This window comes from Wolffia australiana, chromosome 3, assembly GCF_029677425.1.
Source record: "Wolffia australiana isolate 7733 chromosome 3, ASM2967742v1".
Classification (NCBI taxonomy): domain Eukaryota; kingdom Viridiplantae; phylum Streptophyta; class Magnoliopsida; order Alismatales; family Araceae; genus Wolffia; species Wolffia australiana.
Genome location: NC_135837.1, coordinates 18,022,504 through 18,094,275, shown reverse-complemented (window position 1 = coordinate 18,094,275; position 71,772 = coordinate 18,022,504). Strand labels below are relative to the sequence as shown.

Sequence of the window (71,772 nt, the reverse complement as noted above, 5' to 3'; positions counted from 1 at the left end):
CCCTGTAAAAATATTTCTTCACTGAAATGAGGATAAATTCCATGAAAACGTGATAAAAATTCAGAAATAATAGTAAAATGAAAGTGTAAGTTATTTATCTTTATTTTAATATGATAACATGCAAATATAGTTATTAAAACACATAAACATAATGTAAAATTCATTAATTAATCATGTTAATTTGCAAGTTATCACCTGCCAAGCCAGCAATTACCTCAAGCCCTATGGTTGCGCTTAGTTACACTAGCATTTCACCCCTGGGATGGAGCACATCTACGACCGATTTGGTTGCTAGTGGTCATTGGCTGTTGTTTCATCAACCTCTGTCGGCTTAATCCTTAACAAAGTCTACCTTGAAGAAGAAAGCCATACAAAAATTTATTGCTTTGAGACATACATCTTGTGTTAAATGAAACATACAAAAATATACGCTGATTAAAGTCAAGTTAACGTTAAGGAATTTAACTTATCTTTATTAACTATTCACCGGACTATGAGGATCGCATTGCATTTAAACCAGTTTTGCCATAGACGGGTGATGGTGGAATTTTCTCAACTTACAATAACCTATTCTACATTTATGGCGCAGGAGAAAGTAATAGACTATAATATTGACTTGAACTTTATCCAATCATATTTTCAGAGATCAGACACCTCTGGTCCTTCACCATGCACAGGCATAGATGGAAGGCTATGAAAATAAAATACAACATGACTATGACGAGCATAATGCATTTGAACCCCTTATGCAAGAGATAAATAAGGATCCCTTTTTACCGTGCTTCACTAAAGTCTCTCAGTCTAAAGGTCAGCCAAATCTTCTCTATTAGAGCCTATTTTAGTATTCCAAGAAACATTTTACTGTTTATCTCACATATACTTTAGACTCATATGACCCTCGTTATGCATCACTAAATAGAATGACCAACTGATATTTAATTGCAAACCAATCGCTAGAGATGTCGGAAGAACTGTGTTGATTAGTTTTTATGTCAATACCAGTCTCTTGTATACACCTGTCTGAGTGTGACGTATAAATAATGTACAACTCTAAGTCTTTCGGAGTTCCAGGAGTAACATGCATCCCATCAGTTCGAATCTTGCGCTCTACATTAGATCAATAATCTTCAAATATATCCTTAAATAGTTATTTTCTAACATGTGAGAGTATATATTCGTGGACTATTTATTTTTCTACTAAATTGATAAATGCATTAAGAGGATCATAGCTTGAAAACCTAGGGACCTTTGTTTTTATACTTCGTTTAACATGCTTATAAAAAACTTCAAAATTAAGTAAGAATATTGAACATCCATTAAATAAGGCCAGCCATCAAGATATAGGCCTCCCCACATATTTTCCCCCATACATGGATATTTTTCCCATTCTTCTGCAATGACATTTTAGAATTATCAGCTATATATATCTTATAAGTGACTACATTTAAAAGGAGTTCTAACGGTGTGGTGGCTGTATAATTAGCAATAAAAGGGGACATTTAAACTACCTTAGGCTACTGCTTGAAGGAGAAACCTTATATCTGAATGAGGTACACAAATAGGGGTTAGATCATCTTGTCTTTAGTTGCTAAAGTCGGAATGGATGTTAATAAATCCCCGCTGCATATGACCTACAAAACAAATGTATGGCATTTTTTCTATATCAATCAGAATAGTGTCAAATATTAGTTTCAGTGGCTAACAAATGACCTGAATGAGGGGATGTAAATTAGACTCTCTATTCATATTATTTAAATTTTCATATTAACATGTGATTGTTACACGCAAGAAATGGGTAGAGGAAATAGGAGGCACATTTATTTCTTTTTTTAGACAGCTTAGACTAATTTTTGTTCCCGTTCAAGAGTACCCGTCCCAAGGTGAACCATGTTTCTGTGAATTCCCTCGAAACTAAAACACTTGAAAATACAGCTGAACAAGGATACCAAAAAACAAAAAAATCAACAAAGATATAACATCCTTACCCCCCCCCCAAAGTATTCCACATAACAATGCCACTTGACCTACTTTAATTGGTCCCAAAGCCTTGTACTTATGGTCCCAAAAGTCTTAGCCTGATTGACTATAAAGCATGAAAATATATTTCTGATTAATATATTCTCCTCGATAACACTTAGTATGACAACCACTGGTTTTTTATGTATTTCAATAGTTATATTTTTTGATCGGATATAAAAAATTATGGGATAAAGTGCATAAATCTTATTATGACTTTCATATAGTAATAGCTCCCGATGTATATGGTTATTTCCACGAGTCATATTATCCTTCACATTTATATTTGTGTGAAATTTTTTGACTTCTATCTGACCTTATTTAATACGTTTTCTGACAAAAAAATTTAAAACTGAATCAGATAAATCTCTACAGATCGATCTTAGTTTACCAGCCAATTTCATCGAGTCCAACTTGAATTCATTGTAACTATTTCCAAACTATGAAAAGATGTAATTCTGAGTTATTTGGATTTGTATGGATGTTAAAACAAAACCATAAGTTTTCAAAAAAATTCTTAAAAGCAATATAAAAATTTTACTACCGGTTTGAAACTTATCACTATGTTGATGATGTGATATTCTTGGAGGCCAGCCTTGTTTCCTTTCAGCCTCACAACACCATGCACCAAAAGCCATGACTCCAACTTATATAGATTTGGGTTGATGTTACCAATCGATGTGTTTTGCAAGGAATGCTGAAAAGCTGCTTGAAAGTAACTCCAGAGATTGATAGATATCTCTAATTTTTGGACTGCAATCTTCAAGTGACAAGAGAACGGAGTTTGAATTTAGGTATCCAAACTTACAGTTGGCCTTACCAATCCAAGAGGGCATAGTGCTAATCTGTTAGCACTCCAACAGTCACATGTATTTATTATGACTAGTTATTTTCAAAACAATCATCATTTTATTTTGAACTTTTATATTTACTAGAAGGTCAACTTGTCTTTGAACTCCAAACTGAATTTCATCAGTTGTGAGCAAAAAAGTATGTGTTATGCCAAGGATTTCATCGTTAAAAGAATTCAAAAAATTATAAATAGTTACACTATCTTATTCAAGATCTTACTAGTGTCTAATAGTCTATTAATGTAATTAATTAGCACTTAATTATTAATTAACTCAGCCTGATTTCTCAAAGGCAGTACATTAGAATGTGAATAAGATTTCAAACTAAACAGATGAAGTCAAATTCAACAAAACAATCTCAACAGCATTAGAAAACATGTTTGTCTTTATGTCATTGAAGATATTTGCCACAAATACATTATTTCATCTGTTCACCATATTCTCAAACTAACTAGCCTTTTAATGTAACAAAGGCTGTTATTTTATCTTCGATTAGAATCAGTCAACTAATTGACTGAGGACCTTTTGTGCTTGATCACAACCCCTTTTGAGCCATGTGTTAGTTTTAACAATTATGAAAACCCATATTATGGCAACTTACTAAACTGCCCTTTAAGCTGAACCTTAAACAGCTGATTAGAAAAAATGCTACATGGTCTTGGAAACAGATGTATGAAAGGTTTCTATGGCTTAAGATTTAGATAAGATGAACAAGACAGTAGGAAAGTAGAGCTGGTGGAAGCATTCGAGTAGACTAATGAGGTTCTTGGTTAGAGCCCTTCGGTTTCTAAGTCCCCCCTAAGCAAATATCGAAATCTGGCACCTTTGACACTGGCATTGTCCTAGTCTGAACCTTTATTTATTTGCTCCTCTGTCATCAGTAAATAATACAACACAACAGATGTTCTATATAATTATGGTCCACTTTTTTACACATTTTATAAAACTGATAACAAATGTACTGTTAAACTATTACGCATGTGTGTTTTGAGTTAAGTGGGTATCCTCCTGGCATGTATTTACTATCATGTGGGTTAAGGTCATCTAGAAGTTGAACTTACATGCAAGATCTCATATGTATGCCTATATATTCGTGCTATGCCTGCAGCTCTTTATTCATATATATAGAATTGACCCGCACAACCAAAGGTAGCAACAAATCTTTTATTTGATAACAATCCTTGTTAGTAGAAAATTTTGTTTTTCATGAAGCATTTGCTTTTTCATCTTTTGCTATAATTCATATATTGTTCTCTAATTATACTTGTTGTTTTAATTTGACTTTGTCAATTTATTGAGGCATAGGAAGAGTATCTTCATTGTCATGAGAAGAGTATATTCACTATAAAAATGACATTAAAAACTCTATGTCAATTTGCAAGGCACCCTATTAAGGATTTTTAATAAAACATATTCTAAATGCCCTCTCCTCGTAGCGAAGTGCATAAGATTGCATTAGTATGGGGCTATATATACTTCCCCTTCTTCTATATCTTATTGTGCATTTGCGTAAATATCATGATTTTCATATAGTGATATCATATCAATTAACAATCAAGTACATATTCTTCAGAAGCTCAATCCTATTATAGTCATTTATACCATGTTTAAAACTCAGTCACCTTTCTATGCTTTTTCTGAGACAAATATTTCTGTGTTAATTTAAAACAATGTAATAAAGATGTAAATAATTGCTATGTTTTTATGTTTTTATGCTTTTATGTTTGTATGTAGACTAAATTTACATTTTAATAATTATAGGAATCTAGTAAATAGTGATTATCACGCCCATTTTTAAGTACCCATCGCTATCATATGAATGACACAATCACCTGTCTCTATCTCTACCAATCAATCTGAAAAGCTAGGTTGAATACATGAAAGATGATTTATACATTGCACCCTAAATATTAAAGTACCACATAATCCAGAAATTCATTCAAATTTGGATGTTCTTTTTTATCAGAAAACCCATTGCATCCTTTGGTGACTCGACATGACTAGAAACAATGTCACCCCATATATCACATAAATATGATAAAATCACACTACTATTTTTATGTATGCCGAGATAGATTACAAATAAAGGTGCAAAATCAATCAATCCGATTTGAGGCACAAAACTATATATGTGAAGGCCGTCATTCCATCTTTTTGTTGATATCATTATTGTTTCAAGATGGCTTTGCATTGGATTTTCATAAAACTCCTCATAATTTTCAGGTGAAATATTTTGCACTTCAAGATAATTTTCAATTCTGACATTGAAATAGCGTTCTACCTGTTGTTCACTTTAAACATTATTTCTGGTTTGTTACATATAATATACATTTCAATAAAAATATGTAATTCAAATAATATTGATATTTGCTGGATTACTAATAGTGAGTTTAGCTATGCACATGACCACTCATGCACGCAATATCTACAATTTTAGAAAGCTCGAGTTATCTAGCAGACACTAAATGTTGATGAGAAAGCAGCAACAATGCATGGTATGACTGGCAGAATGAGGTTGGGCCAGCAAAGCATGCCCCATATATCACAACTAAGACAGCCTAGTAAACAGGGTAAGTGTAGAGCCACTGCAAACTTAATATGCTTCTAGGAGGAATATTTTATTTTACCTTATCTACCCCACTCCCAGTTGAAACTGATATAGAATGATGCAGGATGTCGTCTAGGACGTCATCTGGTCAGTACCGATACGATGCTCAGATACCTAGATAGTGATGTCGAACGTCAACACTGTTGTCATCCGACAGATAAAACCTAACGGGCATGTAACTATGAATGAATAGATGCACCTATGTGGTCATACTTGCAAGCCCCAACTTGTGAGGATGCCAAACTCCGGGCTCCGAAGGGGTCGCTGGGTGACGATGAGTGTGATCTCTCAAGCCTTGAATACAGTGCCGAACGGAATCAATCGGTAGGGCTCGCACGTAACGGACGGGCTCAACCCCTATCGGTAAGACGCTAAAGTATCGTAGTTTTCTCTCACTTCCTCTTTCACCTATCTAGACCGAGCGTGATAGAGACAATCATCAATATACTGTAAGGAATAATATAACAAACGGTGGGAGGATGACGTACCTCGACAGCATGCGGCTCATCATGCAGAACTTCATCAAGGGCAGCAACCGGTGTCGGTGCGGTGGAGTGGAGCCCGAGAGGGGCCGGTGTAGTTGACGAGCGATAGTGGCACGGTGCAGGAGCGTCGTTGGAGATCAGAGTAGAGGAGTCTTAAGAGAGAGCAACGCACAGGGCAAGGCGGCTCGAGCATCGGCCGAGTCTGGCAAGGCGACTTTGAGAAAGTCAACAAGTCAAAGTCTACGCGGCGGATGCGAGCCATGCGATGGGAGGCCTCGATCAATGACCAGTGCGAGGTACGAGATCCGTACGACTACGTCATAGAACAGGACGATGCTTGCATCAGCTTGTGCAGCGGCAATGGCTTGTCGGCGCACCTGGACTTGTGGATCAGCACGACCAGAGGGACGTTGACGGACATGTGCCGATACCTGGACGCCAGTTTCTGTAAAGAACCGGCGATTGATGTAGCAGCAGCACCCACTGCGGGCGCAACTCAGGTCGCTAGTCAGTAGCGCCGGGGGCGTTCACACAGCGGGAGCGACCATAGGTACCGAGGTGGTACTAGGGGCAAGCAATTTGTTGGCCCAGCAATCAACGTATGATTTCTTTCCGGACAAGACAAAAGATCAGACCATTGTGCTGAGGGAAACTGGGCAATCATGGTAAGGTCCAACGAAGTCGTCCATTGAGGGAGATAGGATCGATGTAGACACTGAAAGTCACAGTGTCAGCACAGGAACCCAACATCAATGTGATGAGCTGGTTATAGTGCAGGGACGCAGACAGGATGGTTTTTCTCTCCCAGGTAAAAAAAAACATCCCATCCAAGGGGGTCGGATGAAACATCATCCACTGATGATGGGACGGGATGATTTTTGTCCTATCGGACGAAAAATTTATTCGTCCGATAGCCCTCGACGGTGGACGAACGAACGTGGACGAAAACAAATTGGCAAAATTTTTATTTAATTCCCAAAAAATGTATGGATTTTCAAATAAATTAAAATCCCCACTTCAAGGTAAGTATTTTTTTATTACAGTTGAGTTCATTTCCAATTTAATTAATCGAATTTACTTGGGGAGTTTAATAAATCAAAATTAATTATAGATATGAAGAAATATTATGTGTATGGGTTCAATTTTGATTTCTTAATTTTAGATATGGAGAAATTAATTCTAGCATCCCTGAAGGTAACAAGAAATTGTGCTATTACTTATTATTATATTGCGCTATTACTTATTATTAAAATATTACGTTTATGGGTTCAATTTTTATTACTTAAATCAATGAATAGGGAAAACCGAGACCTAAAAAATTGGTGCCCTCTTTAAGAAATTGAATATAAATTTTCTAGAGGTTAATTACTCGATCTGAGTATTTAAAAAAAATATATAAATGTCATACTTTTAATTTTTCAAATTAATTTAATTTGTAGACATCAACTTTAAATGTTCATGTAGTCCCTTTAAATACTGCAATGCAAGAGTCACGGAGATGTCAACTCTTTTCTGGTATTGCTCTTGAGAATACACCTGACTTCAGATTGAGTAAATTATTGTGAATTATATTTAAGAAGAGTAAGAAACATCTTCCACGAAAGGACAAGACTAACAAAAGATGCTTAACACCCTGTGAAACAAGTATTTTCAGTTCGAGGAAATTAGATGAACAATACGACGGAGAAGGGAACAGAAAATCCTGCTGATTACATTAGTATTAAGTATTTACAGTACGAGGCCGGTAAGCACCGTAGCCGCACCGTAGCCGCCTTCCCCACGACCAAACACCGACCACTTCCTGAAGGTAAATAGAGTGATCGAGGTGAGACTTAATTATCACTCAACTTAGTTTTATCCTGAAAATAAATGAAAGTTATTCTAGAATGTAACAGGCTATAATGTTTTTGAAGTCCAGAGTGGCATAAATAGTCAGTGAAAGTAAATATTAATCTTCACAATAAATTGAAGACCAAGAATTAGAAATTGTAGCCTGATTGTCAAAGTTCGAAGAACAAAATGTGAACGAATTGAAGAACTTGAACTATTAACCTTCTGAAAACCATGCCTAATTTTTAAATATAAAAACAGCTGAGCCATCAAACCATACCTAATTTTTCAATAAAAACCAAAAGAAACCGCATTATCACCTTGCCTTATTATATTAAACCCTGGACTCCATCTCAATGGCCATTCAGATAATCACTTTGAAATATAAAATGTTGATCCATCAATCCATCTCAGCTACTTGTTCAATAAAGAACAGGAGAAACGCTGTTTAGATCACCATTTTGAAATAGAAAAATAACTAATCTTTCAAAGCATATCAAATAATTGTCCAATAAAAACCAAAAGAAACCCCGTATTTCTTAACCCTTAGATTCCTTATTTCTGAATGGCCATTTAGATCACCATTTTGAAATAGAAAAACAGCTAATCCATCAAACCATCTGAACTAACTGTCCAATAAGAACCAAAAGAAACCAGTATTTATAAAACCCCAGATTCCAGAATTCTGAATGGCCATTTAGCTCATCATTTTGAAATCAAAAAACAGCTAATCCATCAAACCGTCACAACTAATTGTACAATAAAAAGCAAAAGAAACCCCGTATTTCTTAAACCTTGGATTCCTTATCTCTGAACGGCCCTTTATAATCATAGTCAAAATTCAAAGAACAAAATCTGAGTCAAGTTTATCTTAATCTTTGTTTTTAATCAAAATTGAAATAATAATTGAAATAGAGAGAGAGTAAAGAAGTGTAACTTACAGTGGACGCTAGAGTGTATGAGCAAATGAGACCCGTCCTCTGTGATCATGTTGTCCCCCTGTTACTCTGTAACATGGAATATAGAGAGTCAGTAAAAAGAAACATGTTCTGAAAAGGTGGAAAGCGATAGAGCGTAACGCACCAGCACCCGAGTTGTCATTGTTGTCGGAGTCATCATCGGAGTCGGAGGAGTCCCTCCCTACACGACGGAACCATGGGCGAAGCATCATCAACATCTCAATGCTCTCTGCATCGAGGGGTGATCTTTGGTATGTTGTGATGCCTCGGCCGACTGAAAAAAGCCACTCCACCGATGTACTGGTCATACTCACAATGAGAAATTGGCAAGCAATTACTATCAAATTCGGCAAGAACCACATCTTGACATCCTTCCACCAACCTAGAGAGTTGTCCTCCTCCTCACTGCATGGGATGTTAAGATACTTATCCAGCTCTTGCCTCGGCATTGACCGTGATCGTTGACGACTGCACACACGTGTATATTGCCGCTTGGACAAATATTGTGTCGGATGGCGACTTACCGACAACACTCCCTGCTCTGAGTCACATTCAGCTGCTTTTGTCATAGCTGCATAATCCAATAGACTGCCAAGATAGGAAAGCACACTTTGTCGACATGATGGATCGACCACCTCTAATTTTCAGAATGGATCCAATGTCGTCGCTATAGTGATTGTATTATTGCCCCAAAGTACCGTTGCATATTGCATCAATTTGTTATGCATAGCACCACACACTGCACGCAGGGCATTTCGTCGTTCAGCATCCAATGCTGCCCTTGCATTGTTTATAGCATGCTCAAGGTGATTCTTCAGATCCACGGCCAATGAAGTTACTTCAGTTATTGGGAATTTCTTCACCAAGCAAACAAAGTCCGTTCCCTGGCACAGTGGGCCAAGGATGCACATGTATTCGTCTATCAACTCCCAGTCCTCCTGACATAGGCCGTAATCTCTGTTGAACGTCAAAAGGAACCTCATAGCCATGTGGTCCAGAACATCTTTCTTACCAAGAGCACGCTCTAACATTGTGAAAGTGGAGTGCTATCGCGTTGGGTGGTCGATCTTTATCTTGTTCGAATCTGGTAGGTCAAACATCTTGCACATATCAACATATTTTTCCAAATGCTGTGTGGATCCCAGAATGGCATTGACAAAGGCTCTCATGCGTGAAACTGCTTCTCCCAAAGGTGCAACTGTTGCCGCAGTATCTTCGTAAACCTATGAATCAGTTAGGTCATATGTGTCCAACGGTGTTATTGGACAAATATCTCAGACACGTAGCATATTAGTTCCAAGAGGTTCTGGATTGCGAATGACCTTGAGTCTGGCCTGGACTACAAGGTTCGATACATGGGCAACGCATGGTACATGTCGGTCCATGGTGAATTGGGGGTTTATTGTCTTCAATTGATCCACAATGGAGGACATCATTGTTTTGTTGTTGGACGCATTATCCGTGATGATGGCACATAGCTTCGACTCAATGACATATTGATATGCAACTTCCAAGATGATCATTCCTAGGTTCAAGCTGATATGGGGTCCCTTGATCTATCGCAATCCAAGAAGAAGCTCACATAGCTTCCAGTCAGTGTCAATCCAATGGGCACTGATTCCTTTAAAGGCGAGGTTATTTTGGAATGTCCAAGAATCCACGGTAAGTGAGACGCTGAAGACGTCGCCAAACATCTCCACCAGCTTTCCTTGGACTTCTCTGTACATCCTTTCAGCCGTCGCCTTGACCGCATCCAGACCAGGGATGTCCCCGACCACCTGTGTCCCGTAGAACCACAGTCTTTGGAATGACTTCTTCACAAGACGCCAAGGAAGATTGTTGTCGTAGATGAACCTAACGAACTCTTCTTTCGTCTGCTCCACGGTGATGCAGCGTAAGTACACCTTGTGGGAGAGTAGTTCATAGTGGAGAATGGTTCTCTACTTCAGCTTGAGTCCCTTAATTTCATCTTGAAATTTACGGTGCACCTTCTCCAAATGTCTCCAAAATACATTTGTGCTCATATCTTTATTCCTTTTGATGATGACCTTACTGATGGGGTTCGCCACCTGACATAGCGTGCACTGATACTCGTCCAATGCAACTTCAACAATTTGATCTAAAACTTTAGACCTATTGCGTCTTCCGCTACGAGTTGATATGTTGTCATCAACCTCTACTGGGATGCACTCCGCGGACATCGACGGGGTAGCCTTAGTTGTTGATTTTGGGGTAATAGCAGATGTAGACTCCATTACTCTACCAAGGTAATTAATAAGATGCAATCATTTGTAAAATACATGTCAGATACTTTTACAATTAAAATCTGTCAAACTGGAATTTCAGAAATTTTGAGAACAAGTCAAAATTTCAGAACACCACAATGAATAACAAAACTAACAATATCAAAATTAAACAACAGAATTCTCCAAAGTAAATAAATTAATGAAAAGTACATAATCAGTCAACAAGTTTCATTATCCCTATCCCAAGTTTCATAATCATTCAACAAGTACATAAGCACATAACTGATGACCAGTTACATTGTTTCATTATCCCCATTCCACATTACAAACACATAGTATCTCTATATTTGTCATCGTTCATAAAAATCAGAAGACTCTATAATTTTCTTCTTAGAAAACCAATATCGGCACATTTATTTTACTGAATTTATAAATTAACACAATTTTAAAAACAAGCTTTGAAGGAGGAGCCAATACTAAAAAAAGGGTGAAGTTGGTACCTCAAACTTTGAATCGATACCTTCAAGAGTTGAACAGACTGATGGACTCTGCGATACGGCTGACACCTCGAATTCCCAAAGAACAGTGCTAAGTAATAGCAATATTGCGTGCCCCGTCTGAAAAAAGAGATGATGAAAAAGACTCCTAACAATAGTGTATCTCAACGTATGGTACACATTTCTTCAAGATTAGCTGATACTTTGAGTTTATAATAAAATCTCCTATGATACGTGTAGATACATATTCAGTAATTAGTAACGCAGATATAATTATGGTCCATGCAAGCGTATCGACAAGATGAAGAACACTGCCCTACTAATTTTATATACTACTTCCAGATTGTTATAGAAACGAGTGGTCACAATAATGATACGAAGTTCTATTTCAAAAAAAATGATAAGAATTACATAAGTAAAATTGAAAATTAACCATCAAAAGGAGACTCTTCAGAAAGAAAATAAAAAAAAAAAAGAAACCCATTTTCACAACTCAGGATTCTGGTTATGAGATCAGAATACTTGCATGGAAGTTAATCTTACAAAGTATAAGTATAAGTCTGACAAAGTATAAGTCACTACACAAGCAATATGATAGCCATGTTGTTTTTGCTTTGTCATATTTAAACAATAGTGAAAGACTCCATAAAATGCTCCACAATTGAAAGCTGACGGATCAACCCCAACAATTTATTCTATTGACAACTTAAGTTGGCAGAGAAAATGGGTGCCAAATGTCTTTAAGGTTATTTCAGAGGGCTGACAACCCAACGACGAATAGAACTTTGGGTATCTTTGTGAACTCGACTTTGAAGCCGTTTAAGGATGACATATGTTAAGATGCATGGATATTTTCTAAGATGCATGGAACGATGGAAGGATGGATGGATATAGATAGTTTCAAAGATGCATGGATGGATGGCTAGATTGTTACGAACATGTGAAGATGGATGGATAGATCATTAGAAAGATGGTTGGATGGATGGATAAATTTTTAAAAAGATTTTAGGATGTATGGATTGATAATTACAAAGATGGACGGATGGATAGGTAATTAGAAAGATGGATGGACAGATGGATGAATCGTTACAAAGATGGAAGGATGGATGCATAGATAAGAACAAAGATGGATGGATGGATGGGTAGATAGTCACAAAGATGCATGGATGGATGGAAAGGTAGTTACATAGATGCATGGATTGGTGGATAGATATTTACATGGATTCATGGATGGATAGATAGATAGGTACAAAGATGGACGACTGGATGGATAGATAGATGAAAGATAGATCTGCGTTGATTGATGGGCTGGGAGAAACTTGGTGATGGAAATATATGTGGCTGGCAAGCCAATCACACATTCCACATCTCGTTCCATGTTCATTAATACAACATATTCATTATATTGCACATGTGATGCTTATAATGAAGTCCATGAATACATGATCGGACTTGGTGAATCATGATGAGATCATAATACAGAGATCACAAGTCTTTAAGCATGTGTTCTAAACATTCCTATTCAAAGGATACGTGAGAAGGACATCGAAGTATCCGGATAGAATAGGACTGTCTAGCCTCACTCATTTAATGAGTATGGCCGTTCCCATAGCCATTGGTGTGGAGACAATAAGGATAGATAGTGTGTGCTTTTTAGTGGAAAGAGTTCACTGAATTGATCCGTATGAATCCCTGAATGGTATTATCCCGAACTGTCAATCAGGTTGATTCACGTCACAGTTGTGTAAGTGGTCCTTAGACCTGAGACACCAAAGACGTCTTGTGGACGGAGGGTTGTACTTTGGCAATGGCCAACGAGTCTCTAATTATGGGATTCTAAATGGTCTTAGTTTGGGTACATCAAGAAGTTCACGAAAATGATTGAGTGGTCAAGATGGGATCTTCCACCCTCGGTATAAGAGGTGACAGCTCAAGGAAGATGATGCGATGAAGTCCTTGGCCAAGGTAGTGAAATATCGGAGAAGAGTACTCTGATGATTTTGGAATGCATCAGTACTAACTCGGATGATCGATTAGGGTTTGATAGTTGACCATACCCTAAGTCATCTAAGGAGTGTCAAGTGGGTGAGGGATTATACATACACAGTAACTGATGACGAACAGGTTCCATGAGTGAGTCGATATACACTCCTTTGTATCTTCTAGGACACGAGGTGTAGTTTGGCACCCCACGTGTCGGAGTCCCGACCGATCGATTGGGTTAAATTGATCCGACGTTAATTAATCTATATGATGATATAGTTAATTAATTTGGAAGGTCAATAAAGGTTATTGGGCCGCTGGAGTTGTTAACTAGACTAATACATGGGCCTAGAGGGTCCCACGCAAATGGTCTTTTGGACGTCGGAAGATATACTTAAGTTTTGGGGGTTTTTATGAAAAATACTCACTTAGTATAAATAGGGGAAGGCCCTGAACGAAATTCACCGAGGCCAAAATTGTTCAGGGGCCTTTCCCCTTCTTCTCCACTCTCCCCACACCCCTCTCCATGCATGATGCGATCGGGCCGACGTAATGACGCCGACGGAGAGAGAACGGGGCTCGTCAATGAGAAGGAGGAGATCCGACGTGCCGAGGACCGCATGGATACGTCTAGAGGCTGCACACTTGAGCAGCTCGATTCGTCTCGCTCTAGGATCGAAGAAATCACGAATGAGATTCATGCAAAGGTACTTCGTTTCAATGATTTTTGTTGATGTCGTTCGATTCGCAAAAGACTTCCGCTGCGCATCTTTTTGATTTGTTCATCCAGATCTAGGCCTCTAGAACCCAACACTTGGGATATGGGAGGAACCACGGGGGAAGTTAATCAACAGAACCCCACCAGGACAAAAAAAATTGAGAAACACGATAGGTCAAATGACTTGTTAACACCACTTCAGATGTAAAAGTTCTAGGCAAAATGAACTGTGTGAAGGAACCCATAAATATTGAATAAAAAATATATGTAGAGAGATAGATAGAGAGATGCATGGATGTGGAGATGAAGAGAGAGAGATGCATGGATGTACCAGGAATGAGATCCTCTTCCCCGGTTCCAATGATACAGTGAGGGGGATGAGGCTCGGGCTGGTCGGGGAAGTGGGTGTTGAGCAAGGTGAAGATGCGTAATAATATTCTGATTTTGGAGACACTCAAGCTGTGAATGGAGGATCGCCTTGCGCCTGGTGCCCTGGTGGTCTTCTTCTTCCTTCAGACTTCCAGAGGATGCCCTCAAATTTCTTCTTCTTCCTTCCTTCAGAAGATCGTTCTGCGCAGCGCGGTGAACTATGCGTTTCAAATAGGAAAGCTTACAAAATATAATGAAAATTATTACTTAATTATATTTTTTGTCTGGGATGAAGGACGGGACGGTTCTGCGCCAAAACGGGATGAAAAACTGTCCGGGATTAATGGACGGGACAGTTTTTTTGTTGGTGAACAAAAAAATGTCCCATCCTTCATCCCTACGCTAACATGGGACGTAGGAGGGGACGAATTCGTCCCAAACCATCTGTGTCCCATCACGTCTGTGTCCCTGCACTATAGAGCTGGTTGATCAGTGATCGTTGTAGCAGTTGGGGCTGGTCAACGGAGTAGCACACAGATCAGCTAAAAATGGTGGAATTCATGCCAGAGGAGTGAGCCTCGAACTGTTGCTTAATCACTCACGAACGGCGGCCACACTGGGCGACTATGTCCATTTGGTTTACTGGGCGTTGGCAGTGCATTCTAGCTGACAAGGATGATGGATCCAGAGAAGGTGATTGAACGGATCTGGCTGGACGGACTAGAGTGGTGGTAATCGTCATTGCTCCGGCGCCTCTGGCTGACCCACCATCTTCGTCCTTCTCTGCTCGATCTCTCATACTCTTATCCTCTTCTCCTGAATGTTTGGTGAGACCAAGTAAAACAAGAAAATTTCCCTTCCAAATATTACATGGTCTAACCGTCTCCTGGGGGGGCCCTTTTTCCTTATAAGGGGGAATTAATGGACCCTAGGAGAATCAACAAAGGGGGAAGGGATTGGTCCATTAAGGGGGCCCTTATATAATGGGCCCCCCGTACAAAAAAATAGGAGAAAAAGAAGACATAAAAGGGGAAAGGGAGGGGGTCCAAATAACTAAGGACCCCTCCCAACATAAAGACAAAGACACATAGAGCAACGTAAAAAATGACAGACGCGTCGCGATTCGACGAGTCCAAAAAACACCAAAACACGACTAACAAAGAGGACAAAAGAAATCAAAACAGGATAAAGATATGACCGATATTTCCACCCATGATGTTCGAAACCGGGTGTCTCTGTTGTCGCCTTGGTGTGCCGATCGGGCAGAACGCTAACCGGCGGGTCGTCGACGATGAGAAGGGCGGCGCTGAAGTCGTCTTTGGGGGAGCGAGCTGGCATGCTCCATCATAGAAATTGTGTTTCTTGATTTCCAACACAAAATTCCACTTTTATCTTTACGTTTCAGCTACCATATTGGGAGAAATGTCGAAACATGGCATGTATGGGTCTAAGTTGCGGAAGAAAAAAATTTGATGGTGATTTGAGGCAACCCGGGATCAAAAACGCCTCAGAATGATTCATCCTTAAGTCTTAATAATTTTTTTTATTATCTTGATTGTATACAATCATGATAACGACAATGTACACCATGCCAATTATGAACAAAAACAATATTTACTGATGGGTGCAAACTGTGAGGCTAATAGCTCAAGCAGATGTGTAGGCCATGGTAAAGACTGAGTAAATGCGTGTACAACTTGGATCTCATTGTGAGAGTTAAATTCTTGTCAGGAAATACTAAGTGCCAATGGTAAACCCAGATAACTATACCCTAGTGAATTGCCCTCTACCTGCTTGTAGTTTTTGGCTAAGGGGAACCGTTTCAGGGTACCAAAAAACAACCATTGCAACCAAGGATATACACTTTACATCTACAGCATTCAGGAAGTCTGTCTCGATGTATAGTGGGCCTATCATCATCCCAAAATATTCATACTATAATTGGACTTCCAACGGTAAGCAAGACACCCCCCCAACACGATGATAATCTGTAGGAAAAGAGTGATGCATTATCAAACACAACAATTGCCTTGGCAGTATCTCATGAGATCAAGAGTGTTCCCTAAATATCTTTGCATAGAATAAGCGAAGTTGGGATACCTACGTAACTCAAGATCAGCATTAGGTGCCTCCTTCCTAATCCAATATTCAGGAGGATTTTCCCGGTGATAGCTCTAAAGGTCATGGGTACAGTCTTGTTTTATTAGGTATAGTCTGTATTGTAACATATTTCCATCTGAATTCAGTTTTTTATATCCATTTATAGCGCAACCTCCTTGAGACAGTTGATTCAACACATATTAAGCATTGCATTTTTTAGTTGATTTATGTTTTTTTCTATTATTATTTCACTGAAAAAATTAAATTCACAGGCAAATATAGAGATTCATAGAAAATGAGTTGAAACAGTAAAATTTTCCCCGTAATATATATGTAGTTTATTTAATGTAATTGAATTCTGAGTAATAAGCATTATGACTAGAATTATATTATTGATCTTTCTCTGGTTCTTTCCATCAGTATCTAGTTCCATAAACCCCTTAAAACTTATTATTTTTTATATTTCTTTAACTTTATCTCTTATCCCAGTGAAGGTTTGTATTGTAAGCTGCTTAGTGAATATAGATATGCATATATAAATGTGTATATCAACTTAACTTATCTTTCTTGATTAACTGTCTAATCATTCTTTTCTATCCTTACTTTTATATTCATATTCAAAGTAAAAAACCTTATATACAATGGCCACAAATCTAAAATTCATATTAAAATTTACAATAGAATAAATAAATTTAATATATTAATCACAGCACGTGTCTATTATAAAAAATAAGTTAGATAACATTGTCCTTACATAGTTCCAATAATAAAGATATTATAGTGTTCTATAAATAAATCAGCTCTCCTTTTTCCAGTTATTGATACACTAGATATTATGACAAAGTATTATATATCATTTGTGTTTCTGTGTCATTATAATAGCCTCACTCTAGTTATTATATGTGTTCCACTTTTTGACTATCTTTATTTATATCACTTTGTTTTTTCTATTATGTTATTTGATCTAGGTGAATAAGATCTGCGATGACATTGAAGTCTGGAAATGATTCTGAGAAGGAGTGGGGAGAAGGAGGGGGGAAGTAGGGGGCCATGGAAAAGGAAGGAGGGTGAGAAGAAAAATAAGCAGAGGATAAGGGGAACGAGGAGGGGAATAAGAAGAGGAAGAGGAAGAAGAAGAAAGAAGAAGGAGAAGAGGGAAGGAAATGGCAGAAAAAAGAAGAATAAGAAAAAGAAGGTGGAGGAAGGAGGAGGAGGAGGGCCAGAAGAAAAAAAAGCAGGGGAAGAAGGTGGATGGACAGGAAGGAGGAGGAAGTAGAAGAAGAAGAGGAAGGAGGAAGGAGAAAGAGGGGGCAGAAGTTGAAGGCGAAGGAGAAAGGAGGAGGGGAGGGCGAGAAGAAAAATAAGCGGCGGAATAAGGTGGATGGAGAACAAGGAGGAAGGAGGAGGAGAAGAAGAAGAGGAAGATGAAGACGAAGAAATAAGGAGAAGAGGGAAGGAAGAAGAAACGGCATAAAAAAGGAGAAGTAAAGGAAGGAGATGCAGAAAAAAATGTAGAGGAAGGAGACGGCAGAAAAATGTAGAAAGAGGAGGAAGGAGAATAAGAAGAAGAGGAAGATGAGGAGGGAGAAGTATGTAGTCGTCCATCAGCCTAAGCTATCAGCCTCTCACACTCTCATCACTTCCAATCTGGTTCCCATTTGACAACCTAGTCATTGGTCAAGGGGGGAGAGATGGACGGAGCTGCCCCAGGCTGTCCAATCTCTTAAATAGTGGACATCAGCTGTTATTTATTCACAACCGTTGTCCCAGTCTTTATGTGGTGCATCCACTACCACATAAGTTTCCATGTTAGGGGCCACCCTCCTGATTCGCCATTTGCGTCGACCTGCTGTCCTTCTCAGCATCCGTCTATGAATTAGTAACATGTAAAAGAAATAAAAGCAGAAAAAAAAAGAAAAATAAATCAGGTATAAATCTATCAGTTATAATTTGGCATGTTATGACGCTGGCTTTAGGCTGTGTTGGCCCAAAGCCTGTCATATTTTCTTTATTATTTTCATAAGGTTGTGGCCCCTTTATAATATTTGTCAGCCTTCAATAATATTTTTCAGCCTAGGCCCACCTTCAATTCGCAAATGAGGCAAAAGTTAATCTCATATGGTAGAAATTAGAAACACTCAGTGGTAGATAAATCCCATTTATTTCTCACTGAATTAAATGTTAATCTTTCCTGAACATGTGTGCAGGCCAGGCTATTTCTCTATTTTGGGCATTAGGTATCCGCTCTCCTACTTGGGATCTGCTCTTGAGCTCCTTGAGCTGCCAATGCTTCCGCGCTGGCGCTCACCACCCACAGTTAGGCTTGAGTGCTCCAGCGGTTTTAGTGACTTGACTAGTAGCGCTTGAAGTAAAAATATTTTTTGTTTCTTTTTCTCCTTTTTCTTTATTTATTTAAATAAGATATAAAAATATGAAATAACCAACTTGAGAAGAGAATTAAACCCATTAAAAGTAATTCTGTCAAAACATATTTTCAATAATGGGCTTATAAATTGTGAAAAAAATATATTTAAAGGTGTTGTTTACCATATGACCCAAATGATGCATGATTTAATGATGTCAAAATAGCCTTAAAAATGTAGAATTTCATGCATCAAGGTGGATTCATCATTTATCTGGATACATGAAAATCTTTTTCCAAAACCAAGTGCAAATGTTTAGGAAATTGCATTGAAGATTTTTTGGTCCACCACATATCAAAAAAATTGCCTCAAAAGATAATGGCTATTTGGCAATCAGTACAGAAGGCAGTCAATGTGCATGTGTTGGCCACCTAAGTAGTCCCAGCAACCATCTATGTGGTCACCCATTGACATATTTTAGATGCCTTTTGATGCAGCAGATCTTGGCCACAAAAGACCTCTTCATTCAACACCAAAGACCTCGGATCAGTCAAAAAATTCCCGAGTTTGAAGTTTAACACCCTAAATAAGGGACTGCCACTAACCAACAAAGACATGTCCTTGATTTCTGTCAGCTTCCCAACTGTAATGAAGGGAATGACCAACAGGGAGAAGTCTTCTTCTTCTTGTTGTTTTCTCCACCTATCTTAACCTAGCTGCCAAGGGAGAGAGGATACCACTCAAAATATGAGATAACTTCATAAAGAGGAGTCACCAAGTACTTATATTGGAGTACATAGATTGGGTCTACGCGGACCCAATATGGTGGATCCGAATTAAAGCGATCTCATAAGAGTACATACACAATATAGTTAAATATAGGGCTCAATAACAAAATTAAACATATAAAGGGAAGGGAAGAGTGCCAGTTGACACCCCCCTCCAGGCTGGGAGATATATATTATTCATGCCTAGCTTGCTTATCAATCTTTGAAACGTACTTCCTAGTAGGCCTTTGGCGAGAATGTTTACTGCTTGATCAGCTGATCAAACATACTTCATATGTATTATGCCATTATCAATTTTCCCACGGATAAATTGTCTGTCTATTTCTACATGCTTTGTACAATCATTTGGAACTGGATTATGTGTGATGTCAATGGCTGACTTGTTGTCACAATACAATATTTCTGGATCGTCTTGAGAAACTCTCAAGTTTTCAAGTATTCCTCTTGTCCACAATGCATCATACCCCCTTAGCCAATTCCCTGGACTCCACTTCAAAGCTCAACACCAGATCATGTGTCTTGACCTTGACACTAGATCTTGTGTCTTGCTTCTCCACGTAATGAGACTTCCTCCAATAATGGAAAAATATCCTGATATCGATCTTTCGTCTATAATTGACTCTCCATAGTCTCAATTTGTGTACACTTCTAGATAAGTATTTTCCTCTCTTCCAAAGAGTAGACCTTGTCCAGCTGTCCCATTCAAATGCGCCAGAACTTTTTGGGCTGCATTCATATGATGTTCCTTTGGGTCATGCATGAACTGACAAGGGTCCCCTTGCATATGCTATTTCTGGCCTTGTGTGACCTAGGTATATCAGCTTACCAACAAATCAATGATGTTGATCTTTGTACACAAAGACATCATCTTCGCACATACCAAGTTTACCATTTGGATCATTTGGTATAGTTGATGGCTTGCATGTGGTCATCCTTGTCTCTTGTAGAAGATCTAGTGTATACTTCTTCTGTGAAGCAATAATCCCTTCATCAGAATAGGCGATTTTGATTCACAAGAAGTAACGTAGAGGACCTAGTAACTAAATGTAAAATAGCTTGTCCAATTGGCTGCCCTGGTGCTGTATTTCTTTTCTATATCATCAATATACACTAAAAGGATCACATATCCCCTTGAGATGGAATATTTGATGAACACAGTATGATCCCAACAACTCTGCCTTTTTTAGTCTTGCGTCATACGTGATTTCTGCATTATTGTATTCTCCCATGACATGATTAGGGGCCTTTCTTGGGACTTGAACTCCATCCTGCCATTGACTTTTCTGAACCAATTTATATGTAGTGGAGTTATTGTCCTTCTCTTCACCATTCTTCATCATGGTAGAGTCTGGAGTGTTTGGGTTGGACCTCATCTTCTTCCCATTGGTGACACTTGATGAGCTGTAGTACATTTGATCATCATTGAAGGTCACGTCTGCTAATATGAAGAACTTCTTCAAGGGTGGGTTTTATAATTTATAGCCCTTTTGGGTAGGGAATTATCCCAGAAATAGATGATTTCTCATGGAGTTTACTACCAGGATTGTGAATGTGAACAAAGGTTGTACATCCAAAAATCCTCAATGGAATAGGAGAGTACATCTTGATTTCTGGGAAGTGATTTGACATCAACCCTAGGGGACTTTGATATTCTAGTTTCTTTGATGGAAGCCGGTTGATTAAATAAACAGCTATCAGGAGTGCATCTGCCCAGAATTGACTAGGGACCCGACCCTAGAAAACTAATGTCCTGGTAGTAGCAATCACATGCCCAATCTTTCTCTCTGCTATCATATTGTCTATAGGAGTATTTACACATAGGACTTGAGAATAATACCCTGATCACAGAAGAACTTGGTCAAGGCACTATTAGAATAATCTTTGGCGACATAATATTGATTTATATTCAAAGAATAGAAATCTTGCATGATCATGAATACTTCAGATTTGTATTTAAACGAATGTAACCATGTTTCTCGAGTGTAGTCATCAACAAGGACAAGGAACCACCTCTTTCCCGTAACAGATGGGGTTGTACTTGGTCCCCTAATATCGCTATGTATCAAGTCAGATGGATGATTTTTCCTGTCACTAATGCCAGAAAATGAAGCTCGTTTGTGTTTTCTAAACCGACATGCATTACACAAGAGTTTTTTGATACAACACTATTTTTAACATAAACTGGGAACAGTCTCCCCAAAACATCAAACGATAGATGTCTTGTTCTGGAATGCAAGATCTTGATCTTCTTCAGCTTTCTCAGGTTCCTCTTTGATGTCCCCCCCTAGCGTAGACTCCAGGTTCCCACCATCAAAGCATCTCCATGATTATCTTCCTCTTGAATAAGTTTGTTCTTCATTTTAATAGATCCAATCCTTCGGTTGAGTACCTTGTCAAGTAAAAAATACTTATTAGAGTTCAAGATCAGAATACATTTAATATCTTTCACCAATCGCTATGTAGAGATAAGTTGAGCTCTCATTCTCGGTACGTGTAGTACTTCCTTGAAACTTCTCAAGTGATTAATGAAGACAGTGTCAATCCCAGCTATCAAAAGTATTTCTCCTCCAGCAGTAATCATCTTTCTCAAAGTGTAACACAATGAATAAGAGGTGAAAATAAGTTGATTTGGGGTCTTGCAATCTGTTGACCCATAGTCGACTAGCTAATCTAGCTTCAATGAGAATGAGGAGAAAGCAATTGAAATTATATGATCACCTGGTTTCACTTGGTGACCAGGGTAGGGATTGTGACATACTAAGGCAGGGAGGGCAGGTATTGGAGAATATATCGCTTGGTGACTAGGGCAGCCAATATGGTCCACGGTGAGGATAATGTGACATCCTATGTAAACAAATTGTAGTCCACATGGAGAGAGATCGACCTCTATTGTCATGGAAGGAACCCAAATTATGATGAGTGGGCCTCTGTATTAAAGGATAGGCTGTACAAATTTCTTATGGGTCTGACCAATGATTATGAGGTATGAGGAGCCAGATTCTAAACCAAGAAAAAGTACCAGACTTGGAGGAAGCAATTTGACTTATTCTGGAAGAAGAGGAGTGGTTCGGAGTAGCCTCTGAGCCACTTGATGGTGATAGTGGCACCAGCCTTATGTCCAAGGCAGTGCCAAAAAAATCTCAGGCGACCTAGAACAATCAGAAGAATCGAAGGACGGTTTATTCTGTAGATATTGTAAGAAGTGCGACCATAACATTGATTAATGCTGGAAACTTCATGGGAGACCAGCTCTTGCAAGTCAAGCTCAGAATACTACTTCCAAGAAGGTACTAAGGACGATTTTGACGAAGCACATCAAGAAGAACATAATTCCCCTCGGGCCACTAATGGATAAGAATTAAGTAGCATGCAGGAAGATGTAGAACGGCTTAAGAGTATGCTTGGCTCTACCTCCATGTTGAAGTCAGATGATCATCGTATTTCAACTGTTTTCCACTCATCCTCGTTGAAGCAAGATTGGGTAGTCGACTCTGGGGCAACAGATCACATGGCCCCAAATCTACTACCCAATCTAGCTTCAATGAGGACGAGCGGAAAACATTTGGGATCAGTCAAAAACTTCCCTGGGTTTGAAGTTTAACACCCTAAAGGAGGGACTGTCACTAACCAACAAAGAGATGTCATTGATTTTTACATCAGAACAGGTCAATGTGACCCAAAACCAATAACTACTTCCATGGATGGTCAGAAAATCGAGATTGTTGTTTCTACATTCTATATAAACTAACTGTATTTATTTTTACTCCAATACCTATCTCCTTTTCCATAGGTGGAATTAGTTATTTCTTAAAAGACTTTGACCAAGGAATTTAAATGCGGTTTTGAAAATGTAACGGTATATTAAACCTGACCTTGGTGATGACTGTTTAACACAATATGCACTATATTAACTTATTCAGATGTTGGCTGCACTATCTTTAGTACTGTCCGAAGGTTAATCAGTGGATTTCATCAAGCAATCGTCTCTCATGGAAGAGCATTAATCACACAGTTTTTGTCTTTTTGTAGGGATGAATCTCTAGACCGATGGTATGAGCACCACATGAACATAAAACAATTAGCCCATTAAATCATCATTTCTCATGTAGACCTAATTATGATTCAGTCATCTTTCATAGTGTATCCTTTTTTTCTTTCTTTAGTGTATCCAATTTATTAATGAACGATCTTAGATTCTCCTTCTCTTTCAGATTCAAACATGATTTGCATAGTTCAAAAAAAAAACAATCTTCCAAAGCTCAAGAAGCTTGGAATTTTCAAAAAGCTAGGAGATTGGAAAGGCAATCATCTTTCTTGGAAGTGAAATAATCAGACAGTTTGTCTTTCTTTAGGGATGAATCTACATGTCGACCTATGGTATGAACAGAAAAACAAGAACTTTACAAAAAATTAGCCCATTAGATCACCGTTACTCATGTACTCTTAATAAGAATGCATCCCTTTGTCATAGTATATGCTATTTTTCAATGAACAATCAGAGATTCTCTCTCTTTCAGATTCAAACATGTTCAATAGTTGCAATCTTTTACAGCTCAAGAAGGTTGGAAATTTTCAAAAGACTAGGAACTCCGAAAGGCAATCATCTTTGTAGGAAGAGGAATACTCAAACAGTTTTTGTCTCTCTCCAATGATGAATCTACATGTAGACCTACGTTATGAGCATAACATGAACTTCAATAAATCACAACTAATGAAAGATCTTAGTGGTGCAGCCATTTGTCGTACTGTAGACCATTTTTGAACGAACGATCTCAGATTCAAACATGAACGAGATTTGCAATCTTCCACAGCTCAAGAAGCTCGGAAATTTTCAAAAGGCTAGGAGATCAAACAATCAAACAGTTTTTGTCTCTCCAGGGATGAATCTACAACGTAGACCTCAGGTATGAACAAAAACAGGAACTTAAAGAAAAACAGCCCATTAAATCAGCACTTCTCATTCAGTCCTAAAAAGGGTGCAACGATCAGCCATTCTGCAGACCATTTTATAATGAACGATCTAAGATTCTCCTTCTCTTTCATATTCAAACATGTTCGACATTCGCAATCTTCCACAGCTCAAGAAGCTTGGAAATTTTCAAAAGGCAAGGAGATAAGAAAGGCAAACATCTCTCTAGGAAGTAAAACAATCAAACAGTTTTTGTCTCTCCAGGGATGAATCTACAAAGTAGACCTCAGGTATGAACAAAAACAGGAACATTGTTCAAAAAAAAGAAATGAACAAAAACAGGAACTTAAAGAAAAACAACCCATTAAATCACCATTTCTCATTCAGTCCTAAACAGGGTGCAACGATCTTAGATTATCCGTCTCTTTCAGATTCAAACATGGTCGAAGAGTAGCAATCTTCTACAGCCCAAGAACCTGAGAAATTCCTAAAAGACCAAGAACTCGGAAAGAGCACTGACCAGGCGCGAGAACAACTGAATTAGCTCAGCCAGAAGACTCTCCTCCATCGCCGAGTCGAGTATTGTTGAGCCTCTCAATGGCCAAGATGAGAGCCTGAGTGCCCAAATTCCCCTCCCCATGAGCAATCAGCGACAAATACAGCTGCTGCGCGAGTGCCAGCCCGGGCAGAGCAAGTCCCATGGCTTGGCATTCCCTCAAACAGATGCCGAGGTCTTTGACAAAGTGATGAACAAAGAACCCCGCGGCCATGTCCCTCCTCAGAATCCTCTCCCCGTACAACTCCAAAGACTTGGATCCAGCCGCCCCGCTCGCAATCGCCTTGATCCACCGCGTCACATCGAGCCCAGATCGGTGCGCAAACACCATCCCCTCCACCAATCCAACCATGGTGGAAGCTATGGCGATCTGATTACCCAATTTCGCTCGCTGCCCGGACCCGGGTCCGCCCATGTAGTTCAAAACGCCCAATTTCTCGAACAAGGGGGAGAGCAGCTCCACCGTCGATCGGTCTCCGCCGGCGAAGATCGAGAGCTTCCCCTCGCGCGCGCCGCGATCGCCGCCGGAGACGGGCGCGTCGACGGCCTGGCAAGAGACGGAGGCGGCGGCGATGGCTATCTCCTCGGCGAGGGATGGGTCGCTGGTGGACATGTCGACGAGGATTGAGCCAGGGCGGAGGCCGGGAAGGACGCCATGGTCGGGATCGAGAGCTACCCGGCGGACGTCTGATGGGTATCCGACGATCACGAAGACGACCTCGCTCTGCTCCGCTACGGCTCGCGGGGAGTCCGCGAGCTTGGCGCCCTTGTCGAGTAAAGGGGCGGCCTTTGAGGCGGTGCGGTTGAAGACGGTGAGAGAGTGACCGGCGGAGAGGAGATGGGTCGCCATGGATAGACCCATTACTCCCGTGCCCACCCACCCCACTCTCCGGGGAAGCGGAGGAAGAGAAGAGGCCATCGAGCTCGACATGGGGTTTGCGAGGGAGAAGAAGAAGATGGTGATAATCAGCGAGAAGTTATCGGGGCCCAGATCGGCCCATCGATCGATCGGGTCGCTCGAGCTTGATCCGATCAATGGGGTACGCTCAAATTTGATTAAAGTTTCGATCTTTATTCAAATCTCTGTTAAAAACACGCACTGCCGGGAGAGGAGAGGAGCAGGGGACGGCAAGCAAACACTTGGTGGGCAGTGAATTCTCTCTCTTTCTCTCTCTCTCTCTGCTTCTCTGCTGCGTTGATTCCTTTGCTGCCGTTTTGCCCCATTTTAACGAGGTAAAACTGGCGAGTTTTAGGGAATCGAACACGAACCTGTGTAGAATACACAGATTCTGAGCTTCATTTCTTAGAATTAGAGGCATTTAATGCATATAATTCTTGGATTCCTTCCTATGCACTTGTCTCTCTTTTTTTTCTCATTTTTCCCCTAGATGGTCCTCAATCTTTTCTTTGTTTCTATCATTTTCTTTTTCTTCTTGCGCGCGTTCAAGGCGCCCGTATTTTTTTCTGGGTTTTTTGTTTTACTATCCATTAATAGTCGCGATCTTCTGATCTTGGTTTTCTGGTATCATCCGCTTAGGATGAAGCTAAGGGTCGTGGCAAGGAAGCTCTACGATTATGTCCGCTACGATCTGAAGGAGATCGCCTTCCCTTCCTCACTACCCGACCCTCCTCACGCCCGCAAACGGAGGAAGCTCAGCTGGAAGGAGCGATACTATGTCTGAAATGGCAATTCTTGAATTCCCATGTGTGAAAATCAACAGAATTTCTTAATGGAAAAGTTGATTTTTTTGGTAGGTTCTGAGGGAGGCGTCAAGGCTGTATGCAGCTAGCTGGGTAAGGGACATTGGCCCTGAGCTCCGCCCAAATGCCTACAAGAAGAAGGGAGACGACGGCGAGAGCAAGGCGGGAGACGGCGGCGGGGCGACGGCGGCTGGCAGCGAAACCTCTGCCTTAGAGGACCTTGGTGAGAGACCATCCATGTTCATGTTTATACTTTTCTAACTATTTTCTAAAATTTTCTAAATTATAGTTCCGGATCATCCGGGACGTGGACGAACGGGACGTTTTTCGTCCAACGATAAAAATAAAAAAAAAGCGTCCCGTCCAATCATACCGGGATGGTTTTCGTCCCGTCGAGTCCTCCCAGGACGATTTTTTTCCCGAAATTCGTCCCGGACAAAAAAACCCATTTTATATTTTTAATATATTAATCTAGATTTTTCTAAGTTTTTTAAGGGAAATATGGAGGAGAAAGAATGCAAATAGACATATGTACAATTAATTCTAAGCGGCGTCAGTTGGCACGGGCAAAAAAATACAGGGACCTTTATGCAAATTGTCATAGCGAGGCCACGTGGCGAGATCTCAACCGTCGGACGTGAATCCGGTGGTTTTTCGTCCACATCCATTCGTCCATCATCCGAGACCTCCGGACGGACGGTTTTTTCGTCCCACGGCACAAAAACCGTCCCGTCCGGTGATCCCCGGGACGAATTTTAGTCCCTAAATTCGTCTGTATCCTCTGAGGGGTCGATTTTTCGTCCGGGGACGAAAAAACCGTCCCGTCCGCGTCCTTGAACTATAATTCTCTTTCTTTAGAAAAAAATAATAGCTCTCTAACCTTTTACTTCAATCTAACTGTGAGCAAACCACCAGCAATGTTTCCATGGAGATTGAATGTTTGATTTTTTATGGATATTCCTTATCCTTGTTTTGGTTTGCTGATGAGTCTATCCATGTTTTGTGCATCATTGAGCTTACCTCTTTGTGTGAATTCAGTTTTCTTGTTAATTTATGTTCTTGCCAGATTAAGAGTTCTTATTTGACCTTAAATTTGATGTTGCAGCGGTGGCTGCAAGGGGAGGAATGGAGACCTTGAGACCTGCTATGCAGCGGCTGTACATGACTCGTGCCGCCGCATACAGAGATGCACTGAAGAGCTTCATTCAAGGGTACCAGGAGGGTGTGCAGCAGGTTCGAGAGAAGAAAGTGGAATCTGATCAGCCGATCAAGTCGACTGGGTCATCAACTTGAGGTGCCTAATAATTTCTCTTCCTCTTAGCTTGTTTTTCGTCTCTTGGGCGCACCACAACTTTGTTTGAATAGGAGTTATCATGAACACTTGTGCTATCCCAAAGTACTTGTCTTCCTGAAGATAGTTGCAGAATGTGATAGTCAAACTAGCTTCTGACATGGAAAATATTACACAGATTGTAACTTTTGATGATATTTGGAAGCCTGGAAAGATGTTTTGAGAAAAAACATTCCGGGATAAGATAGTCACAAGGGATGAATGTAGGTTACTGATAACTGACGGATGGACTGTTATCATGAAAAGGGGATAGAGAGAGAGAGAGAGAGAAATTTTGGCAGGGTGGACATCGTATATGACTAGAGATGGAGTGGACATCACCTTGTAGTCCATAGGGGAGGGGAGTCTGTGGATGGAGGTCACCTAGAAAGAGATTTGACAAGGTGGATGTTGCTGGAGAGAAGATAATGGCAGGATGGACTTGGCCGGAGAGTCAAACAACTTCACTTCTCGATACTTCTTAGCTGCCTTCCTCAAGGGACTGCTAATCTATTTAAAATGCAATACATGTAAAATGGAAATGACAAGAATGCCTCCTAGTGTGCCAAATGACTAAAATGCCCCTAATGGGCTAAGAACTCCAAAGAGACCCTTGACAGTATAGTATCCTATCTCAGACAAATTAAAATCCAAACCAGCTGTCATCACGCCTTGCTATGTTGTGTTTATTGCAATCTGATATGGAAAAAATGTCAGATTATATCACTGTCTTGCAATCTTAGCATTTTTATTATAATAAGCATTGAAAATTCATTGTAAATGGAAACCTATTTTCTTTCAAGGGACAGAGTGGACTGTCCTTGACCATGATACAAACCTCGATCTAGATACGTATTGGAAGGTGAGTAGAGGGCAAGGCAAGGTAGAAGTTCCCGGGGTCGATAAGAGAACGGGAATGATCCAAGAGGAGGTCGAACTGATGGGGCAGGGATCGACGAGGACGGGGATCGTGGGGGGAGACAGAGCTTGGACAGCAGAGGAAGGAGAAGAGTGAAACAAGTAGCCACATAAGATCATTTTTGGTCTGCCCTCCTAAAAGGAATGCTGTAATATTTAAGACATGGGAGGAGAGAGGCCTAGATGCCCTTAATGGTCAAAAGACAAAAATGCCCCTCAAGACGGCTAGGGATCATATCAGACCACTGCTTTTGCGAACCTGATATATTGGAGGTTGAAAACTGAGCCTCTTGGGAACTTATATTTTGATATCATTTATATTTGGATCTCGTAATTAATTAATGAAATCAAATAAAATAAGAAAGAATGAGAAAAAGCACTTAATGTAGAAAAATATTCGGAAATTGGAGCTAAGCAGTGAATGTGGAATTTTGAATACAACTTGAATTTTAATCACAATGATTGAGGCCAAATCATGATGAACACAACATGGTCTGCACTCCCATCTCCCTTCAAATTTACTAATGGGGTGCAAGAGATCATCATGAGTTATGAATTTTCTTCAAAAAAAATCATTTGTTATGAATAAAGCATGGATAAACTAAATCAGTTCATGTTTTTTGAACAAGCCTCGGTACCACATCTAGCAGTCGATGCATTTGTAAAATATTACCTCAGCGCAAGAGAAGCTTGGTTGCAGCAAAGCATCATTGTGTATTTCATCTTTCGTTGAGCCTCACCTTGTTTAAAATAACTTCTGGGTTTATGTAGTTTTTGGTTAAGTTGAGCTTAATAACAAAATAATTGTGTTTTGCCACTCTTAATGTTCTTTCTTTATGAGATCCTTCCAAATGTGTCAGCCACTGTGCATTGTTTTTTTTTCAGAACGGAAATCCAGCTATTGCTGTCGGACTCCATGAGTGAATGTCAAAAATCAAAGACAGAGAATACGACACATAATAAATGAAGTTTGTCTTGCAATATGTTTTCCCCTCTAATTCGTCCCCTCTTGAGTTATTATTACAATAGCGTGCAGGGTTTCATTCCTCCTCTTGTTCAAGGTTCTGTAGATTTTTCTTAATTTCCCAATGCAAGGTGAGATAGGAATAAAGAGAGATACAAGTGGAGAAAGATAGTGAGGTAAAAGAGAAGCAGATGTGGTGAGATTGATGCAGGTAGATTAGTATAAAGATGATAAGAATAACAGAACAATGGAAGGAAATTTATGGGGACAGATTGATAGAAGAGGATAAGAAAGATGGATACAAAGATAAATGTATTGCCATAATGCCACATATATAGAGTAGGCACATAACTTGATTGATAAAGATGATAGATATTTGGGCTGAATCATATAAGAATAGATATGGAGGTAGGTAACTTCCATCCATGGAAATGATTGCCAATGTTGGTGAGATTGATGCATGTATAATTGTATAAAGATGATAAGAATAACAGAACAATGGAAGGAAATTTATGGGTACAGATTGATAGAAGAGGATAAGAAAGATGGATACAAAGATAAATGTATTAACATAATGCCACATAGATAGAGTAGGCACATAACTTGATTGATAAAGATGATAGATATATGGGCCGAATCATATAAGAATAGATATGGAGGTAGGTAACTTCCATCCATGGAAATGATTGCCAATATTGGTGATATTAATGCATGTATGATTGTATAAAGATGATAAGAAGAACATAATGGAAGGAAATTTATGGATAGAAAGATGGATAGAAAGAGGATAAGAAAGATGGATAAAAAGATAAATGGATTGACATAATTTGATTTATAAATATTATACATCTATAAGCAGAATCATTTAGGAGTAGATATGGAGGTAGGTGACTTATGTCCATGGAAATGATTGCCAATACCAGTATCATAGAAGGGAGCTACGAAGAGGAGATTTTGAGAGAGAGAGGATAGTACAGTGCACGGATGCAGAGGGACATTTATTTCATCCATGGACGAAAAAATTGTCCCGTCCGTGAGGTCTGACGAATGACAGGACGTAAAATTGTCAGCCAGTCTCCAGATGGGACGGTTTTTGCCATGGACGGCTGACGGGACGGTTTCTTCATTCATGGGAGTCAAGTTGGAGCCGAGAGGGAAAGCCAGGCGAGAGCCGAGAAGGAGTTCTTGAGTCGATCACGAACTGAGCGCAAAAACTGAGCATTCAAAGGGATGACCTATAATTTTTGTCCCCGATGTATGACCGGACAAGAATGTCTGATGGGACGGGACATGGACGAAAATATGTGGGATGGAACAGACTCAAGAAGGGACGATTCAGACGAATCTCAAAAAATTGGGATGTTTATCGTCTGGTCTAGTCCCATCCTGGAAGATCATGCACTATGAAAGAGAGAGAGTGTGGTAAAAATATATTGCTGCATTAATTTTCACTTCTATCTTACCAAGACATAAAAGCAGAAAATTTTATTTTCTACAATAAATATTGACAGGCGAGGAAATTATTACCAAATGAGGGAACATAAATAGTGTCATTTAACTCGTTTCTACAGTTCATACGACTGAGATTGAGCTAGGAAACTACTTACATCACATTAAGGGAAGCTTAGTATAAACGGTAAAATTTTCAACTCAGTTGATTTGGTATTATCCCGACCACAAATATGCATTTATTATTATGGCCGCACATTTTTTAGCAACACAAATAATCACATAAACGCATGATTTTAGTTTTGTTTATAATCATCTAGAAAGCTTATTCCGATTTTCACATCAACCAAATTTTACACAAATTAGAAAACTCAAATCTTAATACCAACACAAATATGGCTTCCCGTTATCTATGAAAGAAATTGTATCAAATTTTCAACTCAGTTGATTTGGTATTATCCCGACCACAAATATGCATTTATTATTATGGCCGCACATTTTTTAGCAACACAAATAATCACATAAACGCATGATTTTAGTTTTGTTATATAATCATCTAGAAAGTTTATTCCGATTTTCACATCAACCAAATTTTACACAAATTAGAAAACTCAAATCTTAATACCAACACAAATATGGCTTCCCGTTATCTATTAAAGAAATTGTATCAAATCTAGAAAGTGTTGTCTAAGATAGAGCCAATTTAAATCAAGTAATTTCGATGTCATTACGACCCATGACCTTTCTTTAGTTTATTTATGAAGATTAATAAGCAAGTATTGCATTAATTTATGCGCCGGTCTTTTCGATCTCCAGCCGCGAGATTACGAATTAGCTACTATACCTATCTTAACTGCAGAATTAAGAATATATATAAAAATATATCTTTACCAAGAATTGAATAAAAATTGTCAAGAATGGGATTCGAACCCATGCCCTTTCGGACCAGTACCTGAAACTGGCGCCTTAGACCAACTCGGCCATCTTGACTTGATGTGCAGTAAATTAAATTTTAAATATTTAATTGTTACTTTCCCTCCGAAATTGTCATCCGCTGTTCATACATCAATCTAACAAATGATATCCAGTTTTATTATCCGCTCCAATATCCACCTTCATCTGCTTGGTTGGATGTAGTGTTCTCCGGTCCCATGCCTGATATCAGATGATGATATGGGAACAGATGATGAACCGGATCTTAGAAATGGGCTAATCCAATTTTGATATTTCGATACCGGATATAATTTGCTACAGTACCGATATCCAAATCTGTTATCCGGTACGGATACCAGCATCTTTCATCATCTCAAAGGTTGGATGATGATATCGGATATCGACATTGGATACCGGTTTCTTTGATATCCAACATATGAATAGAAATATATTTTACAATAAATGATGATGATATATTTAATGTTACTTTGAGCATTTTTTCATATCCTAAATGTTTGTAATTAATTTTACGTTTGTAATTTAGAACTTAGTATGGGCCATAACAAAATGGGTCAGACTGCTCTCAACATGGGGCCCAATATGAGTCCATTTAACCTTCTGTGATTGCAATGGGTGGAGTGCAAGGCTTTTTGACGACCATTTGATAGATCCAAAATATTTAGACTAGAGCTAAGCTTAATTTTTTTCCGAATGGGACAATATGTGCTCATTTTTTAACCTGTATTTGTATATAGGATACCATTATCTTGATGCCAATTTTCGATATGGATTTTGATATCCGACATCCGATTCAATCTGGTACCAGCATTTTCCGCATCCGGAGGTGTACGATATCCATCCTGATATCCGGTATCTGAAACCGTATGGACTTTATCCTAATATCAAATATTGGTTTGTCTGATATCAGACATCAGATGGATATTGGACATGTAAACCCTAGTTGGATGGTGATATGAGAGATCAGTCACTGATATCATTCAAATGTCTATAGAATGTAAGACATGCAAAGGGGGAGGACATCCAAGATCAGGATATCAGATATCAGTACATATATTGGTTTCTAATATCCATATATCTGACATCTTTCACATATCCAAAATCAGATATATGATTGTCAGATGTCGGTACTGGGATGGATATTGAAAGGATAACACAAACTTGAGCCTAGATTGGATCTCTTCCAGATTTAAATTTTCCACTTTTCCCAGCCTATGAAAGTTTGTCCGAACAGAAAATAGACTCTTTTTTCCTCACACATAAGTAGATATATATATATAGAGAGAGAGAGAGGAAAGACAGACAGACAGACAGACTGAGAAAGAGATAGCACAGGGGGGAGATATATTTATGTATTACAGAGAAAAAGAGACAGACCTATGAGGAAAACACAGGAAAAGAGGTGGGGAAAAACTAGTAGGTAAACAAAGTGAGATAAATAGACATATGAAGAGAGTAAGATAGAAATCTATAGTTTAAAACATAAGCATATAGAAAGATATAGTTTAATAATATTATTTCGTAATCTGGTAATTACACTGGTATCTGTTGATTAAAAAATTTAAAACAAATTTAAATCATTTAACAGATGGGTTATTCAAACTCGTCATCCAGACATATTCACCCAGTTTTATATGGGTCCTCCCCCATCAAAATCCACATCCCTGCCAATCTCAATTAATTTCAAACCAAGTTCCTGCAGCGAGATTTAAGCGCTGAATTTCCAACACATTCGTCCAGCAGGCGATACATAGTCTCCTAACTCTAGAGAGATGATGTCATGAAGGACGTCAACAAAGAGAAATTAGGGTTCTTCCTTCTAGGTTCCCCAGACCAATGCGAGGAAAAAGATGGCAGTCATTAAAAGTTTGCAACCCCAGTCAAGCTTCCTCTTAACAGAGACTGAAACGTCGGTCGTGGCATTGGCGCTGGTATTGCTGCCAATTAATTTACTCCTGGAAATAAACACAATGATAAACAATCAATCGCTTCATAAGCAACAAAGTCAACGGTTTAAACCCCAAAATAGACTTACCCATGTGTTAAGTACATGCATTTATCATAGCCTGCAGCCAGAAATAAGGTTGTAATACGAATTAATCAAAAACTGAGATGAAATTTTTCACCAGACAGGAAAAGTGAAGAGAAATTACTAGGGTTCTTAGTAGTCTTCAAACCAATACCACCAAAATTACATGCCACGTCTTTTGCACCATTCTGCTGAAAATAACTATTGAGTGCAAACGATGCATGAGAAAGCAAGTTATCAGGCTGAAAGCAGGGTTGACTGGGCTGGATGGCGGCACAGTCGACGTTTCCAGACCCGCAAGCCCAATCCAAAGCACTCTGTAGCTCCAATTCAGTGGCATTACTCGACGCAACGCACCACGTCCCGTTTAAATTAGAGCTGTTAACCCCAGTGATTACATCAACATTAGCCCTGCCAGTGAAATCAAGACTGTAAACACTCGTCTGATCAGGGAAGAAGAGGCCCCAATTTCTCTCAGACTCCAGCCCAGGCTTCCTGTTCTCATTGAATAAAGAAAACAAGTAGAGATCAATCCCCACCCCGGGCTTCGCAGGAGTGCCAGTGTTGTTTATCACATGCCTGATCAAATTGGTGTTATAAGTCTGTGCATTATCAGGAGTCGCCATCGTCTCTCTAGCAGAGCCCTTACTGGGCCACCCGGATTCAGTAACCATGATCTTGAGAGTCTTGTAGTTGAGTCCCATTAAGGCAAAATACAGAGCGTCAAGCTGGGCATCAAACATGTTTGAGTACACAAGACCAGTGTTCGGGTCGATCACTTCGGCCGAAGACGGTCGGAGTAGGGCATAATCCAGAGAGACATTGGACTGTGAATCTCTGTATGCATAGTAAGGATAAACATCCACCATGAATGGAGAGTCAGTTTCCACTAGAAAATCCAGCATGGGTTTTAAAAAATAGGCGTATTTGCTGTTAAATGCTCCTGCAGAAGGCGGAAAAGACCGAGATAATATCCTGAGAGAGTGAGTGCTCGAGACTTTGATTCTGTTAAGACCCGCCTTCTTTAAACCTATTAGAACTTTGTTCATGGCTGGGACGACCAATGCAGAGGCGTTATCAGGGCTTTCTGTGACTTCAGATCCCACTGTGATGTACGTGATCTTGGTAGAAGGGTAATAGGGGATGATGTTGTTCTTAACCCATGAATCTACGTTGGACTGATGCTGGGAAAATGGTAATAAATCTAGATTTGGAATACCGATCATCAACTCAACATCCGTGTTGGCGAATGCTTTCAGAACTTGAATGTTGGAGTCGTAAATTCTCACATATTTTATGGAGTGAAGTTGAATGAGCTGAGCAACTTTGTCAGGCGTGGGAAGGTCATCCGCGTTCCTGCCATAGCAAACTCCGATCTTACTGCCGTAGCAGAGTTCTGCAAAAACATTTACAGTTTAGTAAACATTACGGATTAATCTCGGCTGAAATGGGAAAAAAAACAAAAAAACTCGCACTAGAACTTCAAAAAGTGTCGTAAGAAAAATGGCGAGGGCGTGGGAAAAAGTATGTCAAGAAACAGAAGAAGAATGCAACATTTACAGTGTAGTGAAATTTATAGAATAATCACGGAGGAAATGGATGGGAAAATTTCAAAACAATGCCACGAGGACTTCAAAAAGTGTCGTAAGAAAAATGGCGGACGGCCTCGGAAGAAGTATGTCAAGAAACAGAAGAAGAATGCGACATTTGCAGTGTACAGAGAATGACGTCCATGAGGACTTCAAAAATGGCGGAGAGCATGGAAAGAAGTATATATCAAGATTAAGATGTAGTAGAAATTCCGGAATAATCGCAGAGGAAATAGAAAACAATCAGGAAAAAAAAAACAGGACTACAAAAAATATAAAAAAATAGCCGAGGGAATGGAAAGAAGTATACAGCAAGAGACCAGAGGCCAGATGGACTGAATGAACAGTAAAAAAACAACTTGAAGGATTAGAAAAGGAAATCAAGAAATGAACCAACTTTTTCCTCAAACCGCATCCCCAGTCACTTGTTCAACACAATGTGATGAGCTAAACAGTTACAGAACAACAAAAAAAACAGAGAAAAATAGGGCTGCTAAGCGTACCCGCGGAGAAACTGAAGAAAAGAACAATCCAAGCAAGAAGAAACAGCTCCATCTACCTGCAATCCACAACTCCGCCGCTCGATAACACTTCACTCGCTCTCTCTATCTTCGTCTCATTGCAAATTTTGCGAGGCATCGAAGCAGATATCGTCGTCACTATTCGAAATTCGAGAAGGTGGTGCACAGTAAGCGGAAAGATGCGGACGCCACCGGATATAGTTAAATCGAATTAAATATTATCTCCTTCGATTCCGCGACTCGCAACTCCCCTAGTGGGCCCCGCTAATAAGCTGAGAATGTCGGGTGGGGACCACATCTTTGAATGAACTACTTATATTCTCATTGACTGATGTTCTATTTTTTATTACGGCTTTTGGGACTTCCAGGGTTTGCGGTAATGTTGATATTTATATGTACATTTATGTATAAGACAGAGGTACATTGATAATGCATTGATTTAAAAGGTAGAATATCAAGACTCTTGGGTGAGACGTATGACAGGAAATGTATGGGGGAGAATGGTGATAAAAGATGTTCATGATGGGTCGTTCTTGAACCAGTTATCTCCCCAATTTCGGATGTCGCTGCCTTATGACCAAGTGCTAGGCAGGACGGTCACCACCCCAGCCAACGATTTGAAAAATACTCAATTACAAAATTGACTTCTTGTGAACTTCATATGGTATTAACAAAGTGGTACCGTGATTATGTATGTTATTAGAACTGTTATAAGTGAGCTTCTAATTTAAATTGATTATCTTGGTTATATTCCAATATCAAAAAAAATATATCAGATATTAAATAAATTATCAGAACTGTTATAAGCGAGACGAGTTGAGCTACTCAAGTGTGCAACCTCTAAACATATTCATGCGGTCCTCGGGATGTCGGATCTCCTCCTTCTCATTGATGAGCTCCGTTTAATCTCCATCGTTGTCGTTACGCCATCTCGATTGCATCGAGAATGGAGAAGAAGTGTGGGGAGAAAGGAGAAGAAAGAGAAGGCCCCTTAACAATTCTAGAGAGGGCCTTCCTCTATTTATACTAAGTAGGTATTTTTCATAAAAAACCCTAAAAATTAAGTATATTGTTTGACATCCAAAAGACCACTTGTGTGCGACCCTCTAGGCCCATGTATCAATCTAGTTAATGACTCGAGTGGCCTAATAACCTTTATTGGCCTTCCAAATTAATTAAATATATTAACTTATACATTACTTAAAGTTGGATCGATTTCACCCAATCGATAGGTTGGGTCTCGAGCATGTGTGGTGCCAAGCTACAGCTTGTGCAATAGAAGATATAAAGGATTGTATCGATTCAATCATGAAACCTGTTCCTCATAGGTTACCATGTATGTATATTCCCTCATCCACTTGACGTCACTAGGATGACTTAGGGTATGGTCTACTATCAAACCCTAATCGATCATTCGAGTTAGTACTGATGCGTTCGGAAGTCATTGGAGAACTCTTCTCCTGATATTTCACCGCCTTGGCAAGGGACTTCATGGCATTGTCTTCCTTGAGCTGTAACCTTTTATACCGAGGGTGGATGATCCCATGTTGACCCCTCAATTGTCTTTATAAACTTCTTTATGCACCCCAACTAAGATTATTTAGAATCCTATGATTAAGAACACTTAGGTCATAGTCCAAGTACAACCGTCCGTCCACAAGATATTTTTGGTGTCTCAAGTCTAAGGATCACTTACACAATTGTGACGTAAATCAACCTGATTGACAATTCGATATAATACCATTCAGAGATTTGTATGGATCAATCCAGTGAACTCTTTCTAGTGAAGAGCATCCACTATCTATCATTCGTGTCTCCATACTAATGGCTACGGGACCGGCCATACTCATCATATGAGTGAGACTAGATAGTTCTATTCAATCCAGATATTTTGATGTTCTTCTCGAGTATCCTTTGAATAGGAATATTTAGAACACATGCCTAAAGACTAAGGATCTCTGTATTACGGTCTCATCATATTTCACTAAGTCTGATCATGTATCCACACACTCATTATAAGCATCACACGCGAACTATAGTGAATATGTTATATTAATGAACATGGAATGAGAAATGGAATGTGTGATGGGCTTGCTGGCCATATATATTTCCATCAGTTAACCCCTTTATTCATATTGTATGGAGAAAATGTCATAAAAGCCTCTATCCTTAGAATAAATTAATAAAAGCCCTCAAACTTTAAGTATATCCACCAACGTCCAAAAATCTTATGTGTATGATCCTTTACGTCCATATATTAGTGTAGGTAATAATTTCAATGGCTTAATTACCTTTATTGGGCTAATCTTACTAATTAATGAAATCTCATATATATTAATTAATAAATGATGGATGTAGTATATTTTTTAAGTTTCTAGATTGTGGGGTACCAAGTTATGCATCATGTCCTATAACATACCAAGGAGTATGTTAACTCCCTTATTGAACCTTTATTGTCATCAATTATCCTCCAAGTATAATCCTTTATCTGCACGAGACTCCTTAATGACTTAGGTCAATGAATCATCAAACCCTAATTGATCGATCTAGTTTGTATTGATGTTTGGCAAAATCATCAGAGAATATCTTCTTTGATCTTTTAACTTCCTCGGTTAGACATTTAACCGAGGAAGTTAAAATATGGGATCTTTGATATTTTATCCAGGTATTTGATGCCCTTCTTGAGTATCCTTTTAATACGAGTGTAGAGCGAATGATTAAATACTAGTGATCTTCATATTACGATTTCATCATAATTTACTTAGCGATTGCATGTTATCATGGACTTAAATTATAAATATTATCGTGAAAAATATATTGGATAAAAAAGTATGAAACGATGTGTCGAATGTGTGATCGGCTTGCATGCCACATACATGTTTCAAACTAATGATTGCATTAAATCATTGATCCATGTAGTGGATATTCTTGATAATATGTTGATCTCTAATTCACAATTAGTACTAAATGGAATAAAAAACTATGTCATTTGGGAATCTTATGTGGATGAAGGATAATGTCGATGAAAGTAGAGGTTCATTACAGATTTCATTTACTGGTGTGCATCTTCTAGAATATGAAGTGTAGCTTGGCATCCCAAAGGGTGGGAACTTAAATAGGAGATTAAACTAAATAGATGCTTAATTAATTGATCAATATGGTAATATAGTTAATCAATGGGATGCTATCTAATGTCAAGAGGTTATCTTTCAAAAGGCATGTGGATGGTGTACTATATGGCCCTATTGTTACATGGTAAAATTAAATGTGAATGGTTAAATTTCAAAAGGCATGTAGATTAAATTACATGGTTGGGTCCTATTGGGCATGACATGTACTAGGTCGATGCTCTTCAAAAGTATCATGCACATCCTTAATGTTTTCAAGCTCTACAAGAAACATGATGATAAGTCGATGGTTGGAATACTCATATACATGTTAGGGGAATTCATCTTGGAGTCAAAGTCCAATGTTGTGCCAAAAAAATGAAAACATGATTTAATTTTGTCGATGGGTGTAGTACCGACCATAAATGCCTCTTGAAACAAAGGGATGATGAACATCCTTGAATGAAAATTACATAATGAAAAACATGGGGTTCAACTCTAGACGTCACATTTTGTGCATCACACACATATCAAACCGCATCGCTCAAGAATCAATAACGATTTATGGCATTCTTCTGCAGCAGCCTGAATGGAAGAAAAGAGTGATATCAAGAAGGCTAGTAACCTTTATGATTGCAACATTCAATTGAATATGTCTACCAAAGAGGATGAGCCATCGTCACGACTCACCGGTTCTATTAACAAGGTAGTCACCATATCGGTTGGTTCAGTCGCATGCCAAAGAACAAAGCAATGGCTATGTTATTTGGATGCAATAGGATCCACAAATTAAAATCAACCTCAATTCATCTTGACTATCCACTGTAGAGGAGCAGCACTCAAGAGATGCTTGTGGGAGCTTAATGAAGTGGGGAAAGACCTATGAAGGGGTTGCCTTCTTCTTCACACACACACACATGAGATCAAAGAAAGATTGCTCACAAAAAGTGAGAGCTACTCAAGGATTTTTCCTCCTCTTATTTTGATTCATATACATCAATACATGCTAGAGCACGTGAGCCACTTGACCTATTCAGAGAATGGTGTCCTCCTTGTGTGGGGTACTAACGTGACACATGGATGATGTCATTATCTGAATTACTTAATTAATGTTACTCGTATCGAGGAGGTTGCCTCAATATCCATCATAATACCATATCTGATATTGATATCAATTCTGATAGCTACAGTCTACCTATTTTTTTAAGGATAACAAGCATCAGGTATCCATTGGATTTGGATACTATTAGTAGCATCCTATTTTTTAATGACCTAATGCTGGGTGGAACAATTAAATGCTTTGGTTCTGGGCAGGGAACATCAAACATCATCTGTCTTGTAATTTTTCACATTGACAGATCTGTGATGGATGATGCAATGGATGTTGGGACGGATGATGTTTATAGCCCCATGAAGGTGACAGATGGCGACACAAAATACCGATGTCAAGTAACGCCATGGTGGTATGGCCCTCAGACAGGTGATGTGACAAGACGATCATCACTAGTGAGGATGGTGAAGGAATTCAAATGATGAAAAAAGGAAAAAGAAAAAATGAAATCGTTTTATATTTAAATTTGAAAGGAGAGATATGGTAGCCAAAAATTATAAAGATAAAAAGTATTAGAATATTTATAAATCCATCATAATATAAATAATTATAGGGGAAAAAAATTAAAGATTGATTATAAATAGTATTGAATATGAATATTTATGTATTATAAAATGGATAAAGGACGATTGAAAAATGAATATAAATTACTTATGTATTATAAAATTATGGGAAGAGGATAAGAGCCTATAATATATTAAAATTTTAAATTGTAAAAAAATAAATCATAGGAAAGTAAATAATTTTTTATGTTTAGAATAAAAGGATAGACACAGAGAGAGAGAGAGAGATAGAGAGATAAAGAGAGAGGGAGGAAGGGAGGGAGGGAGGGAGGGAAGGTGGGAGGGAGAGAGATAGAGAGAGATAAAGAAAGACGGAGGGAGGGTGGAAGGTGGGAGAGAGAGAGAGATAGAGGGGGTAATGCAATTCATAAGACCGGTGCAATTTTGGTATGGTGTGTGGTGAGGTTCAAATTTTAAACTACATGTCAAACACCCTCCAGAAAAATTGCATCATACACTGCACAAAGGCATGTGTGGTGCGAATGTGCGGTTCTATTCAAATTTGAATAAAAATTAGAACACTCACTTACCGCATTTCTCTCCTCCCGTTTTATTTCATTTGTTACTATCTTGCTATTCTCTCCCTCTTCACTCAATTTTCTTTCCCTCACTTTTCTCTCTAGAAGACTTCTGCAGCGTAATTTGCGATGGCTTTGTATTCTGCCTCTACACTTGTGCATGCCACAACTGGCTGCTTTTTAGAGCTCCAAGATACCAGATTGATGCCAAGATAGATGAGGAAAGTGCCAATGGAGCAGTGATCAATGTGATCATCTGCCCAATCTGCATCACTAAAGGCATTAATAGTTAAAATCAGAATGGGTGAGGGAGCAAGCCGTACCACTCCATTGAAGATGTCATCGGAGCCATCACCCTCATTATCGATGGCCCCGTTGGTTTATGTCCAAACTAACCGACACACCAAGGCGAAGGTGAAGACACCTAGGTTCAAATACCCCGAGTAAAGCCAGCAAGTATGCATGTCCTGGTGTTCAGGTGTTTTGATTTTACATTGGCACGTGCTTGTTATGTTCATCGTGTTTGTCTATGTGTTCTTCATGTTTGTCGTGTTCGCCATGTTCATGTGTCGTCGTGTTTTCATGTGTCATGTTTTGTCTTTAAAAAAAGGGGCGTCCCCATGTTAAAGGGCCCCCATAATGGACTCCTTCTAAGGGGCCATCATGACTCCTATATAAGGTATGGGCACCCACTTAGGGTTAGACCATTTGTTCAATTTTGAAGTTTTGTTATATCGCTTGTTTCTTGAGAAAGAAGAAGAGGAAGGAGAAGAGAAGGAAGAAGAGGGAGGGGGCTACCGCCCAGTCATGCCGCCGAGACACCCAACTGCACAGCCGGCCAGCCGCGTAGTCATGCAACCACTTAGGCGCCTAGCATAGTCCTGTTGCCCAGCTGTGCCACCCTATTGTGCAATCGATCAATCGCACTTGCACCGCTCAGCCGCGCAGCCGCGCGCCACGACAGCCGTGCTCCGCCATCCACAGCGGCGCCCTGTCGCGCACCGCACACTGCTATTGTCGTGCTTGCGTCGCCTAGCCGCACAGCCATGCGCTTCCACCTTGCGTCTCTTGCGCCACCCGCGCACCTGCACCGCTCAGCCACACTGCCATGCTCTGCTACCACTACGCCCCGTCGCCTGCTGCGTCACCCATTGTCATGTAGCCGCGCGCCGCTAGTGCCATGCAACCTCGTGCGCGCTGCGCCACCTACCGCGCCGCTAGTCCCACCCGCTCACCCACGCTGCCATGCCACCCCCTACGCGCCTGCCTCGTCACCTTCTCCTTCCCATGTCACGCCTCCTGCACCGAGTCTTCGTCGCAAGTCAAGCGACGTCGTGCTCATCTCCGCCACGACTCCGTCGAACCTGCCCTACCCAACTATTGCACCGACGAGTATGTCGACATCGGGACGACACAACCAACGAGGTACTCCGTTCCCCTTTCTGGCCAGTTAATTTTATCTCATTTAGTATATCTCTCAGCTCCACCCCACCGTGCTCGGGTTAGAATAGGTGAGAGGAAATTACACCACGAGGGATATGTCTTGAGTGATTTCTTAGGTACGGGCCTAGCCCGTCTGTTACGTGTGGGTGCAATCGGATTCAATCAGCTTGACACTGCAGTCGGTATAGTCGCTCGGACGAGGGTCAGGAGGTCATCGTCACTGTCCCCAATCACCCAACCCAGAGCTTGGAGCTTGGCGAAACCCCCACGAGTTAGAGCCTGCACGTACGTACACCTAGGTTTACTGCATCACGTAGATTCATCCCTGTAGGGAATCACCCGTCAAACGATGTCACCGAAAAAGTCCGGCATCAATGGGTGTGAAGGATTAAACTGGCTGAAATGCTGCCTTTGAGATAAAGAATCAGGTCTTTGAGAGCTCACATATCAGCATAGGTAAGGCAATGCATTTTCTGACATACATGATTGACAGCGAATGTAATTTCAAGGCGTGTGAGGGGTGAGATACTGAAGAGCCCCAACCAATTGCCGATAGAGCGTGGCATCAACCAAGGTGGGAGATGGCGTAAGTATTTGATCCAAGCCGTCGGGTGTAACATCTATATTAAAGTTTAACCCTTGCTAACAGTTTATCTTTATTAAGCCCCATCAGAGTGTGGGGTATGTGTTCAAAGACTATTAGCTAGTATTTATTATGAGGTTTATTGGTCAGCATGGCATTTGACTGGGATGCTGAGTTTGGTGACTCGCTTACACTTTTTCTCTCTCTATCACTCTTTTATCTTCTCTCTCTCTCTCCTCTCTTCCTCTCGCCCTCTATTGCTTTTCTCTTTCTCCTTACTCTCCCTCTCATTCTCTATCACTCCTCTCTACCTCTCACTCTCTATCACTCTTCTCTCTTTCTCCCTCACACTATGTACCACTCTTCTCTCTCTCTCCCTCTTTCTCTCTATGTATCCCTCTTCTCTCTCGCTCTCCCTCTCTACAGCTCCTTTCTCTCTCTCCCTCTCACTCTCTCTCCCTCTCACTCTCTTCCACTCTTCTCTCTCTCCCTCTTTCTCTCTTTTTATCGCTCCTTTCTCCCTCTCCCTTTGTATTTCTTCTCTCTCTCTCTCTCCCTTTTTTGTGATCCCCATCACTCTTTGTAAAGGAAAACTGAGTTACGACTCACGTTGGCAAGTCATAACCAGTCATGACGGCTTTAGACCCAGAGCCTATCTGGGTTACATGATGGCTTCAAACCGAGAGCCTATCTGGGTCAAATAACACATAAGACAAAATAATAATAAGACAAAATAAGACACATTTTACAATGTGTGAATCCCAACATTTGGGAAGATCCCAACGGGTTTCACTTGGTCTATAATGGAATAACTTTTTTCTTAGAAATAAAGCTCCATCTCTTGCTTCTTGCTCTCATCTTCTTTCTCTTCCTTCTTCCATCTTTCTACTCTTCTTCACACTCTTCTCTCTCGCTTGCTCCTCTCCCTTCCTGTCTCTCTCACTCTTCTTCTCTCCCCCTCTCTCTATCACTTTTCTCTCTCACCTCACTCTCCCTCTCACTCTCAATCGCTCTTCTCTCTTTCCCTCTCCCTCTCTATCACTCTTCTCTCTTTCTCCCTCACACTCTCTACTACTCTTCTCTCTCTTCCTCTTTCTCTCTTTTTATCACTCTTCTCTCTCCCTCTCCCTCTCTATAGCTCCTCTCTCTGTCCCTCTCACTCTCTTCCACTTTTCTCTGTCTCCCTCTTTCTCTCTTTTTATCGCTTCTCTCTCCCTCTCCCTCTGTATTTCTCTGTCTCTCCCTCTTTCGTGCTCTCCATCACTCTTCTCTCTCGATCTCTTATCTCCCTTCGTGTCTTTCTCACTCTTCTTCTCTCTCCCCATCACTTTTCTCAACCTCTATGCATGTCACCTGCTCTTCCCTCTCTCCCTCTCTCTCTCTTTCTTCATAACTTTTCTCCCTCTCTCGCTACTCTTCTCTCCCTCTCTCTTGCAATGATTTGTGCAAACTTGTGCAATGTGAGAGGGATAAATTTGCACAAATTTGCACAAATGTGAGAGGGATAAATGTGAGAGGCACAAATTTGCATCAGACATAGCACAAGGGGTTTGGTATGACCAAAAAATTTGCACAAGTGTGCTAGTTTTCAGACCCCCAATGCACTACCTGCCCTAGTCCAAGAGTGCATTGTGCACGGATGGTAGATAAGATGATGGCTGATGAGTGCGTATGTAGGAAGCCAAATATCCCAAGTCACTATATAGAAAATATCGGATAAAAGATATTAGGGAGGTTGATCTGTAAAGTGCAAAAAATGACTGATCGGACCTCCGGATCTGATCATTTGTAGCAAGACACATGGGCCCTTTCTAGATCAGGGAATATCCGATCAAATCTCGAATAAGCGACCACCCGCCACTAAAGTTCCGGATCGTCTGGGACGTGGACGATGGACGGGACGGGACGAACTACACCCCGTCCAACATCCCTAAATGAAACAGGACATGCATCAGCATTAGACCACTCAGAAATTGACACGTCGCGCAGCATGTGCGTCAGGACAAAATAACCGTCCTGTCCCCCGTCCAAGGCCCCGGACGGGACAGTTATTTCGTCCATGTACGAAGCAATCATCCCGTCGGGGGACGGGCGGACGACTCTTCGTCCGTCACGTGGGACGATTTTTCCATCCACGGACGAAATTACCGTCCCGTCCGCGTCCCTGCACTATACCCGCCACGTTGTCAAACTTATCCTTCCAGTCCAGATAATACCGGAGAAAAATCCGCGGTGTGGTGTCTCGCAAGAGCAAAGAAGTCGCGATCTGATTGGCCAAGCCGGGAAACAGGGCGGGAGTCGCCGCGGTTTTCTGCAGAAATTAACGAGTGGCGCGGCGCAGCAGAACGAGAAAACCACCGTATTAAAAACCAAGGGGGGGAGAGGCGGAGGTTTTAGCTATGGAGATGGAGGATCAGCACAGCAAGAAGGTGCCCAAGGGCCACGCCAAGCCAGGGCGGGAGGCGCGCAAAGAGCGGCGATCGGCCAGCGGCTTGACCGGCGCGCCGAAGAAAGGAGGCTGCGGGGGGAAATTCACCTGGTCTGGCGATCAGCGATACGCCGGGGAAGAAGACGAATTGCTCATGGAGAAGGGCGCCATGGACGAGGGAGACCCTAATTTCAAAGATCCTGAAGAAGAGTAACCTAGACCCTCTGATTTTTGTCTTTTTCTTCAATAAATTGCGCTCCGCACGGGCTGTTTCTGTAAATTTGTAGAATTCCAAGAATGAACGGATTCTGGTTCCTGTATAGACAATTCTGCTGGTTTCATGTGTCATTTGAACTTGAGGAATAACGACAGGACAACGTTAAAATGAATAGTATCAGAGGATAATGTCATTTTTTTGTACTAGCATCAGTAGCAGCGTACGATGACCGTCTGGTCCGTGTCTTTTTCTTCAATAAAATATACCCAGCTCGAGCTTTGACCGTAACGAGAGGGTTTTCAATCGTTTGATCTGATTCGTATAAATTTCAGCTTGAGAAATAATAGACACCTTAATTACAGGAGAAAGTAAAAGGAATAATAGATGATTCATCATTGCATCATGAAATTATCTCGGAAGTATACATTTCAAACTCCAGCAGGCTCAACATCGAATGCAGAGACTCGCCTCCATGGAGAAGAATCTGATCAGATCGAAAAGTGAAAACCCTGTTCCTGATTGCGATCAAACTGTAACCGATATCCTTCTTGACTCTCCTCTCCTCCATAATTCTCCACACAAGAGCCATGCTCTCCCACCTGCCCCTCTGACCATGAATTCGACCAAGAACACGGTAAGGTAAGGAAGATCGAGTGTGCAAGCTTACAGCCCTCTGCGCAATTGCCTCCATTATAAGTAAATTACCCTCAACCTCATCCATAGTTTCAAGGAGAGTGATGCAGCCTAATGGGTCTTCACCCATCATATCTACAAACTCCAAAGCCTCTGAAACCATCCCGGCTCTGCTTAGCATACCCACCATAGAAACAAAGTGCTCAGACTCCGGTTCAATTCCGTAATCTTCCTCCATTGATGAGAAAATCAGAGCTCCTTCCTTAACCAGACCTGATAATGAGCAGGCTCTGAGAACCCCGGTTAGTGTAATCTCATCCGGTTGATTATCACCTTCTCCCAGCATTTCCCAGAAGGTTTTTATAGCTTCTTGGCCCAACCCATGCTCGGCAAAAGCAGCAATCATGGAGTTCCAGCTCGGCCGATCCTTCTTTTCCAGAAAAAAGAAGACTTTTTTCGATGATTCAATGTCCCCAAAATCGGCATATAACTTCAGAAGAGAGTTTGCAACGATGGGTTCTCCCTGGAATCCTGATTTCAGAACAGTAGAATGGACTTGGGTCAAAAAATGAGGAGAGAAGGAAGGAGAGATGGAGTTCAGCATGATGGTGAAGGTGGGTTTTGTGGGCCTGAAGCCTTCTCTCAAGCCCATTATGACCAGTTCCTGGGCCTCCTCTGCAAGCCCACTTCTAGCATAGCTCGAGGCCATGGCGTGGAAGATAGTGGAGTCCCATTCCAACAGACCCATGAAGAATCTGACAGCGCACTCAAGTCTTCCGCAGAGAGAAAACATGTTGATGACACTGCCAGAAAGGGTGAAATTCGAGAGAAAACCCATCTTGATGCACATCATGAGAAGTTGCTCTCCAACGCAAGAAAACCTCAGATCCGCACATATGTTCATCATAATCGACAGGGTGAATTGATCAGGGGAGAACCCATACCTCAGCATTAACTCAAACACCGATAACGATTGGCCCATCAACCCCGACCTTCCCAGAGCCAAGATCAGTTCATTCCATGATATGATATCATGCTGCTTCATCGAGAAAAACACTTCAATTGCGCTCTCCCCCATTCTGAATCTCCCATACATGTCGACGAGAGCATTCTCTAGAACAAAATTACCTGAATACCCATTTAAGATGGCGTAAGCATGTATCTGCCGCGCCTGCTGAGAAGAGGAAACAGAGGAAGCAGCGATGGAGAGAGTATAACAGGTAGTTCCCACTCCGAGCTCCTGCATTTGGGAAAAAATCCTCTTGGCCTTGTCTAATTCTCCAATAGAAGCGTAACCGGAGATGATCGAATTCCAGCTGACAATGTCTCTCTCCGGCATTACGTCGAACAGCTGCCGGGCTCTTTCCATATCTCCCCGTTTGGTGAAGGCAGAGAGCAAGATGTTCCATGAGTATACGTTTTTCTCTGAGAGGTTGTAGAACAGTTTCTGGGAAGAACTTACGCTGCCGAGGTTGGAGTAGGCGGCGATGAGAGAGTTGCAGAGATAGATGTGACGGTGGAAACCAAGCTTGATCAGTGCGGCGTGTGCGGACTCGGCGATGGGTAGAGATTGCAGGTAGATGGAATGTTGTATGAGTTTAGAACAGATTGAGAATGAACACCTGCTGGCTTTGCTCATCAGAAGGTATCCCCATTGGCTAATCTGGCGGAGCTCAGCGAAAGAATCCGACTTTCGACGCCAACGAGCGAGAAAACTGGTTGGCGAGGAAAGGAGAAGAATGAGACTCGACGTAAGTTGTAATACACATGGGTGTAGTAGTATCAGAGTATAATTTGACTTGAAAAAAGATAATCAACCATATGAAGATGTCTATACTCTTTTTTATTTATTTATTGGCAAAATACACGGTGCCGGCTACGGCCAACCCCAGGGTTGTGCCTGTAGTCCGATCCAGCCGTGCCCTGGATGCCACCCAGGGGATTTTATTTATAGGATGTAGTGTTTTCCAATGTTTATAGGCGTGGAACGAGTATATATGTCCTAATTACTCTCGGATCCCACTCGTCCACGCCCATATGTAGGAAAAAGAAAAGATACATGAGTGATACCTCGCAGCCGCTCGAGGAAGTGTGTTCGCCATCATTCCTGCGGAGCTGCTCCGCGATGTCGATGTAGTGCGTGGTGACGCTCTAGTCGGGGTGTGTCCTCTCCGTCGTCAAGTGTGCTCGAAGTAGTGCCTGGTGACGCTCTAGTCGGGGCAGGCGCTGTCCAAGCCGCGAACGCCAACACTCCACGCAATCCTCCAATCCCGCGGGGCTGGCTTCGCAAGGAAGCAGCGTGTGCGGAGGGAGGGCATGCCAAGACGATCGAGCCGATGGCATCCTCGGGCCGTAGTGGGGAGCGCCTGCCAAGAGTGGAAAAGAGAGGAGGGGGTGCGAGCATGTACCGCGTGGTTGGCGAGGGCATCGGCTGTCTGATTACCCTCTCTCAGCTGGTGACGAAAGCACGCTATGCGCGAGCGGCACCGCATGATGTCTTTCCACGCACGATGTAGTCGCCACAGGGAGGATGTGCCTGAACGAAGCATATCAACCAATATTTGTGAGTCCGATTCCACGACGATATTGTGAAGGTTTCGTTCCTCACAAAGGAGTAGACCGTCACATATCGCCATGGCCTCAGCTATTGTATTGGTTTGTATGTCATAAAAAGAGGAGAAGGCAAAAAGTAAACTCCCTGCGTGGTCTCTGAGGATACCTCCTCCCCTTGCTGGCCCCGAGTTCCCTTTCGCCGCACCATCCACATTCAGTTTGAGAAAGCCTATTGGAGATGGGAGCCAATAAACAACTCGATACTGGATGCGGGTGGCGGTGGGGGTCACCGAGATGCCAATGGAGCAGAGGAGCTCGCACGTGAGCGCTGATCGACCGTCTCGGGGTGGGAGTAGAGGGTGAATGCGCCGAAACCACAACTGAACTCGACGCTTGATGTCCACAGCGCGCATGGGTGTACCTGCAAATCGAGAAGAATTTCGCCCTTTCCAAATCTCCCATAGAAGATAAGCTATGGTGATGGGGAGGATGGGGCTCCGTGCAGAGCGAGTTGGCGAGAGGATAAACTTGCCAAAACACTCAGACGGGGTTAGAGGATGAAGATGTCTATATTCAAATTGGAATTTCGAGCATGAGTAAAGAAATCAAATTATTTGAATTGGATGGAGGTAGCTGATGAATCTAAAATGAGTCATGAAAACATACTCAGCTTAATATCAGTTTTGGACCATTTTACTGATGTTATCTTTATTTTTATATGGATTTTCATTTCATGCATTAAATGGGCCATTTGGTTAAAGCAACACTTTTAATGTAATTTTTACATAATTACATGCCCATTAATTCTTATTGAAAATATGCTTGAAACATACTAAATTTAATGAGTTTAATTCTTCTCTCTAGTATGTTAGTTTATATCTTTAAGGGATAAACTCAAAATTTTAAGAAAGAAATTAAAAGAGGGAGAGGAAAAAGAAAAAATGGTTTTACAAAGCACTAGTGTGGCTGAGCCAGGCGCATGGCTGCTCAATCCCGCCAGTAGCTAGCAAGTAAACCTTATAAGTCAGAGGTTTTAATCTTCCATTGAGGACCAGATTTAATTTTGGAGAACATAGCTCCTGATATTATCAAAAATTCATCAATGATTGTTCTTATCCAAGCCGTGTTAATTATTCAGGAGTTTTCGTACATATCTCATATCTCCATCTAATGCCTGAAAGTATTCTAAGGCATTATAAATAGAAAATTTATTATTAATGAATTATGACCAACATTATTCTCAAATTTTCCTCAGTTATTGCGACTTTTCGATGCAAGTTTGAATACACATGGGAGAAGCAGTCGGAATACATTGTTACTTAGATAAAGATAGTCAACCATGGGTAGAAGTCTATATTTAAATATGACTTTCAACCAATGACTCAAGAAATCAAATTATTTAAATTGGATGGAGCTAGTACCTGGCATCTTCATTTTAAGGAGGAAAATGGACTTCTGATCCTAAGCTCAAACAGCCAAACCTTAGCATTTAGACATGAAATAATCTGAAATAAATATTAGAATCTCCTATGTGATTATGTGCACTTTTAGATCAACCAGGCGCTATTTGGCAAACCAAATGACTAGACCAGCCCTCGTATGAATGTTTTGAATCATATGGACCAAATTATTTATTCAAGGTGACCAATTTTGAGTGAAAACTTCGAGTTATAGGATTCATGATGGTCAATCATTGTCTTTCCTGTGGATCTTTGTTTTGAATAAACCTATATTCAATCATATTTTTTGTATCATTAAATTTCTGATCTATCATTGTCTTCTATTTCCTAATACCTTGGCACCTATTTAGCATATCAAGACTCAATTACACAGAAAAAACTAAGTAATATGGTAAAGAAGATATATTCAAACAGTGCACCTTAGATAGAATATTCACATTAAGAGTGGTTTTGTCACCATTAATAATATCGGATTCTGCCAATGATAATATAGGACGTTATTCATCGCCTGAAAAACATAGACCACTATTTATAATATATAAAATAACAAAAGGAAATAGCTAGAGAATAAAAGTAAGAAATTTTATACAAGGTAAATAGTTTGATTTTCACCGTATTAGCTACTACATGAGATATCATAGTAAACTGGATTTTTTTTGTGAAGTAGTTTTTGGATCGAGAGATTGATATTGATATATAATATAGTTTAGGCTATTAACAAATAAACATAGTATGATTATATGTGAAAGATTGAACTTCGATATATTGAATTAAATGAGAGACATGAGATATTTGGTACTGAATTGAGATAGGGAAAAACTAAAGAGTATTTGTTTTAACTTTGATGTACTTAATTTTGAGGATACATAATTTGAAATATTACTTATGGACTGTGATAGAGATAGATAGAGAATTTGGAGTTGTGAAAAGAAAGTTAGATCTAGGGAGGTCAAAGACAATAGAACTAGGGTGATATTTAGATATTTGACATTTAATTTAATATTTAAGTTAATTTGATATTAATTTTTATTTGATTGCAATGAGATAATGATTTGAGTTTTAATTGATATTGAGTTAACAGCTTTATTGGCCCAATTAAGTGGATTTAAGTTAAACTCATTGAGATTGATTTGATAAATTTATGAATTCAGTGAAAAATATTGAGAAATTAGGAATGGTGATTCTATATTTACTTTGAATGATCATATTTTTTAATTTCCTGATAACATCGTAACAAATATTGAGTTGCAAGAAGGCATCGCGTAGAACTCTAGGCTCATGAAATAGAATGAATCAGAACTTACATGTAGAAGATTGGTGGCTAAGCTTGGGAATTATTTATTTTAGGTTTATTTTTATTTTTATTTTTTTGTGTGGTATCACCTGACTTCAACCATGAAACATAATTAAGAGAGACATGTGAGATCACTTAATAAAGCAACTCTCTAACAAGCAAATCCTCAATACAACTAGAATGAATAAAACTTATGAGTCAGAGGTTTTAATCTTCCATTAAGTATCAGATTTAGTTTTGGAGAACGTGGCTTCTAATTGTATAAAAATATATAAATTATTGCTTTTATCAATACCATGATAATTATTCAAAAGTTTTCCTACATATCACGTGTCCCCATCTAATGCCTACATGTATTCTAAGGCATAGTAAATATTATTCCCAAAATTTTCCTCAGTTATTATGTCTTATTGGATTTTTTTTTTTTTAAAGGAGTTTATTTTTGTTTTCTTCTGGAATTATTGACTTATTGAATTCATGTATCAAGTCAAAGAAGTCATGGGCTAGTGAATCATATTGTGCACCAAATTAAGCAGGTTGTGTTGTCGAGTTCTTGGGTTTTGATTCGGTTCTCCAGTTTTGCTTGGTTTCTTGGGTTTTGATTCAGTTATATAAAAAAAATTCATGCATTGAAATCTGTAAACAAATATGAAACTATTCTAAAAAATAAGATAATCAAATTACCTTGTGGAAAACTAATTCCACCTTGACTTGCTCCTTAGGATATCCTCTTCCAATCATGTGCATATTTGTCCTGAAGACCTGTTCTTGCAATCAATGTGACAATGCATCTGCTCTTATTCTTTTACAACCCTTATTGAAGATCTAGGTGATATTTTTTCAATGAAGCTTCACTAGTGGACTGAGTGGACGGATTAGAAAGAAACAACGGGGAGGGGGGGGGGGCTCCCAGGTCTGGCTAACATGGGCACCTAAAATGGGTGTCCCATCTATTTATATTTATATAGTTACCTTTCAAAAAAGTCCTTACAACTTCTACTTTAGCCACCGATGCGATTAATCTTATGCATGTGACCCTCTAGGCCTATGTATCAGCGTAGTTAAAAACTTTAATGGCTCAATAATGCTTATTTGCAAACATGATTTATTAACCATATTTACATGAATATTATTAGATTAAGGGTCAGTTAACCATATCAACAATTTCAATTTCCATCCCTTGCGGCTCCAAGCTATACCTCGTGATCTGGAAGATATGAAGTAGTGAATATAATCTCTCGTGCAAACTTTTCCTTCTTTAGTTATCATATACATATCATCCTTCATCTACACAGGACTCCTAAATTATTTTGGGTATGATTAAGTATGAAACCCCTAATCCATCATCCAGTTAGAAATGATTTGTAATGGGGATGATTGGATATAGTATCCTATGGTATCTCCACTTCCCTGGCCACAAATTTAATGCATCTTCTTTCTCAAGTAACCTTCTCCGATACCGAGGGTGGCTGATCCCAGTGATAAATGAATTATAATATCATCATAAATCACTATGTCATTGCATGAATTCATGGAATTCATTATAAACGTCACATAGGAATAATAATCATGACATGGGACTATGATTTGCTTCACGGCTACATAATAGCTATCCATGATGTGGGTCATGGTCTTTGGAAGTTTTTTAGTGGGTTGAAAAGAGCAGAGTATATGCATAAAATCATAGTCTGAATAAGGAAAGAGGACCTAACCTGAATCAACCTATATTTAATTTGTAGAGATTTGAATAAGGAAAGAGGACCTAACCTGAATCAACCTATATTTAATTTGCAGATATTTGTTCGGATTTATCTGGTGTTAAGTTGGGAGAAATCCTACTTCATGGTAGAAGAGGAGATTTTTCTGGGGTACCACAACGACAAAGGTGGGCTTGAGGTGGACAAGGCAAAAGAGGAAGTCACCAAGAATCTTCTCTTGTCCACCACCTAAAAATAACTTGGTGGTTTCCTTGGCCATGGTACATTCGATAAGAGTTTCAAGAAAGATAGTAGAACAGTCTCCAAACCTTTGACACATACTTTCTACAGACGTAGATTTTGTTTTGGATGATGATACTACATTTTCTTTCACGTAGATTGAAGCACTAATTCAAGATCTTATTTTACAGGGTCCTAATTGGAGCTTTACTTTTGAATTATTATTTGATGCTTCTGACTTTCAAGTGGGAGCTGACTTAGGTCAAAGGATTGAGTAGAAGCTAGTGGCCATTTAGTGTTCTCGCAAAACCATAGTTACTATATTTTTTATTTGTATTACTCTCATTCTCAATTATTAGATAGTAAAGTAGTTGGTTTTTATGACCATTCTGTGAAAAGTCATTCACTCACAACAAATAAACAAATCCAAGGCTTATTAGGTACATTGTAATCCAATGGTGTATTTCATATTTTTCCAAAATTTCCATAATTTTTTCGTGGTTTATTTTGCCCTCAAATGAATTTTCCTTAATTATTTCTCAAATAAATAAAATATGGAATTATTTACTATTATTAATTCCTACATAATATTAATAACTCATCTCTGCCTTAGTGACTGATAGCTATATTAGTGTATCCTGATGTCAGGGTTCGACCCTCAAAACTCTCGACAAATGATTTTGAAACTTTTTTGCGACCAACTCAAATTGAACTCATTGGACCAGGCCCGGATCGGCTCATATTGCCTAGGTAAAATAGATTTTACTAAATTAGATCAGTTAGATCAGATAGGGCAGATCCAATTGGATCTACCCCTTGACCAGTGACCAATTTTGAAATCAGTGGTCGACATGTGGAATGACTTTCAAAGTTGATCATTGATATGGAATGACTTGACTAGTCGGTGCATCAATTGGTCAAGTTTGGTCTATGGCCAGCCTGCACCCCCACACATGGTTGCTTCGGGTCCACGAACGATGGAGCTTCGTGGCACATACCTAGCATTGGTGGATGCATGTGTCGACTTAGTGGCTACTAGTGCTGGCCCTAGTGCCACCAGCAGTTGGCACTAGAGGCAGCTACATGCATTATCATTGGGCACTCCCATTGGTGCTAGTGTATGTGAGGCCCCCTTTAAGGGCACAAGCCACTAGCATCACATTCTATGGCCCTAGGACCTATGCCATTTACTAAACAAAATCCAAAACTACCTTTTGATGTTGTTTTAGATGATTTTCATGTCGGTCAAAGCCTAAAGCTAGTTTTGATACCACTACTTGGAAGTTTCAAGGCTTCGATCAACATGATCCACACTCAATTGTTTAGTGGAATATAGAACCAAAAATGGATCTGAAACCCAAGAACATGAAAAAACCAAAAACACAACCATTGCATAGATCAAATCTGCGATTTATTGGTTCTTCAAATGAATATCTTCAAGTTATTTAGATGTTCGGCCTCTAGACATCACCATTAAATCATCAAAATGTTGGATCTCCTCTTCTTTCCACAAACTCTGCTACTGGAAATATAATTTCTTCATTTAGTTCCAATTAGAAGCATCACTCATGGAAGAGAAAGAGAGGAAAGAAGGAAGCACTCAGACTGACTCGCATGAGTATGAAATGAGGGTTTCGCTCTCTATTTATACTGTCCAGGGAAAATTATAAAAAGTCCGTCTCCTTGGAAAAAATAATAAAACTCCCTGAACTTTGAGTATATTCACCAACGTCCAAAAATCTTGTGTGAGAGACCCTCTAGGCCCATGTATCAGTCTACTTAATAACTTAAATGGCCCAATAACATTTATTGGGATGACCTTATCAATTAAATATATCTTATATAGATTAATTAATCAATGTTCGATCTAATAGATTTAATTGTTTAAGTCTTCAGCCTGTGGGGTTCTAAGCTACACCATCATGCCCTAGAAGATATAAAGGAAAATGTCAAGTCTCTCATGAAACCTTTACCATCATCCATTAGTGTGTATGTATTCTCCCTCATTCACACAATAATCCTTAATTATTTAGGGTACAGTTAATCATCCAACCCTATTCAATCATTTTAGTTAGAACTAATGCATGGCGAAATGATCAAAGAACACAATCTATCATATTTTGACAACCTTGGCCAGGGATTTAACTACATCATCTTCCTCAAGTGAATCTCCTCTAATACATGTTGGGTTCTTGGGCTATTGTTTTTGTGAGTGAATATCCCCCCCTTCAGGGGTATTACTGTAACTCTCTCTCTCTCTCTCTCTCTTGTAGGGTTCTCTTCTCCTCTACATAAGGGAGGAACCCCCCCTCTTCTTCATTCATACACTTGAGGTTGCATTGTTCCACATGGTATCAGAGCACCACCACCTCCCTCCTCCTCTCCGGCACTCTGCTTGCCGGTGATCGCCGTCGACGCCCTCTGCACGCGTCGCCCCCCACTGCTCGCCGTCTACGCCCTCCAATGCTATGGCCGCCGCCCTGCATCCAGCCGCCCAACCCAGTCCGGCCGTCGCCCTGCATTCTGCCGCCGCCCTGCATCCGGCCGCCCGACCTAGTCCGGCCGCCCCATGCATCCGGCCACCCGACCCCATCCGGCACGTCCGGCTGCCGCCTGCATCCGGCCGCCCGACCCCATCCGACCGCCGCCCTTCCATCCGGTCGTCGCCCTACATCCGGCCACCGCCCTGCATCCGGCCGCCGCCCTAATCCGGCCGCCTTCTTGCATCCGGCCGCCCGACCTCATCAGGTTGCCGGCTGCCCGACCTGCATCCGGCCGCCGCTCTCCTGCATCCGGCCGCCCGACCTCCTGCAGGTCGCCCGACCTCTTGCAGGCTGCCGCCACCCTCCTCAGCCACCGCCCGCTCTCCGCTCGCCGCCCGCTCTCCGCTCGCCGCCCGCTCTTCGCCAAGCCGCCCCGGCGTCGTCTAACCCGGTACCAGCCCATCGTCGCGCCGGTGCTCCACTCATCACCTACTTGCCGTCATGGAGCGTCGCGAGGGATCGTCGGACTCCTCCTCGCTTCCGCCACTGACTCCGTATCCGGGTACATCTCTGGATCTCCCGGTCCCTTCCCACACTTTTATCACAGGACTCCAGGGCCCGACGACCCTACTTGATGGCACTAACTATGTCACGTGGTCCGCCGGGTTCTGTCGGTTCCTTGAGATCCATGGTCGGCTCTCCTTTCTCACCGCCGACCCGCCCTCTCTAGAGGATCCCCGGTTTGCCACCTGGGTCACTCAAGATCAGGCGGTCACCTCCTGGCTTCTGAAGATGGCTATTCCGACCATCGCTGAGCCGATGCAGCTCCTCTCTCCGTCCAAGGCCATTTGGGACGAATGGGCCCTCATGTACGGGTATCGCTCCAACATTGGTCGGACGGTGGAGATTGTCGAAGGGATGTTTCGCTCCCGCCAGGGTACTCGCTCTCTTCAGGAGTTCTATGCCACCCTGCGCTCTCTCCTCAATCAGCTTGAGATCTATCAGCCCTACACGCCCGATCTCACCGTGCAGCGTTGCTATCGCGAGGAGATAGCAGTCAGACTTTTTCTGGCGGGCATCGACCCCACCCTCGGCGCTCAGATTCGGGGCCCTATTCTGAGCTCCATCACTCTCCCGACGTTGGGTGAGGCCTTCTCCACCGCTCTGCGGGTTAGCTCTCCAGGGCCCATCCCCACTCCCGCGTTGACCGAATCCACCGCCCTTTCCTCGGAGACCCGCCCTCGCGGGCGCGGCTCTGATAGCGGTGGTCGCGGTCGGGAAAAGGGACGTGGGCGCAATGGCAAACTCTACCCACCCTGCGTCCATTGCCAGAAGTTTGGTCATCGCTCCGACAAATGCTGGCAGAAGTTTGGTAAGCTAGACCAGGTTGCCCACTCCAGCACGACGGACTCCGCCTCGGCCTCGGACCTCCTCACTATCTCCCGGGAGGAATTTGCCCGCATGCTTGCCCCTCGAGCTTCGACGGATACCTCGAGTACCTCGGGCTCTCACACCTCTCATCTTGCGTCGACCTCCACTTCAGGTACCGCTCTACTTGCCTCTTCTTTGGGCCCCTGGATTATCGACTCGGGAGCCTCTGCACACATGTCAGGTACCTCCTCTCTCCTCTCTCAAATTGCCAGCCTTCCTCATCCTGAGATGGTCACCATTGCGGACGGTCGTGTTTGTCCCGTTCGGGGTAAAGGCCGTTCCCTACCGACTCCCTCCCTTCCCCTCTCTGATGTTCTCTACGTACCCAATTTTCCTGTTAACCTCCTCTCCATCTCCGCTATCACCAAATCCATGTTTTGCTCGGTATCTTTTTTCCCTTACCACTATACATTTCAGGACTTGCGAACGGGAAAGAGGATTGGTTTGGGACGTGAGACCGGCCGGGGTTTCTAGGAGCTCGTCCCTGATCTCCCTCCGACTAGCTTTTGTTGTCTTCTTTCCCAGTCGGACACTTCTCTACAATGGCATCGTCGTTTGGGCCATCCTGGTATTACCAAACTTCGACAGGCCCTTCTATGGCTAAAACTATCTCCTTTTGATTGTGAGTCTTGCCAGTTAGGCAAGCATTTTCGTTCTACTTATTCACGCCTTGACTCTATCCCTTGTACGAAACCGTTTGATCTCGTACATTGTGATGTGTGGGGACCATCTCGTGTCTCCTCCCTTTCTCACTTTCGCTACTACATCGTCTTTGTCGATGACTTTTCTCGCCGCTCGTGGGTGTACCTTCTCCCCGACCGCACTGACGTTCTGTCCTCTGTTCGTCAGTTCCTCCAAGAGATCTCCACTCAATACTCCTCTACCCCCAAAATTCTTCGCACGGATAATGCCTTGGAGTTTGTTCAGTCCGCCCTCCAGGATCTTTGCTCCTCCCGTGGCATTATCCATCAGACCACTTGCCCCTATACCTCTCAGTAGAATGGTGTCGCCGAGTGGAAACACCGTCATCTTCTGGATATGACCCGCACCCTACTCATTGAGATGGGCGTCCCACACTATCTCTGGTCGGATGCCCTCCTCACCTCTGCTTATCTGCTTAACCGATTACCCTCCTCTCCTCTGGGTGGTGAAGTCCCTCTCCGTCGCCTACACCCCGATCGTGAGCTATTTGCACTGCCTCCTAGGACGTTTGGGTGCGTGGCCTTTGTCCATGACCACTCCCCAAATTTGTCCAAACTAGCTCCTCGCTCCCTCAAAGGAGTCTTCGTTGGCTACTCTCGTACTCAGAAAGGTTATCGTGTATACCTTCCTGATCAGCGCAGATACCTTGTATCGGCCGACGTAACCTTCTTTGAGACCACTCACTACTTCACCACCACTCCGTCTATGCCCACCTCTCCACCTACTTCGTCTACTCTGACACTCCCTTCTCCATCTCCTCCACCCACTCATTCTTTCGTTGCTCCTCCGCCTCTCTTGGACGTACTCCTTGAGTCACCCTCCTCCTCCACTTCTCCTCCTCGCTTGGGACCACCCGCTCCATCAGTACTTACCCCAGAGCCGGACTCCGTAGAGCCCCCAGGCGGGTCCTCACCCACGTCAGCAAGTTCGGCGCCCCTTGCATCGGCCCCGACTGACCTACATCTTCCCATTGCTCTACGGAAAGGTACTCGCTCCTGTACCCTTCACCCTATATCTACCTACGTGCACTATGACCGTCTTCACCCCACCTATCGTGCCTTCGCCCTCTCCCTTACCTCCGAGTCGATACCGAGGACACATTTGGAGGCCCTACGCAATCTCCACTAGAAGGCGGCTATGGATGCGGAATATGCGGCCCTCACCGAGCGTCAGACTAGGATACTTGTTCCTCGTCCGCGCAATACGAATAACGTCACCTGCAGATGGATATTCACGGTGAAGTATCACGCTGATGGCACGGTTGATCGATACAAGGCCCGTCTCGTCGCACGCGGCTTCACCCAGACCTATGGCATCGACTACAAGGAGACGTTCTCTCCTGTGGTACGTTTGAACTCTATTAGAGTTCTTCTCTCTATTGCGGTGAATCAGGGGTGGCCCCTACATCAGTTGGATGTGTCCAACGCCTTTCTATACGGGGAGCTCACCGAGCAGGTTTTCATGGAGCAACGCCTTTCTACCACTCCAGGCTCGGCTGGCAAGGTATGTCATCTACAGCGTGCTTTGTACGGCCTCAAGCAAAGTCCACGTGCATGGTTTGCCAAGTTCAGCAAGCTTGTGCTTGCCTTGGGCCTCACCCCATGCACGGTGGACCCTACGGTGTTTCGTCGGCATGGATCCATTGGCACGGTCATTCTTGCGGTCTACGTGGATGATATTTTACTTACGGGCAGTGATCATGCGGGTCTTGCTCAAGTAAAACACTATCTCCTCCAGCACCTGACCATCCGGGACTTGGGTACGCCCAAGTACTTTCTCGGCATCGAGTTTGCTCATCAGCCGGGTAAGTTGATCCTGAATCAGCGAAAGTACGTCCTGGATATGTTGGAGGAAGCCGGGTTACTGGGGTGCAAACCTCACAGTTCCCCGATCGATAGCAAACCATGCTTCTGGGATTCTACCTCTACGCTACTTACTGATGTTGAGCCTTACCGACGCTTAGTTGGGAAGCTTATTTACCTGACGGTCACACGTCCTGACATTGCCTATCCAGTGGCACTACTCAGTCAGTTCATGCATGCTCCTCAGGACATACATTGGCACGCTGCCCTACGCGTGCTTGCCTACTTGAAGCATGCCCCAGGCCGGGGGCTACTCTACCAGCGCCATGGCCATCTACGTGTGGAGGCCTACTCGGATGCAGATTTTGCTGGAGATCGGGGGGATCGGAAGTCCACTTCGGGCTTCTGCACCTTTGTTGGTGGAAACCTAGTTACATGGCAGAGTCAGAAGCAGCGGGTCGTCTCCCTATCGAGTGCGGAAGCCGAGTACCGCACCATGACGCACGCCTCTTCGGAGCTTCTGTGGATACGCTCTCTCCTTCGCGAGCTTGATTTTCCTGTGCAGGAGGCTATGCCAATGTACTGTGACAATCAAGCTGCTATCTTCATCGCCAGCAATCCCACCTTTCATGAGCGGACGAAGCACATTGAGATCGACTGTCATGCAATTCGTGATCGTGTGCTCGCGGGGCTCATCACTACTCCACATGTTGGATCATCGGACCAGTTGGCGGACATCTTCACCAAAGGACTGAGCACCACCTCCTATGACGTCATCTCTCGCAAGCTGGGCATGTTTGATATCTACGCTCCAGCTTGAGGGGGAGTGTAAGTGAATATCCCCCCCTGCAGGGGTATTACTGTAACTCTCTCTCTCTCTCTCTCTTGTAGGGTTCTCTTCTCCTCTACATAAGGGAGGAACCCCTCTTCTTCATTCATACACTTGAGGTTGCATTGTTCCACAGTTTTAATGCGTGAAAAAACAATTTTCATCAACAGAAGCAATAGATCATTTGATAAATGATCTATAAAACATGTAATACAATGAGTACCTTTTGGAGAAAATTTTCCACCCTTAACTCACTTCCAGGGAGATTTTCTTTAAGCCAATCAAGTGCAAGGCCTCCAGCAGTATCCACACGACTAGAACTTTATTGGATCTGGTCTCCTTGTTCATCATTCCTTTAAGATTTTGTGACTATTCCCACCATCAAAGAAACTTGTGGGATGAGTGGAGAAGCTAGAGAAAGAAGAAAGGGGGCCGCCCAGATTTGGCTACCTGGGCATCTAAAATGGGTGGCCCCCTTTTTATTTTTATTTATTTAAGATTTTTCATAAAAATCCTTAAAATAAAGTAACATTTATGCTAGTTGTATGTTATAGGGGAAAGCTCTCATCACGAGATAGTTTCCCCTATTTCGGTCTGCTTGGGCATCCTCCCTACTCTATATAAAGGGATGACATGCCCAAGGAAGCCTTGGAGTTCAGTTTGAAATTGAAAGGTGTTTTCTCATTTGGTCTCCCGCCTCTTCCTTTGGAATTTATCTTTACCGTTTCCCAAGAGTAGGTTGTGGAGCCACACGTTGCTGCATCATCAGATTCACCACGTCGAGATCACCACTGTGAAAGAATGATCACACAGTCATCGCCTTCATCTTGTTTGCAATCAGTGGTTCTTGAGATTTTCTTGGAGCCTACCCTCCAAGAACGCCAACATTCTTGGACTCAGCAAGAGGGTTTTCATTGCCAATTCCCTCAAGAAACACTATCTTTGGGTGTTCTTCATTGGTCTTGCAACCACAAACGCCCAAGAACATTTGTGCCCTGCCTCACTCCGTTCTAAGCGTCCAGCAACCAGCCTCAGCCGGCCAACTGCACACTAATCGTCCAGTGTGTGCACCTTACAGACACCCGGCCCTACGCCCAATGACAGCCTGAACGCGACGAGCGTCGCACACTATGCCCAGCATCACGCGCGCTTGCTTCGCATGCCGAGTGCCTAACTCCAGTGCCACATCGCCATCCTCCGCACCCATCTTTGCTCACGCCGGCCGTTCCGCGCGCTTGTGTTCGCATCTCGCACACCAGTACTGCGTGCCAAGCGTCCAGGCCCAGCATTATGTGCACCAACACTGCGCCCAGTCTTAGGCGCACGCGCCGCCTAGTGCGCCCAGCCTTGGCCGCACACATTGCCTAGCACGCTCAGCCTTGAGTCGTGTCATAGTGCCATTTCTCATTACACACGCATGCTCTCACCACATCCTTCTTCACCACCACTACCGCTATATCACTTTTTCCATTGAATGCCTGGATGACCGTTAGTGAATCATCCGCACCGACTGCGCCCTTGATTCACACCACGGATGACTGGGTTTTGACCCGCCCAGATTCAATCATTCTTCCCCTTCTACAATTGCAGTCTCATTGTTTCTTCAAGTGTCGTCTTCGTACTTGCTCCTCTGCCTAGAATTTAAAATCATTGATAGGGCTAGCCACTTTTGTCGAGAGTTAGGAATTTTCGTTGTGATATCGATTAGGATCATTAGCAATAGAGGTCGAGGATGCCATTAGACATTTCACTGTCCCTCACTACGTAGGTCATTTAGTTGGTCCAAGTGGGCCATTGGGAGTCTGATTGGGTTAGTACTCTCCGATTATTAATTGACCTTTACACCAAGTCAGCAGTCAACACATATTTCTCATTCACTTTCATTGATTCTACATTCATCGTACTAGCTACATGTCCACTCATCTTCTTCCCTGTGTTATAACATGAGCCAACCGTTCTTGGCACTGTCATGTTACATCACCCATATTCCCTGTGTTATTTTTCCTAATTTTATGAATTTTATGGAATTTATTTAAGCTTAGAATAATTCTGTTTAAATGAAAATGGCAGGTTTAAAATTTATTTTTGATGTTATTAATGTGGGGACAAATTACTAAAATTTTTAAAATTTTCTCAATTTTTATTAGAATTTTTTAGGAATTTATTCGAAGAAGAAACAATTTTTTTAGTAGGAAAACTGGAAAAGGACATATATATGGAAAATATGATTTTTAAAGCAATTTCTAAAGTCGGAGGGGTTTTTCTAAAATTTTGTTGCGACTATGCCCTTAAAACAGCTCTCGGTTGTGTATCCAAGTGTAAAGATACAGTTAAAAGGGGTTTAGTGAAATTAATAAGGACTTCTAATGATTCCAGAAATTAATAATGAAATTAATACGGAGGAGAGAGAAAACAAAAGCGACATATGCATAAATACTTTTTGGGCAGCGTCCTTTTGCACGCGCACAATTAATTAAGGACTTTCCTATAAAATTCCAAGGAATTCTCTCTCCGGGTGGTAAGTTCACCTTCCGTGCGGCACACACACGGTAGATGATGTGGTGTTCTTTGAGTGTGTGGCACTACAAGCATACAGATACATGAAAAGCGCTTTGTACAATGTGTATTTTTTCTATTTTTTCTTTATTTTTATTTCTGGACAAGGGTATGCGGTGCGCGGAGAATGAACCCTCCATTTGAAGTTCAAAATGGGCCAGCCAATCAGCCGTCGACATGTCATTACGTGTAAGGAAATACATAATTAAATAACTGAATATTGATCCAATGCTTATGATTGGTCAAAATTCATTTATTAATAACGTTTGATCCTGATGTCCGATTGAGATGATTTTTTATGGATTTGCTTGTCTTGACTTTCCCGTTCTTTTTGTTTGATGGATCATTCAGATCAAGGATACATTGATGGCTAAAAATTAATTACTAATTGGGGGTGAAACGGTAAAAATTACCATTTAACCTAAGTATAAAAGCTAAATTTTCAGAGGAGGAGGTCATTCTGCAGGTGGCTCTATCACAGCTGCCAGACAGAGAGCAGCTTCATCCTGGATCAACTCCATTATGTGCTCTCTATTTCATTGCATTTGATTTTTAGTGTGATTTGGATTATGTGTTAGTGAATTATGTGATTGTTCTTCTTGATCTTTGTCTGCATTTCTAAATTTCCTGGCTTGAGCGAAATTTACAAGCCTATACTAGGATTGAGAGGAGAAATTATGAAATTGATCTAGTTATTCCATTTGCACATTAAGAAGAAAAAATTATAAAAAAGTTTAATTTCTATGAGATATTAGATTGCCTTTATGATCTAATAGTTAATAAATTTTGATACCAAATCTCCAAAACAAACTAAATCCGAATCACGTTTTTTTCTTATTCCCTCTAATTGACCCCTTTGATCCTTTTTATTGGATCAAAGAAGTCAATCTAGAGCTCATCACTTCTTCTATTCTTCCCATATCTTCTACCCCCCTTTCTAAATTCTTCATCTAATTAGGGTGATTTTATCTTCATTGAAGATTGAATTAACTCTAATAAGGGTCAAATTATTCAAGTAAATCACTAATTGAATTCCTCACTTTCTTCCCTTGGACGATACCTATACGTATCACTATACATCTTAAGTTAGGGTTTTATATATTTTATTGTATAAGCTAAAATCAACAACGACAAGGGATTATAAAATTATAAAATTCAACCCTATTTTCAGCGTTTAGTTAATAACTTTAAGGCCAATACTATTTATTGACCAACCTTATTATATAAGTATATCAACCCACACGATATGTTAAGTTTCTAGGCCGTGGGGTGCCAAGCTACACGTCGCACTCTAGAAGATATATGGTAGTCTTTTAACTCTCTTATGTAACCATGTTTATTATCGGTTATCGTACATTTATAATCCTTTTTATGCACCAGAATCATGCATGAATAAGGGTATGATTAATTGTGAAACCTTAGTTTGTCAGTTGGTTAGTAATGATGCATAATAGGGATAATTGGAGAACATCTTCTCCAATATCCTCACTACCCAAGCCAGGGATTTGGATGCATCATCTTCCTTGGGTCAGTCTCCTATTATACCGAGGGTGGATGATCCTGTCTTGACCACACAATCATCTTCGTGAACTTCTTTCTATATACGATCTAAAACTTGTTTGAATCCCATGACTAGAGACTCGTAATCCATGATCAAAATATAGTCATCTATCCTCGAGAAGTCCTTGGTGTCTCAGGTCAATGGATCACATATATAACCATGACATAAATCAGCTTGATTGACGTTTAGGTATGATCCCATTCAGGGATTTATACGAATCAATTCAATGAACTCTTTCTCCAAAGAGCACCCACCATCTGTTCTTAGTGCCTCCACACTAATAAGTAGGATCAGATAGTATTGTTCTATATAAAAATTCTGCAGAAAAATTTGCTCAATTATTTATTTTTTTGAAACTCTTTTCTATTTTCTGTAGTATTTTTATGTTTTTAATCATTATGAATACGAATTCTTTCCTCAGGTTCGCAAGACTGGACAGTAGTTGATACCCTAAGAGACACCCTAGAAATGTCTAGTTGGATGCAATAATACTACCAAGCAGAGCCAAGGCAAGTAAAGGAGAAAGGAAGACCACATTTAGTGCAACTCCATGAAATGTGAACATCATATTTCCAAGACTTACAAAATACATTTCATAATACAATAAACCTTATAGTGAATATTCATGTCAAACATTTATTTAATTAACTCCACTGGTTCCACTAGAAAATTTGTCAGTTTGACACGAAGAAACTTCAGGTAGATTTCTAGCTCGACGTAAAATATTTTGAAAAAAAATGTCCGTTACAATTATTTTAAAACATATAAATAGGCAAGTAGATTTCTGGAGAGGAGAGAATACATATTCCATTATTTACAGAGAGAGGCCAAGATCCGGCGAGGGGGGAGGAAAGAACGACGAGCGTGGAGAACAGCGAGATTATCGAGCAGGAGAAGGTCTCCCTGCTTCCATGGCAGAGCGACGCTCTCTTCTTCGAGAATTCTCAGGCAATCCTCGACCACGGCCGGCGACAATGGCGACCCGTCCCCGAGCTCGACGGCCTTCTCCGGATCGTTGCGCTTGTCCTTCCATCCCGTGTACGCCGCCACCATACTGTTGAACCAGATCTTCCGCCCTCTCAATTCGTCCTCCTTCACCGCTGGAATCGGCCCCATGATCGTCCTCGCCCCCTCCTCCGTCCACTCCAACTTCATCCCCAACCTCCGCGCCCTGCTCAATCCCGGATTTCATCAGTTTTTTCATCGAAAATCGAGCAAAATCGACAGAATCATCCCGACCTATCTTCCGCGATCTCCCGATCTTTGGTCAAGAACGTGGAATGCCACCCGCGCCCGATCGGAGAAGACGGGTCGTCTTCTGCTCCCAGAACGCGGATATAGATCAACCCGTGTTTCTCCAGCTCGCCGACGAACTCCGGATGATTCTCCTTCATCCGGTTGTAGATCCGGTTGCTGAGCGCGATCGGGGTTTCCCCCCCCATCTTCGGCTCCACCTCGCAGAAGAAGAACAATTTGGAAGGGAATTCAGGCACCTGCGAGATCCATACGAGGAAACAACGTCAGATCGGGCGAGAAATCGATCCCTAGGGTTGAGAATCAAGATCTGGCCTGAGACATCTCGTGGTGAAAGGGGATTTTCTGATCCGGAGGAGATTCGTTGGCGGTGAAAACCCTACCGACGACGTTGGAACGCGGGGCGGCGCCGCCGATGTAGGGGAGCTCCTCGTAGCCGAAGGCTTCGACGATTTCGTTGAAATCCGACGCTGTTCTAACGGGGAAATCTCGGAAGAGGACGGCTCCGCTCGTCCGGAGAATCTCCTCGATCCGAGGTTTCTGCTCCTTCACCGCCTCTTTGAATCGGCAAAGATCGAGATTATCGGAGAGATGTGGCGACAAGACCGCCGGGAATTGGAAGTTTCCGACGGATTTCTGCTGGGGAACTTGGATTTCCGCGAAAGGTTTCGCCATTGTTGAAGGGTCGAGAGCTTCGGAGCTCTGTTCCTCCTCTGCTTGTCTTCTCTGATCTCTCAATCTCCGTCTCCACTCTTCGTGGAAGTAGGGAACGACAGCCATCACCCACGTCACCTTAACGGCAACGGATGACGAACTGGACGTGACGGTGACGGGGGCTCAGTGACGTGACGGGACGGCCGTCATGGATGACGCCACAGATTTTTAAAAATGTCCAAAAAAGCTTAAAAATTGTTAGATTTAAGCTCTTGGACGGCCGAGATTTCGCAATGTGGTGTCGATAACTCGATTTCTTGGCATTTTGCTGAAAAGTCCATGCATTAATTCGCGCGCACAAAAGAATGACGTCCAAAGATAATTGGGGATATGCCCCTCTAATTCTCTCTCCTCCGCATGGTTGTTTTTCCCGTCACACGTGATAGTGATGCAGTCTGGTGACGGGGATGTGATGATGACGCTGCAAACCATGACGGTGATGCGAACGCGATGGATTTTTTCGAAATCCTCGAATGGGTGATGGGATGGTGACATGATGAAACTTTTGTCATGTCACCATGCGTCACGGATCGTCATCTGTCACGTCTGGGGTGTCACATCCCTACGTGGAAGTAGTTTAAACTCTGCAAGTTGTATAAAAGGACGAGATGAAGTTATACTTTGTAAAGTTCATTTTTTAAAACGGTTACCAAAAGGGTGAAATCATCACAAGAATTTAATTTTTTTTATTAATACTATTTCCATTTTCATATTATATACAAGGTAGGCTCCAGGGTATGCTCCGGAGAATTCAAATCGAACCAATTTGATGTCTGAGTTGGACCTATGTTGTATAAATATTACCGAGGAAGAATCCATATATAATAGATTATTTATATCCATATCATATACATATATAATAGACCATTGATATGGATACGTTGGGTATCAGTTTATTTAAGATATAACTATAGAATTTTCCGATTTATGAGTTTCTTATGATGGCTTACAACAATGACTTTAATAGATTTTCATAGGAGTGAAATTAGGGGAACCTGCCTTATTTTTTACCTAATTATATTTGTATCCAATAAATGGATCTGGATAAATGGTTTTACATGCTTATGTCTTGTTTCTTATTATTCTGATATTTTATTTGACACTTCTCTTATGCCATTGACAAAACTCAAAAATTTCATCCTCAACGAACAAATCTGATTGGATTGAGTTTGCCAATTTGATTGGTACTCAAGCAATCTGATTGGAGTCTTGTGTTCTTGATCCAGCTGACTCAGTGGATTGAATTGGTTGATTCATTCATAGATCAAGGCTGTTTGATTGATTATGTCTTCTCAATCTTGATCCAAGCAATCTGATTCAATTGTTGGGCTGTAGTTTAGGGTGACGTTTTATCGATTTAGGAAGTCTCTATCTCCAACAAATTTTCATATTCAAGGGTGAATCCCCACACTCTTAATCAGGTCTGTCTGTAAAATTCATCTTCTTTAAAGGTTTACTAGTTACATGTCCTGAACCAAAATAAATTCTAAATGGTGATTGAATAAGTTATTTTAAGATTTTAAATATTATTCATGGTCCTGACTACTGTTTATTTATGCCACAAGATTGTAGTCAGGACAACCCAAATAAGGCGTAGAGCTGTAATTGTCATAACTTGTGCTCCTTCCAGCTGATTATATACTCAAAATAAATTTGGTAGTTTGTATATGAAAACATCTACTACTCTGTTTGAACATGAACTTGTCTATTATTACACTATATGTTTGTCAGTAAAGTATTTATCTTATAATATTATGTCCTAATAGCCAGATCCAAATTACAATTCAATCCAAATAATGATTGGGCCCATGTCCCCATCTGATCGGTGTGGCTGTTTACCAATGCAGAGCTGATCAGATAAAAAAGATTGATCTGAGAAATCTATCAGCATATTAATTCCCAATTTATGCATATGACAGGTTATTCTAGAAGACAAAGCTTAAATTAAGACTTAAGGATAAATCCATAGAATCCTCAAGCCTACCCCAGTGAAGAGTTTTTTGGAGTTTATTGAAAAACCCTCATACTACATCCTAGATATAAGGTTATGCTAGGGAAAAACCCCAGCATAAATGGAAATTAAGCCATCAATAGCACCACCATATCAAGTGGTAGAAACTCCTAATCTAACTCCTACAGATCAAGGGATGAACTCGGGTAGATAAACTTTGAGTGTAGATAACATTCAGATATTAATAATTTAAGATAGAATATAGTTTCTCACATTTATGAGAATTAGAAAATATTTGTTTAAGTTAGTAAGGGGTTTCATGACTTTTCCTAGTTCATTTTGAGTCCACCAAACATTCCCTTCCTATTTATCAGATAGAGACCAATAATTGAGGTTCACCAATTATTAGCTTCATTAATCATTTAGAAAAGGTATCATTTTAAAATCATAAATTTTGATGCCATACTTGGCCAATCACAAACTAAATTTCTCATTAAAAAGTGGGATGAAAAATCAGGACACGTATCCTCGAGGATAAAATCAGCGATTAAAATCGTCATAAATGTGACTCTAAGAATAGGAAATCAATGCATACATTGCAGCTTTTTATTTGTCAAAAGAGAATCAATGCATGTACAAGTTTCACTTTTAGGAGAACCTGAGATCTCAACTCTCACTGATGGAGGCATGCCAGAATAATATTTAAAACTCATAAATTAAGACAAAATCTTTGGCTAATCCAAAAAATTATTAATACACCTGAAATCCAACACCTTGGTCAATGAGTCAGAAAAATGAGTGCCTCAGAATTTTCAAGTTTCAAAACATGATATATAGTGGTCTAGGAGTTTTAGCTACAAAGTTCAAGGGTATCTGATAAAACAAATTGGGTTAAAATAAATTGTTTTATTGCTGATTTGTGCCATAATCTTAATAAAACTTTCCTAACTTAATATATTTTAAGGGTTGAATCCGCAGGGAGCAGTAATAAGAGAGTAAAATTTAGTCCATATTCACTTAAATAGTTTGATGAGGTTTTCTAATACCTTTGTGATTTTTAGGTTTTTTAGAAAGAAAATTCAATAAAACTAAGAAGAGTGAGTTAAAATATTTTCAGATAAGTGAAACAAACATTTATTTTATTTTTCCTAGACATTACTGAATTTATAGGATTTTAAGGACTTTTGGGATTTTTCAGAGCTGAGAAAAAATCATATAAATTCCAATGATTTTGTCCAGTTCTCTAGCGAAAAAATTTGTGGATGTTTGTGCTGATTGGGGAACAATGTGGGAGTTGCAGCACATTGCAAGGCAACAAAATTGGGTGCTGACGTACGAAAAATGCTGTAATTGTTGCTACAAGAGGCATTTTTAGTGTGGTATGAAGCATTGGAAAACTTTTTTGTTTAGGAAATCCACCATAATAGCTACCGAAGAAAAAATATGATAAAAACTCAAATATCACACGAACCCCATTGCCACTTGTCTGTTGGGCCAAGTGGTTTTTTTCAAATAATCTTAATCAAATATGAAATCTCTCCCCCATTGTAGAAAAAGAACATGTTAAATAAATCTGATGCACTGGGCCACCAAGAACAGGTTGGGGGAACAAATCCAAGATGGGATACAATATGGGGGAATAAGAGTTAAAATAGGAGTGCCAAAACTGTCTGAGTCTTTGGATATAATTGCAAGGGTTTGGAGGGCTAGGATCACTTTATTTCTGTCGTAGGTCCACATGATTTCCTTTCATATTTGAAAACATAATTTTCAAATTCAATTTTTGGATTAGTTCCATCATTCTTACCTTTATTTGACCCTGTTTTTTTTTAAGGCTAAAATGGGCTTGAAGAAAAACTTTTGTATAGTGAGCCTCTTTTTATGATTTGGACCAGAACAAGAAACCCCTTTA

The 71,772-nt window shown here is 41.0% G+C and overlaps 6 protein-coding genes and 1 non-coding gene across 9 annotated transcripts; 2 read left to right on the top strand and 5 right to left on the bottom strand.

Annotated features, from left to right (window-relative positions):
- Positions 1-25,068: 25,068 nt before the first annotated feature.
- Positions 25,069-26,209, bottom strand: LOC144701172 (6-phosphogluconate dehydrogenase family protein). Its single transcript, XM_078572904.1, has one exon. It carries the CDS (start codon positions 26,207-26,209, stop codon positions 25,268-25,270), a length of 942 nt encoding a protein of 313 aa, XP_078429030.1. The 3' UTR covers positions 25,069-25,267.
- A 76-nt stretch (positions 26,210-26,285) lies between these two features.
- On the top strand, positions 26,286-30,308 carry EMB2735 (embryo defective 2735). Of its 3 annotated transcripts, XM_078572907.1 has the most exons (5): positions 26,286-26,421; positions 26,816-26,954; positions 27,034-27,202; positions 28,085-28,273; positions 30,113-30,308. In XM_078572907.1, exons 2-4 carry the CDS (start codon positions 26,817-26,819, stop codon positions 28,270-28,272), a joined length of 495 nt encoding a protein of 164 aa, XP_078429033.1. In that variant the 5' UTR covers positions 26,286-26,421; position 26,816; the 3' UTR covers position 28,273; positions 30,113-30,308. The 3 variants fall into 3 exon arrangements, with proteins under 3 accessions (XP_078429033.1, XP_078429032.1, XP_078429034.1); XM_078572906.1 differs by lacking the exon at positions 30,113-30,308 and having other exon boundaries at positions 28,085-28,359; XM_078572908.1 differs by lacking the exon at positions 30,113-30,308 and having other exon boundaries at positions 26,381-26,511; positions 28,085-28,359.
- Positions 30,309-32,549: 2,241 nt separating this feature from the next.
- TRNAL-CAG (transfer RNA leucine (anticodon CAG)) lies at positions 32,550-32,630 on the bottom strand. The gene has a single exon. It is a non-coding gene; the product is annotated as a tRNA-Leu (tRNA).
- A 1,610-nt stretch (positions 32,631-34,240) lies between these two features.
- Positions 34,241-36,888, bottom strand: LOC144701171 (O-Glycosyl hydrolases family 17 protein). Its single transcript, XM_078572903.1, has 4 exons — positions 36,713-36,888; positions 34,745-36,016; positions 34,627-34,657; positions 34,241-34,546 (listed from the first exon to the last, which is right to left on the bottom strand). The coding sequence occupies exons 1-4, from the start codon at positions 36,762-36,764 to the stop codon at positions 34,411-34,413; spliced, it is 1,491 nt and encodes a 496-aa protein (XP_078429029.1). The 5' UTR covers positions 36,765-36,888; the 3' UTR covers positions 34,241-34,410.
- A 9,558-nt stretch (positions 36,889-46,446) lies between these two features.
- Positions 46,447-49,263, bottom strand: LOC144701170 (Tetratricopeptide repeat (TPR)-like superfamily protein). Its single transcript, XM_078572902.1, has 2 exons — positions 48,278-49,263; positions 46,447-48,136 (listed from the first exon to the last, which is right to left on the bottom strand). Exons 1-2 carry the CDS (start codon positions 48,970-48,972, stop codon positions 47,101-47,103), a joined length of 1,731 nt encoding a protein of 576 aa, XP_078429028.1. The 5' UTR covers positions 48,973-49,263; the 3' UTR covers positions 46,447-47,100.
- An 8,298-nt stretch (positions 49,264-57,561) lies between these two features.
- LOC144701428 (uncharacterized) lies at positions 57,562-58,965 on the top strand. Its single transcript, XM_078573242.1, has one exon. It carries the CDS (start codon positions 57,562-57,564, stop codon positions 58,963-58,965), a length of 1,404 nt encoding a protein of 467 aa, XP_078429368.1.
- Positions 58,966-66,653: 7,688 nt separating this feature from the next.
- On the bottom strand, positions 66,654-67,939 carry LOC144701169 (2-oxoglutarate (2OG) and Fe(II)-dependent oxygenase superfamily protein). Its single transcript, XM_078572901.1, has 3 exons — positions 67,511-67,939; positions 67,181-67,434; positions 66,654-67,112 (listed from the first exon to the last, which is right to left on the bottom strand). The coding sequence occupies exons 1-3, from the start codon at positions 67,868-67,870 to the stop codon at positions 66,752-66,754; spliced, it is 975 nt and encodes a 324-aa protein (XP_078429027.1). The 5' UTR covers positions 67,871-67,939; the 3' UTR covers positions 66,654-66,751.
- Between the last annotated feature and the right edge of the window lie 3,833 nt (positions 67,940-71,772).

Coding starts and splice junctions, on each gene's coding strand:
- LOC144701172 (XM_078572904.1), bottom strand. CDS start 26,209: ATGTCGAGCTCGATGGCCTCTTCTCTTCCTCCGCTTCCCCGGAGAGTG.
- EMB2735 (XM_078572907.1), top strand. CDS start 26,817: ATGAAGCTAAGGGTCGTGGCAAGGAAGCTCTACGATTATGTCCGCTAC. Junction 26,955..27,033: donor GCTGGAAGGAGCGATACTAT/GTCTGAAATGGC, acceptor TTTTTTTGGTAG/GTTCTGAGGGAGGCGTCAAG. Junction 27,203..28,084: donor CTCTGCCTTAGAGGACCTTG/GTGAGAGACCAT, acceptor TTGATGTTGCAG/CGGTGGCTGCAAGGGGAGGA.
- LOC144701171 (XM_078572903.1), bottom strand. CDS start 36,764: ATGGAGCTGTTTCTTCTTGCTTGGATTGTTCTTTTCTTCAGTTTCTCC. Junction 34,658..34,744: donor GAAGACTACTAAGAACCCTA/GTAATTTCTCTT, acceptor TTCTGGCTGCAG/GCTATGATAAATGCATGTAC. Junction 34,547..34,626: donor TGCATGTACTTAACACATGG/GTAAGTCTATTT, acceptor GTTTATTTCCAG/GAGTAAATTAATTGGCAGCA.
- LOC144701170 (XM_078572902.1), bottom strand. CDS start 48,972: ATGAGCAAAGCCAGCAGGTGTTCATTCTCAATCTGTTCTAAACTCATA. Junction 48,137..48,277: donor GTGTTTGAGTTAATGCTGAG/GTATGGGTTCTC, acceptor CCTTTCTGGCAG/TGTCATCAACATGTTTTCTC.
- LOC144701428 (XM_078573242.1), top strand. CDS start 57,562: ATGGAGCGTCGCGAGGGATCGTCGGACTCCTCCTCGCTTCCGCCACTG.
- LOC144701169 (XM_078572901.1), bottom strand. CDS start 67,870: ATGGCGAAACCTTTCGCGGAAATCCAAGTTCCCCAGCAGAAATCCGTC. Junction 67,435..67,510: donor TTCACCACGAGATGTCTCAG/GCCAGATCTTGA, acceptor TGGATCTCGCAG/GTGCCTGAATTCCCTTCCAA. Junction 67,113..67,180: donor CGGGAGATCGCGGAAGATAG/GTCGGGATGATT, acceptor GGGATTGAGCAG/GGCGCGGAGGTTGGGGATGA.